Genomic DNA, 60,948 nt, shown 5'->3' with positions numbered 1-60,948 from the left:
AATGACACAATTTTGTCTTTTTCAGGGACTGAGTAGTATGCTATTGTGTATATATACCACATCTTCTTTATCCATTCATCTGTTGATGGACACTTGGGTTGCTTCCAAGTCTTGGCTATCGTGAATACTCCCGTGATGAACACAGGGGTGCAGAGGTTATGAAGAGAAATTTTTCCAAACAAGATATACAGATGGCCAAAGGCATGTGAAAATATGTTCAACATCACTAATTATTAGGGAAACGCAAATCAAAACTGCGATGAGATTTCACCTCACACCCCTCAGAATGGCTATAATTAATAAGATAAGAAATAACAAGTGTTGGAGAGGATGTGGAGAAAAGGAAACCGTCATATGCTGCTGGTGAGAATGCAAGCTGCAGCCGCTGCCACGGAAAACAGTATGGAGATTTCTCAAAAAGTTAAAAATAGAAATACCATATGATCCAGCTATTCTACTACTGAGAATTTATCCGAAGACAGGAGATCACTTATTTTAAAAGACATATAAACCCCTATGTTCACTGCAAAATTTTTCATTTTATTTTTAAGTCCGTATTTCCTCCAAGGAATTCCAGCTTCATGTGCATAGAATCCCATTGTGTCTGATGCTCTGCTTGTTTCCAAGACACGGAATGTCTCCTGGAACATAGAATGCACTAGAATGTATCTATGATGAACAAAGGAATCAATGAATCTTGCTACTATCCCTTCACAATGCCCTTACATCTTTGTTCTCCAACTCCTTGTGATGGTTACAATTTTGTAATAGTCTGGAAAATCTAATCAAACTGAATAGGGTGTGTCCCACCAAGGGTGAAGCCCTGATTGGTGTCAATTAGGGTGTGTCCCTGGAATGTAGCCTTGATTAGGTTTATTAACTGTTCTCCCTATATATAGGGAAGTCAAACAGAGGACTGACTTACCCAGAGAAGAAGACACTGTACAGTTCACAACATTGGAAGAAGAAGAATTGGCTTCTCGTCTGTGGAACTTGCCTCAGAATCGATTTGGCTTCACCATCTCCTCCAGTTTTGGGTTCTGGTGAGTTCTCCAGACAGTGAGATGGAAGCTGGCCTCATTCTCTTAAAATTAGAGAGGTTCTCTCTTTAGAGATTTGTCATATCAAAGCAGATTCTTACATCTTTGTCTTATTGTGTCAACATTTATTTCACCACTCTCATTTCCTGTTTTGACTATCTGTGCCCTTTTTCCACTTTTGTCTTAAGTGTAATTATTTAAACTGTCTACTCTAGGATCCTAGATCTGTGCTGTCCAATAAAATAACTACCAGCCACATGTGGCTAAAAAATTTAAATGAATAAAATAGCTAAACTTCAGATGCTCAGTAGTACTAGCCAAAGTTCAAGTATTCTGTAAGCACGTGTGTCTGGCAGTGACTGTGTGGTACAATGCAGATATGGAGCACTTCCTTCATTTTGGAAAGTCCCATTGGCATGTTTATCTCCATCTTCTGTTTTTATTATTTTTTGCTCTTGTAAATCATTTTCTGTTTCTCTGAATTAGTTTCCTTTTATGGGTTTCATCAAGTTATTTTCTTTACCTTATTTCTTAAACATCTTGAGATAGGTGCTCGTATTTATTTTATTCATTTAATACTTAGTATATATTTAAGGCAGATAATTTCCTTGACTATCATTTTAGCTTTGTTCCATTTTTACTTATACATCATGTTACTGTATTCAAGTGTTATTACACTTTAAAGACTTTTGTGCCAACTGCATTTAAAAGATGCTTTTTGCCCTTAATTTTCACTTGACAGATTGTGTCTTCTATGGTCATCATTATGTTCTGGTTTTATTTCATTTTTTGTGGGGCTTTTTCATTTTCCTCTTTTTAAATATATGGGATTTTCCTCCATCCTTGTCCAAACTATTTGTATGCAGGATCCATTATGTACCTCGAAATAGACCTTCTGTTTCAGGGTATGCTGCTTTCGTACATAAAATTCCCGGATAATGGTAAACTTAATTCTAATTTCACCAATCCTGAATTGCTTTGATATATAGGAAGTTGAATATCACGAAAAGTGAGCTTTGATTTGTTATCCACTCTGAGATGCTATATTTATTTCTTCCATTTTCAGTATTAATTTGATGTGCATTTGTTTTGGTTTCTTACTTTCTTCATATTTAAAGGCATTTTCTTGTTTGATCTGTGCTATCTAGTCTGTAAATTTCTAGAATGTAAGAGGCAAGAAGGCAAAACTCTTTCAGTTATGTCACCTGCTATATCCTCAGCACCTGGAATAGCACCAAGCCAATCATTAGTGTTGAAATTTGAGAGAGTTCACTTAATAACATCCCTTTTGCGGACTGTTGTTCTGAATTGAACGAAAGGGAAAAGGTGAGTGAGTAGATATAGATATCAATGATTTTTATGGACAGATCTGTGGGAGACCTGGTTTTGGTTAGGGAAGCCAAGGTCCCACAAGCTGCACCCCAGAAGTAAGCAGGAGTGTCCAAATAGCCCTGGAATGACTAAAAAATAGCAATTCTACCACTTAATGGCTAGCAATGCCCTCAATATTAAGTCAATAGTAAAGCAGAATGCCTCCTTCCAGGCAGCTCTTTAAGAGAGCTGGAGGAAGAGCCTAAGCTGAGCCATCACTGATCCTGAAGTCACCAGTGACCTAAGTCACTATTCTCGCTTTAGTGAGAAGCTGGTCAATATTTTGCATAAATTAGTGAATAATTCAGAATCATTCAGTAGATTTTGTTAGTTCTTCTAAAGATTGCTTGCACTTCTAAGATTTTTGAAATGCATTTAATCCCCACTTCCTGAGATAGCTTCTAATCTCTCCACACTGGAGTCCATTATGAAATAGGTTTGCTTTGACTTCTCCTGTGTCCTTTTCTGTTCCTGGCACAGTCTCTATGTGACCAGTTAAATTATTGTTTCATCTATGAGTTGTCCTTACAAACAAGACTTCTCTAAATCCATCTCTAGTTGTGGTATTTGAGGAAGAGTTTCCTTGGTCATAAGATTAAGGATCACAGCTGTCTCCCTGAGGGCTTTGTAGGCATTCCCCAATATCTCTGTTTGTTAAGACAGTCACATATTTTCCGTGAGTTTGTTTAATGATCTTCAAATAAGTCTTCAACTTTAAATATAGGCTCTACGGGAGGGTTTTTGAAATGTTTATTGTTTCGTATAAATCTTTTCAAACACTAGGCTTGTCTTTCACAGCGTTCAGGTCTCTTTAATCCTTTCAACAGTTTATACACAATGTTTTTTCTTGCTCCTTTTAAAGCCTGTCGTCAACAGATGTGAGTGACTACTGAGCAGGGTGTACTTTTCCTCCTTTCATCTCCCAATATGGCCTCTTGTCTTAAGTGGTTTCATTTTACTCTTGGAAGTTTTAAGCTATGCCATGTCATTTTTCTTCCTCCTCTTGTCTTCATTTCTCTTACTGTCATTCTTTTGGCTTAAAATCTCTCACTTTCATTCTCCTAACTCTGATATGAAGTCTAATTAAGTTTTTTTAAATAATTTGTAATCAGTTCATTCCTAACAATATTGGATAAGTAAAGTGATATTCCTCTGCTCAAAGGCAAAGTGGTCCTTGAATATCACTCTTCAATTACTTTTTCACTGCTGGTATTTTATACTTAGCCTTTTTAATGGTAATTGCATTTGTTATTGTCTTTCAAGTCAGTATCATTCAAGTTGGTTCTCCTTAAACAGCATAAATTCATGGTAATATTTTGGAGATAAATACATGTCAGTATTGTGCTATAGCAGGAAATATCTGTCTCAGAATAATAGCTATTAAACACAGGATATACCGAGAGTTTGAGGAACATGGTTGGGATTTTCCATAATCCAAGAAAGATCAGCTCCTGAGAGGCTGCCATTATGCACCAGTTCTCACCCCCTCAGTGACCTCCTCTGACACCCGCTCCTGGGAAGCACGGACATAGCACAGGGATGCCTGGCTACCTTCTTTCTTTCTACTCATAGGGCTGCCGTGTTGTACATGCATAGGGGTTCCCTGGATGCCAAATAAGAATTTACATATTCCAATCTTTCTGTAGAAGAAAAATTCTAAGAGTCAAAATTAATGTTCCATTTCATTCTGAATTTGTCTTAAAATCAAAGAAAACACAATCCCATGGTCAATTCTTGATTACTTTTCCTAAATCTTCCTTCTTTCTTGGATACTCACGTGTGCTCTGGATAATTCAATCACTAGCCAGCATTCCTTGAGTCTCTCTTGGGCACCTTGAGTTCTCCTGCATAATGAATACATTCTGTGGTTATCAGACCCTTGCATTAATCCAGGGCTTCTCTTTTATGTCTGAGTGAAACTGAGAACCGCACTTTCAGTTTGATTGTGAAGGACAGCAGGAACTGAAGAGAAAGTGTCCTCAGAGGAGATCTCTGTTTCAAGAAAGAAGAGACACAATGAGGGGTTTGGCTGTGACTAGATGGAGAGGTTTCTCTTAAAAGAGATTTAATTTAAACCAATAATGTAGGTCCCAACAAAAAGGGAGAGAGGGATTCAACAGTAGACATTGCCAGGGGTGGCATGACTTTGAATTTGACGGGAGAAAAGGGGTAACCAATGGGTATGAATGCAGGAATATTGGCAGATATTATAGGGATAAACTGAGTTACTTTGTCATATTCTGTAATTCCTCTGTGTCATGGGCTGAGCTGTGTGTCCCCCAAATTCCTATGTTGCAGTCTTCACCCCCAGTACACCAGAACGTAACTTTATTTGGACTTAGGTTCTTTAAAGGGGTAAGTAATTTAAAAAGAGGTAATTAAGGGAGGGCCCTAAGCTAATATGACTGGTGCTGTCACTCAAAGAGGAAATTAGGGCACAGACACATGGAGAAGGTAGGGAGAAGAAAGCCATCTACAAGCCCAGGAGAGAGGCCTCAGAAGGAACCAAACCTGCATATATCTGAATCTCAGGCTTGTCGCCTCCAGAATGATGAAAAAAGAACTTTCTGTTGTTTAAGCTGCCCAGTCACTGGTAGTGGAAGAATTATTATTATTTTTAGCAACGCATGGTATAATTGCCAGATATCTTTGAAAGCCACTTGGGGTGGTGATTATTTGTTTAGATTGGGACCAATGTCTTAGTTGCGTGCTGTCTGGTTAGTCATGCAAGAGGCATCTGCTATGGGGTCTTGAGATGATGTGATAAACAGTGTAAGGGATAAAGAAACGGTTGGTTTTGGTAAATGTGTGTTGGAATGAGTAATTGTGCATTAAACTGGGAAATAAATATGAAGAGAGATTATGATGTTTGGGATGTGGTGCCAATATGCTGGAGGTTCCCACATGGCAGAGAACCTGGCTAGAAGGAGTACTTTTGTGAACATGCAGCAATGCAAAGAATATGACACAGCCTGCTTCTGATTATTTTTGTTAGAGGTACTATTCCAGGTAACACCTAGGTGTGCTGTTTTATCCTAAAGGAATTTGACCTTAGGCGATAGACTGAGCCAAATTAAACGACAGCTGTTCCATTTTCTAGCTCTGTGACTTTCTCATATTACTAAAATTTTTGGAAGCTCTGCTGTATTATTTGTTAAATTGGGAAATAAAGTATAATTACTATCATTATTGTGGGGATTAAATGAGCAAATATGTGTAAATCAGCTAGTACATAGTTAACTTAATACAAACGATTTTTTTTTTCTGGTTCTCAGGTACAAATGAGTGAGTTAATTATCCCTCTGTTTATGGTGCATATTCATGACTTGTCCATGGAATACATTTAAATATTATTGTTATGTTAGTGGAGAAATTATAGTTTATGAATACTTTTTCTCTCTCACACAGGCATTTGTATGGGTATGTATATATATATATATATATATATATTTGCACGTACGTATATGCATACCTATCTGTGTATATAATTAGAAGAAGGGATGCTTCAGCTAATGAAGACTAATATAGAACAAGATTTGGAGGATTTCAGCTACTACTTGAGTAAACTATCAGATTAAGGATCTAGATTTTCTTGTAAACTCCAGCCATTCCATATTAGCTGGGCATCCTTGACCCAGAGGATTGAGACCTAGGTGAGAGCAATGTTATGACTCATGTACTCCTGCTAATCTCTCATGCAGGGGATTTTATGACTGGACAGGCAGGGCGGGTGCCATTGACCCCTCCAAGTGGAATACGTCCTTGTATTGATTAACTCCATCTTAAAACAGATTCTTAGTTGCTTGATAGCCAAGCCCATGGGGGACAGATCTAAAAGTCAGGGTTGAGGCAGAGCAGGAAGAGAGTGAGGGTCCAGAGGGCTGCCATGGATTCTGGAGGACCATTGTTGGTGCGTAAGGTAAAAATAATGAAACCTGAGAAATTCCACTGTGTTTAGCTTCAGTCGGAAACCAAAATCTATGTGGGATGAGTTAGGGATAGCTGTGCTTTAGAATCAGGGATGGAATTGAATAATTCTGGATGCCATTGGCTAATTAACATGGAAAATTCAGTGCTTACCATGTTCTTATTTTTAAGATATCTGTATTTTGATCTTACTACATTTGACCCTGAGAGAGGAGAGACCTCTGTGTGTTAGTGTTAGAGTGAACCATTTGTTTCCCTTTGTGGGGCTGGGGGTCACACTCACTTGAAGGTTTGGGGTTTCACAACAGGTGGGACTGTATATTGGGCACAGGACTGGAGTCTTATGTCTTCTTTCTCCATCCTCAGATTTGCCTCCTTAGCGCTTGGACTGTGTGAGTGAAAATCAAGAGAAAGACACCTGGTAACTGAGTTATTGACAATGCAGCCACTGGTGAGTAAAGAATGCCTCTTTCTACAGAAATTACACCCCTGGTGCCATTAGATGAGCAAATGTTTCCTATTGGCATGAATGTTCTAAGTGAAACAAGGTGGCATTCAGGCATCTGAGCTCCAGTTAAGTTTGTCTAGGACCTGGATAGTTATCCTGGGTCAGGAACTCATCAATAACTAAGCTCTTTCCTAACATTACACATATTTACAATTGCCTCCATTAAGCTTGTGTATTTATACACGAGATAAGAGGAATTCTCTTTCTTTCACCCAGCCATTGGCCTCGTGGACAAGTAATTAACTCATTAACCATGGTTTTGGATGTAATGGGCTTGGGATGGTGATGATTGCAAGTGATGGAGTTGAATGGGAAGCAGAACATTATAGTCATTCAGGAGGAAGAAGTTTCTGCACTTTGAGTATAATCAAACCAGTGTTAGAAGACCTGGTATGAGGGTGGTACAGTGTTGAGAAGAGCAGGAGAGAGGTTTGGAAGGAATGAGGAATTATGTTATTTTATTCTTAATTTTAAACCTCTTGCAACTACTAGAATATAGTTACGCTTATGAAAATGTCTAAAAACTGGAATTAAAATTATCATTATCATTCTTGTCCCCAGTCACACATTTTACCTCTAAGTAGTTAACCTTTTGTTTTTTGAGGAAGATCAACCCTGAGCTAACTAGTGCCAATCTTTCTCTTTTCGCTGAGGAAGACTGGCCCTGAGCTAACATCCGTGCCCGTCTTCCTCTACTTTTTTTATATGTGGGGAGCCTACCACAGCATGGCGTGCCAAGCAGTGCCATGTCCGCACCCGGGATCCTGAACCAGGGAACCCCAGGCCACCGAGAAGCGGAATGTGTGAACTTAACTGCTGTGCCACAGGGCCAGCCCAGTAGTTAACCTCTTATTCATATTTGATAACTGGAAGGAATGTGTAGGGAGTAGTATTTTATTAATTGTGCTACACATAAAGGAGAAAAACTGGATAGATCCAGAGAGAATGAGGCTTCTTTTATCCTCGAGCATGGAGGCGAGATAAAGGTACAAGAGAAACAGTGGTAACTGGTGTTTGAGGTCCTTGAGAAATCTGAGAATGGGTGCCCCCATTGGACAGGAGTGGTCAGGCTAGGACTCTCCTTCAGTACAGCCATCTCAGAGGTCTCTGGCTTTTGCTGGAGAACCATCTGACCTCATAGTTTGTTATGAACACCTGCGTCCTGTAGCAAGAGAGACAACATGCACGTCAGTTCTGAGGAAGGCTGGAGATTCCATGAAGGTTCTCCAATATTTTTACGATAAACAGAGTCCTATGTTTTATTTAATGCAGGTTTGTCCTACAGAAAACACCATACGTTAACACATTGCAACTTTCAACATGTATAACAAGTTATTAAACCAGTTCATGGATGAGGAACCAGAAGTTCATCTAGGGACATAATTTAAACCAATGGCTGTGGTTTAAAAACAGCACATTATGGTTATCATTTGTCTTGTGGTGAAGCTGTAGAGTTGCTTGAAATTAATGGGGAAGAGAGTTTTAGTTATGAATTTTCAAGTGAATATTTTATTTTATTTTATTTTTTTTCTGCTTTATTTCCCAACCCCCCCGGTACATAGTTGTATATCTTAGTTGCAGGTCCTTCTAGTTGTGGGATTCAAGTGAATATTTTATAATCACTTGTCTGGAAGCTGTAATTACCAGATTATTGAAACACTTCGAGGTTGTATTAAACTACACTTCATGTGATATTTCTTTAAAATCATGTATTATGAAGTCACAGTGTGAAGGTCTCTGTGAATATATCTGAAAGGCAGATACGAACTCAGCAATGACAGTAAACTGAGTGGGCCTCAAAAGACAGATTGATCTTTCTATATACCCAGCTCCCCAACACTTCCTCTGTGCTGTCATCTCAACCCACCTACCCTGGGCATTGGTAGGGATTGCTCTGTCTAAACCAGTATATCCATGTTTTAGGAATCAGTGACATTTGAAGATGTAGCTATAGACTTCACCCAGGAAGAGTGGCTCTTGCTGGACACATCCCAGAGAAAGCTGTACAGAGATGTGATGCTGGAGAGTATCGATCATCTGGTCTCCATTGGTGAGTCTGTCAACATGCGTGTGTCTGTGTGTCCATTCATTCACTCACTGAACAAGTATCTAGAAGAGCTCCTCCACACCCCACTCCAATCACTGCCCTGATTCTTTGACAACCTTCATAACTACTTAAAAGAAAGATGTTTCTTTACACTTTACTTTTCATCATCACACTAGAGTATAATCTTGACCTCAATATTATGTTTTTCTTTCTACTTAGTCTCCAGCACTCAGAACAGAACTAGGAAGTCAATGGATATTTTTAATGCATAAGTAATTTATTAAATTTTTTAAAAATAATTATTCTGTTCTGGTCAATACATGGATGCTTGAGACCAGAGTAGTGAATATAACATAATTCTGGTTATGCCTGTGGAGCTTATGTTTATAGGATGATGTTTAAAAATAATATTCTACCCACTGTCAAGACATTTAATCTCTTCCATTTTGGAAAGACAGGATTCTGCATTCTTTCTTTGATCCTGCTATCAGCATCTAGAGGTCCCCACTGTTTTTGTCACCAGTCTGGTTTTCTTCCTGGTCTGGTGAAGGCCCTTCAATGTTTTCTCTGTTGAAGATATTGTTACACAGGCTGACCTTTGATCACCTCTTTATTCTTCCACAGCAGCTTGTGCTGGTCTTGATAGAAGTAATAATTAATTATCACAGAATTCAAAGTCCACAGTTTTTTTCCTCAAACAGGGTATCAGATCTTCAAATCCGATGTGATTTTCCAGTTGGAGCAAGGAAAAGAGCTATGGAGTGAAGGAGATGGATTTCTCCAAGGCCAGAGTCCAGGTTAGCATCAGGGACCTGTGCTTCAGTGCCAAGGGGTCCTGGTCAGTGAGTGAGTATGTTCTTGGAAATGCCTTCTGAATATTTTGTGAAGTGCGTGGTATATACTAAAAAGTAAATGAGGACATTGGTCCTCATTTTGTCATAATTCCTTGCTTATTTAAATCATAATTGGTGTCTTCCTACCATTTTCTTTTCCTTTAGGGAAAAAGATATTTATGTACTTATTGCAGTTAAACATTTTCATAGAAATTCTAGTCCTGATTTATCCATTTGGAGATTTTCCCACTATTTCCTGACCCAACATCTCTTAGTCAATTTTCATTTTTCGTATTTCAATCTTGATTTTTTCTAATTGACTATGACATTAACATGTTTCTACTACCTAGAGTAATTCATTGGCACCTTTCCCAATCTAAGTGCCATTTTTGAAACATTCAAATGGACCTTGGTGTTTTTCTGAGTTTTGATTCCCCTAATGCCATTCTAACAAATTATGTTTTCTTCAGTTACTTTAGGCAGCAAAAGTCCTCTTAGAAAACAAGAAATTATATCAGTGAAATATAAAAGCAAGAAGAAAATAACTCCCACGATGCCAATGGTAAGTTTCATGAGTGTGAACCCAAGTCATTCAAATTAAAGACCTTGCAATGAGATGAGTTAGTTATTGAGCACATTCCCCTGAATGTAATTAAGTTGGGATTAAGTACTTTCTAGGCAAAATGTTTTGGATAGTTTAAAATCAAATCAGTTAAGAAATGAACATGAGCTCAAAACAATTAACTGAGATCTTAAAAAGAAAAATAAAGCTCATTACCTAGCTTTTAAAACATACTGAAGTCTTCAAAATTAGTCTGATAACTCTGCAGTTGGGATACTACAAAAGAGACAATATTTATGCCTCCAGTAGAATAATACAACATGTGTGTGCAACTAATATTGGAAATATTTGTAATAGGAGAATATTACTGACATATTCTCAGCTTTACATGTAGAGGAATGAATGTATGGATTTATGTGGGCAAACTATTGACAGTCTTTCATCTCCTTCCCCAATGCAGATGTCTCACACTTATGTGGATCCTATTGAATGTCTTGATAGGGTTGATGAATTTGCTCATAGATCTGTGTCCACTCAACAATTGTCAATTCCCATGGGAAGGAAACGTGATGTCAGCAAACAGTGTGGAAAATCACTTCGTAAAGACTCACCCCATAATCAACATGATCAAATTAATGCTAGGGGTAGATCTTGTGAATGTCATCTATGTGGGAAAGCCTTTAGTAATTGTTTTAGCCTTAGACGACACAAGATGATTCACACTGGAGAGAAACCACATAAATGTCAACTATGTGGGTATGGCTTTGTGCAAAGCTCTGACCTTAGAAACCACAGTCGAACCCACACTGGAGAAAAACCATATAAATGTCATCTGTGTGGGAAAGTCTTCAGTCAAAATTCTTACCTAACACAACATGAGAAAACTCACACAGGGGAGAAGCCATATGAATGCCATGTATGTGAGAAAGCTTTCTCCCAGCGTTCTTACCTTAGAAAACATGAGAGAATTCATCCTGGAGATAAACGTTATGAATGTGTTCAGTGTGGGAAAGCCTTTAGTCAAAGATCTGGCCTGAGCCAACACAAGAGAATCCACACAGGAGAGAAACCATATATATGTATTCTATGTGGGAAGGACTTCTGTCAAAGTTCTGAACTTACACGGCATAACAGAACACACACAGGAGAGAAACCATATGAATGTCATCAGTGTGGCAATGCCTTCAGTCAATATTCTAATCTTAGACGACATGAGAGAACCCACACTGGAGAGCAGCCATATGAATGCCAGCTATGCGGGAAATTCTTCAGTCATCGTTCTTCCCTTAGACGACATGAGGAGACCCAGCACTGAAGAGAAAATAGTGAATGCTTTCAGTAAATATGACATGGTATTATAAATGTAATGGAGGTGGAAGAAACATTGATCACAGCTTTAACATTTAAATACACCAAAGGACTAACACAGTAAAGAAATACTCTCTGTAAACAATATTGAAATCCTTCATTCTTTCTACTCCTTACACAAGATACTCATTTTCAGATGGAAATAGATCCATATGTATGACATTAACATGATAAAGCCTTTAGTCATTGGCATGACCTTAGATAACATGGCAGAACTCACACTCAGTAGAATGAGGTACATGTTCTCAGCAACAGCTCTAAACTTTAAAGTCACTAGTAAACTTGCACAGAGAAAAACTCCTAATCTTTTTTAAGAATGTAACTAAGTTAAGTTTGTTGTTAATGATTATTGTTAAATGTGAGCAAACTCCACATGGGAGAACTCCTAGGTCTGTAACCAGTGTGAGCAAACATTCAACAAACAAGCAGGCTTGGTGTGCACAAGAAAACTCAGTGATGGAATAAACACTAAAACAGGAAATAAGAAGATGAAGGTTCTTGAGGAATCCCAAATAATTCTTACAAGTAATTCTGAGTGGAGAAATCATTCATTGTCAAATCATAGGAAATCCTTTATTCACAGATCAGTACTTGTGGTGTAGTGTGCATTCAGACTGTGCCAAACCTACTCTGTGTCACGAATGAAGGGGAGTCTTTAGTGATCACTTATTTCTTAGTCAACTTTAGGATCCTCACACTGAGGAGACAGCAATCCTAAAATCAAAGTGGAGAAAACTTCAGCTAGATTTGATATCACACATAGGTTTGTGTGTGTGTAGGGGTGGGACGGGTGGGTGAGTCGTGGGGAAACCTCTAATAGAATCCTTTATCACAATTCAGCCAATAATTTAGACATTGAGACAATACCTATTTTTGAAAATGTGGCATAAAATGGAAAGTGACATGATCTGGAAATACTGAATGAAGAAGCTTGTAAGTTATCAAAATTTCTAAAGAGTTCATTACTTGCAAATAAACAATAAAACTTGTTGCTAAAGAAGCTAATTGTCTATTTTCTAATTTCCTTTGTGGAGTTCTAAATACACAGATTCAGGTCTGCCTGCCTTGGCAAGTGGACCCCTCTCTGGGTCTGTCTTTTTTCCAACAGCTCTTTCCTCACACCTTAGCTCCTTTGTTCCATCTTCCCTTCAACACCATCTGTGTCTCTTCAAGCCCTGGTGGTGACCCATCTGTGAACTTCTGTCCCACTTGCCTGATTTCTCAGCATACCATGACCCTGCTCAGGCAGGTCGGGGGGAAGTAGCAAAGACAGGTAGTTTAAAATCTTTGATGGACCTACAACCTCTGTCTCTGATGCTGGGGGCAGCCTGGGGCCAGAGAGACAGGCAGCTCTGCCCTCCCAGTCTGCAGAAAGCTCCTGGATTTTATCTCAGAACTCCTGAATTGAGCTAAGTGGGGGCAAGAATTAACTCCATGACCACACTCTATGTCTTATTTAGGTGATTCCTGATTTATTCTACTACCAGTCACCCCAGATAGAACCATTGCTGTGTTCACCCCACATAGCAGCCCAGAAAATAAACCTCCAGTAAGATCAGAGCCCTCAAAATGCCAGCCACCACATAAGACCTCTTGTTTAAAAATTAATGCAAAATACTCTTCCCCAAGCAGAACGAATGTTTTCACCAAAAGGATCTCCCACTCTGTCCAAAGGCCTTGGAAATGTTAGTCTTTCACCAAACACCAATACTGAATGAAAACATCAAGGGGAAATGCTCCCAAGATATGCACTGAGATGACTTGTGCTCTTGCCAAACTAGCACAATTCAAAACCACAGGCTTAACTGAGTGCAACTAAATGAAAATGTCTCTGATTCAAACTGGTACATTGCTAGTTTTAAAAATCCCCACAAGTGGGGCTGGCCTTGTGGCCGAGTGGTTAAGTTCATGTGCTCCACTTTGGCAGCCCAGGGTTTCACCGGTTTTGGTCCTGGATGCAGACATGGCATGCTTGTCAGGCCATGTTGAGGAAGTGCCCCACATGCCACAACTAGAAGGACCCACAACTAAAATATATACAACTATGAGCGGGGGGGATTTGGGGAGAAAAAAAATGCCCACAAGTGACTCTACTGTATTTTCAGGGTGAAAACTGTCAAGTCATGGGTTAAGAGGGTAAGTAACCACTTGTATTGTCTGCCTAAGACAATACATGTTCTACTCCTTGCTGACTTTAGGCACGATTCTGGGTAGCCACCTTATTTGAGACCTATCTGGTGGCTTATCCAGGAATCACCATGTCTGCCCTCATGTGTCTCCAGGAGGAAAGAGTCAGGTCCTGGTGCCTGCTGGAGGTGAAGCCTGTGCTAGTGCTGTGACCCCCCCCCCCCCCCAGGAATCCATACACTCCTTTCTCAGAGGAGCTCACCTCCCAGTGGGATTTATCTTCATTGACACATGTTTGCATATTGGGCAGTTGTAGTGAGACCAAGGGATTTCAGCACTGCTCACCTACAATTATGACCATAGGGTCACAGAATCACACAGGATTTATTTCGGTGGCACATTGGCAACTTGACAGAGTCGGGAAGTCCCTCACTGGATGACATCTTCCAGTGGTAACAGTGTGGAGCTGCCGCCCAGAAAGCTAGGATGGCAAAGAAACTTCCAAGAGGAGAGGGGTTGGAGAGGAGACCACTTGTCAAGATAACGTCTCCACAGCAATAAGAGGAGTCTCTGAGTCAGAGGACTACTGGTGGACAGCAGGGGTTCAGAGATGTTTGTAGTTCACGGTTTATCTTCTCTACGGCTAGTGGGTGTTGGGTGACGTATCACCAGGTGTGCACAGTAGGAAGCCTATAAATTGCTTCACACACACTCACTTGGGCTGTGTTTAAAACAACTCAGTGAGTACGAATTTGAATTCGGCACCAGTGGACCTGTGAGCTAAGGGCCCTGTCTGCTGTGGAGAAATAAGCAGCATTGGCTCAATATACAGGGACTCTCTTTGGCTCATCTATAAACCATGGACTGATCATCACAAATGATTTATGCACATGTTCACTGATTATTTTTTCTCCTGATCAAATCGGAGGTCGGAATCCTCTCTTAGATTTTTTCATTTCAGCTATTCTACTTCTCAGCTCCAGAATTTCTATTTCACTCCATTTTTTATAATTTCTCTCTCTTTATTGAAACTCTTGATTTGGTGAAACACCATTCTCCCAGTTTCCTTTAGTTTTTTGAGCATCCTTGAGACACTTGTTTTCAGGCCTTTTATGTACTAAGTGCAATGTCTGTGCTTCCTCAGAAACAGTATCCTCAGCCTCTTTTTTACCCCCCGTCAGAATTGACTGTACTTTATTTCTTCATGTAACTCATGTTTTGGTTGTTGAGTACTGGACATTTTGCACATTTTAATGTGATAACACCATAGATTAGAATATTTTTCGTTTCCAGGGTTTTTGTGGGTTTCATGTGTTTGTTTACAAATTTTCTGAACTTTTTTTGTACAGGATTTCTGTGATGAGTGCCCCAAAGTCTCTGTTCTATTAACTCAGTACTTAGCCTGTGACTTGAGAGACATCTCTTTAAACGACTGGAGTAAAAAAAAAAAACACAAATTACTCTGCCAGTATATGGAGACTGTCTCTGTGTCAGTGCTCTTCTTCAGGGCTTAGCCAGGAAATTTACAACTGTCTTCTCCTTCACCTGCTGCTTGTACCCATCTGAAGGTGAACTCACATGGTCTTCTGAGGTGTTTTCTGAGCATGTGTCCAGCCTTGGGCATTAGCATGGCCTTCTAGAGTCCACAGCGCACAGGGAAGCTCTTCAGTGCCATTCTTTCCCCAATTAACTCCCTCCTCATCATCTTCCTTCCCAGGGCTTTTAGTCTGTCTGCCTCTGGCCACACTTGTTGATCCCTTGTGCCAGGTGGTTGGATCTTGTCTATTTCATAGAAATGTTCTTGCCGATACCACCCAGGAGCTCCTATCAGCCGTGAGAATGTTCTGAGGCCATGAAACAAAGGAAAGCCCCTGACTCCGTCCCTATTGGAGCCACCAGACGTCGGAACCGATAACCACAATTCCCTGAGAACAGTGTTTGTATTGCATCAGCACCAGCACACTGCACCGGGGATGGAAGGCTCTGTCCTCATGGCTGCCACAGCGCTGGGAAGTGGGGCACCGTAGGTGGGCAAGTTAAAGCATCACAAGGTTGTTTTCCTGAAACACAGCACCTTCTTTCTGCATTAAGAGTGTCCCCAAGTTTTGTAAGTTTTTATTAGTCTCCAGAGTTCTGAAAAAGATGATTCTGATAGTTTCTGACAGATTAATCATTACTGTGGTTGAAGGATGGTGTTTTGGAGTTCTCATACCCACATTTTTGATGACATTATTCCATCTATTTGGATTGTGCATATCTCCTTTTCAAAGCTGATATTAGTATGCCTCAAATATCTTAATTTTTATATATGTTTCCTAAAGTAATGGATACTATTATCTAAGGATTCATACATTTTAAGTATCTTTATTTTTCTCTTTTGTTTACTTTCAGATTTGGAAAATATATAAAACGTCTTGTTAAATTTCTACATTCATCTACATACTATCAAAGCTACTTGCTCTTATCTGTAATAACCAATGGGTAGGCATTCTAACAGCATGTGGCTTTATGTAATATCAGGATGTCCCATTGGAGAGCTTCATTGCATTATTCCACATTGTTCAAACTATCATACCACAGTGGGTTAGCTGCAAAAACATTTGCAGTCTCTTTGTATGAAGATGCACTTGGATTATGTACCATGTATTTTGTCAGATCCTTTATTTAAACTCTCTGGTAATTCTCAAAATGATCTCATAAAACCAATATTATTCCCATTTCATAGATAATGAAGTTTATGCTCTGAGGAATTTCCAAAGAAAGTTGATACGGGAGTTGAGAGCAGCAGAATTCAAAGCAAAGAATGCAGATCGTCTAGTATGTTTAAGGGACTGACAGATTATTTTCACTGAAGTGTAATAAACTCAGGCAGAAAATCCATTTCCACCTATGTAAAAACGGTGAATCTTCAGAGACGTTCTACAGAACTTTCCTGTCTTATCTCTGACTTTCAGAATTGTGCAGGTCAATTATGATCATCCTGCTCTAGAAGTAAGGTAACAGTGGCTCAGAGAGGAATTTGATAATCTACCCAGGGCTGTGCAGCTTGTAAGAGGCACAGCTGGCTGTGTGTGCCTGCGAGACGCTGCTCGTGCCCTCTGCTTCCCTCCCAGAAAGAGGGCTCTTCTATGCCTGCAGTGCTGATCTCAAACACAAAGATCTCTCTCATGGACACGCATGTTTCTGGAGTCTTATGGTGGAACTTGGAAATGACTTTCCAACAGGAAAAAGGTTACATACAGGAGTTTCTTGGGAAGAACTAACTCATGTGGGGAAAGGTTATTCAATTATTAGTAGATTGTATGTTTATAGGAATTTGTCTATTTTATCTGGGTTATCCAATTTGTTAGCATACAAATATACATATTATTCTTATAACAATTTTTTTACTTCTGTGACTTCACCAGTAGCATCCCCTCTTTCATTTCTAATTTTAATAATTGAGAATTTTTTCTGTTTTTTAACAAGCAATCTATCTAAAAGTTTTCTATTTTGTTTTTCTTTCTAAAGAACAAACATTTTTCGAAAGTTTTCTATATTGTTTTTCTATACTGGAGTTTATTTTTCTCCACTCTAATCTATATTATTCTTCCTTCTTCTAACTTTACATTCAGGTTGCTCTTTTTCTATTTCATAAGGTGTAGAGTTAAGTTATTGGATTATAGATTTAGATCTTTCTTCATTTACAATGTGTTTACATATACGAATTCCCCTCTCAGCGCTGTTTTCATGGCATCCCACAATTTTCGGAACATTGTGTTTTTGTTTTCATTTGTCTCAAGGTGTGTTCTCTTATCTCTTCTGATTTCCTCTTTGATTCATTGTTTCCTTAGGAATATATTGTTTTACTTGCACATATTTTCTATTTTTCCATTTTTTTTCTGTTATTGATTTCTACCTTGTTTCCATTGTCATAAGAAAAGATACTTTGTATGATTTTAATCTTTTAAATTTTTTTAAAGAATTTTTTATGGGCAAACATGGTCTATTCTGGAGAATGTTCCACATGCACTTGGGAAGAATATTTTTAGGCTGCTGTTGGATGGAGTTTTCTGTATATGTGTCCTCGGACTAATGATATGCTGCTGTCTAAGTCCTCTCTTTCATCATGGATCTTCTGTCTGGTGGTTCCATCCATTATAGAAAGTAGAGTATTGACGTATCCATCTATTATTGCAGAACTACTCCTTCCCCCTCCTTCATTTCTGTCAATGCTGCCTCATATATTTTGGGATTCTAATATTTGATTATAATTGTTATATCTTCTTGGAGAATAGAACATTTTATCAATATATAATGTCCTTTTTTCTATTGCAACAGTTTTTGACTCAACATCTGATAGATATTAGAATATCTGTCCCAGCTCCCACTTGGTGACGGTTTGCATGGCCTAACTTTTCATCCTTTACCTTTTAACCTATTTGTGTTTTTATATCCATAGGGAGTTTCTTGTAGACAGTATATAGTTGGACGTGGTTCTCTTGTTATTCCTGGTTTTCTTTTGTTTCGTTTTAAATTTGTAACCCATTCTGCTGTTCTGTGTCTTTAGGTTGGGAGTTTAATTAATTTATATTTGAAGTAATTATTCATAAGGAAAAAGTTACGTCCTTGACTTATTAAAGACAAATATGAAGTATGAACTAGTATTTCATTGCTTTTGGGGCTTTAACTCTATTTTTCCCTTGAAATAGTAGTATATTGGTTGAGTTAAATGTGTACGTACATAGATATAGATATAGATGTATGTGTCATACATAACTTTTAAAAAATAAACAGCGCTATACTTGATTATTTTTAATTACATGAAAATTTACTCTTTTTGTTATTCTTTACCCTTTCGTATATCTTCAGGCTTCCGTCATTTGCGATCACCTTTATTTATGTGAAAAGTGTATTTTGTAAAAAATACTATAAACTTGTTCTTATATGAAAAAGTCATTAATTCTGTTTTTAAAGGATGTTTTCACTAACTATAGAATTCTGTCATGTAAATCTCTTTTTTGAGCAGCCTACTGGTCACCCATAGGCTTCTGCTTTTATTTCTGTTGAGAAATTGTTGTAATTTCTATTTTGCTCTTCAGAAGTTCTCTTTTTTTAATTTCATTTGTAACTATACGACTTTATGGGAAAAGATGAGAAGATGCATTTGAATTTAGTCATTCAGGCTTCTGGGCAGGAGGATAATCAGAATTTATTTCTCTTTAGAGAAATCAAATATAAACAATATTTAAAAGAGGTCTGTATATCCAGAAGAGAGAAGACAATTTCTCTTTTTTTTCCCCCGGGAAAGATTTGCTCTGAGCTACCATCTGTTGCCAGTTTTCCTCTTTTTTTCCCTTCTCCTCAAACCCCAGTACATGCTTGTATATTCTACTTGTGACAAGATAACTTCTTGATGTGTCTTGGTGAATATTCCACTGCAAATTTGCATTTAGATAGCAGGCATTTATGTACTCTTATATTCATGGATATTTATTTATTTTGTTTGCTTTGCATCTTTGTCGTGAATTTTGTCTTTTATTGATAAATTAAATTTCTGTGTATTTTTCTTCAATGTTCAATGTAACACAAATTTTATCAGTTTCCATAGCTCTTTCCACATTTCATTAGCACAATGTTGCTTATAAAACATATCTAAGAATAACTATTTACTTATTACCTATTCAGATATGAAAGTCTGGATTGAACGTTTAAAAATACCCCCTTTTGGCTTGAACTACGGGACCAGAGATGCTAATGTTTATGGCTTTTTGGAAATCCTCCTCTCCAAGGCAGTTCTTATTTTCATTATACGTCTTTCCTTTAATTGTAATCCATTTATCTCCCGTGTATTGGAGGCCCTAGTTTTTGTGCCAAGTTCCACCTAATTTGAACCCTGACTTGTCCATAACTGGTTGATCCCTCAAGAAAGTATGCACACGTGCACTTGGCATTTTGAAATGCCTGAGAATGATAAACACCACAGGAGAGTTCATAACTTCAAGACCTGCTTCGATCAAGGGTGAGTAAATTGATAGATTGATTGACATTGCCCCTTAACAACGTCATGTTACCTTTAAACAGTATACAAAAGCCTTCTAAGAAAGGACATTCCCCAGTGGCACTTCCACAGGCACGCTGGAAGCTGCATCACCTCCAGTGCAATTGCACCCACCTTTCTAGAATCCACTGACAGACCCAAAGAGCACAGCTGGATTTCAGGTGGGTTTCCTTTACAAATCTGGTTCTCACGTTATCCCCCTGAGAAAGAGGACAGTAGAAAAATAGGGAGTGATGTGGCTTTAGGCAATGGAGTAAGACTCTTTAGTTTTAATAGTTAGTCTGAGAACAGAAACTGATAAAATACATCAATGTCAATGCTAATGATTACGTTAGGTTCAAATTGCAGAGGAAATCGACCCTGGCACCTGATATGTATGGGGCAGTGAGTGAGCAGTTATGGAAAAAGGTGGTGGGTTTGACTTTGGGCATTTAAAGCCTAAATAATTTGCTTGTTCATACTGAGTTCAAACATATTCATTTCACCTTTGTTGGAAATTAGCTAAAAATGGGGCATGAAGATAAAAAACAAAACAGGAGTCAGCCCGCTGGCATAGTGGTTAATTTCTCACACTCTGCTTCGGTGGCCTGGGGTTTGCAGGTCCAGGTCTCAGGTGCAGACCTGCACACTGCTCATCAAGCCATGCTGTGGCAATGACCCACATACAAAATAGAGGAAGATTGTCATGGATGTTAGCTGAGCCACAATCTTCCTCAAGCAAAAATAAGAGGCAAATTGGCCACTGAGTTTAGCTCAGGGCCAATCTTCCTCACCAAAAAAAAGAAAGAAAGAAAGAAAAAAGAAAATAAGACAGTTCTGACTCTGTTGATCCTGTGAATATTCTGGTCCAGTAGAGGAGAAAATGTGTTTTCTATGTTCATTTTAATTTGGAAATTGTCTACACTGATGACAAAGAGGAAATTCAAATTTTCAAGAGGAAACTATATTTTATATTTGACTTTCAAATATGTGTGCCCAGGCATGAAATTCAGCATGGATTCTTGGGCACACCTGGGGAAATCCTGTCTGTCTTTGTCCAAATACACTGCATTGTGATACACCTAAGCAGAGTCTCTACAATCAGTCTTTTGAGGACGCAATTCCGAGGTCACCATGGATGTGCCCCGTGTCTTGTCTTGGTCAGAGTCCTATTCTGGGCGGAGGTAGTCATGTGAGAAGTAGAACACATCTGGGAGGGAGAGATGCTCTTGTGAGAAATGTGTTTCAACTGAGTGGTCTGGAGGTCACTCTTCCCGACTAGGAGAAGGGGGTGCATGAAAGACTTTTTCTGGGTGTGAATCTGAAAGTTTCCTTTTTCCTTTGACTCAGGAGATCCAAAAATCAATTCCTGGGGAAGACTGTACTGAGATTCCAAGGAGGAGAGGCAGATGGAAGGTCAGTACACGCAGTAGCGCACTATAGACATTCTCAAACCAGTTGGGCTGACCCTGAGGCCTGCTGCTTAAGGTTAGCATGCTCCACTTCAGCAGCCTAGGTTCAGTTCCAGGGCACAGACCTACACTGCTCTGTTAGCAGCCTTGCCCCGGCAGTGACCCACAGACAAAATAATATAGAGGAAGATTGGCACAGATGTTAGCTCAGGACAAATATTCCCCAAGGAAAAACAGGAAGATTGGCAACTGATGTTAGCTCAGAGCCAAGCTTCCTCATAAAAAAACTTTAAAAACACCAGAAAAGGAAGAAGCACAAAAAGGACGAGTGGTGCAGAGCACTCCACCATCTGAGGAGGAGGGTCCTGGGGTAAGTGGAGGTTTGGATTTGTGGGGAACCATGGGATGGCACAGAATCCAGAGATAAGGTTTGGACATGGACACGTCTGTGTCCATAACTCCGTTTGCCTTTCCCATGCAAGGATTCATGACATGTCATCAAGCACATGGTTCCATTAAGAGACTGGGAGGAACAACCTCACTTCTTACATGTGTCATGTCTAACCTGATTTTCATCTACACCTTTAAATCTGGCTGATTCTAGTCACCCTGAGACCTCCGATTTTTCCTCCTGTGTCCTTCACTAACATAGGTTTTGTGAAGTACCATATTGTCTTCAATATCCTGACGGCTATTGCCATATGTTATGTCCCCTCTACAAAACCAATATTCAACTTTCAAACGCTGTCCTTACATTCCGCTTTGAAATCTGTCTGAGATTACTGCTGACTCAGTGACCACCTCCTCCTCCAACTCCATGTGAAGTGCAAGGACTGCGGAGCCTGTGGGCAGAACGCCAGAAGTATCAGGTGCCCCATGAAGTGTTGGCAAGGGGCCCTGGTTCCCCAGGTTTGGGGCATGAATAGGATGAAGGAGAACTTGGAATGACAGAATGAAGAGGTCCTGCCCCACCAAGGGCTATTCAGCAAAGGGAAAAGACAGGAGGAGAAGGAAAAGGTAAGGAACACGGGAGGTTGCAAACAATCTTTGGGCTGAAACATAAGGAAATAAAGGTGTCACTCCACCTGGACACTGGGTACACAGGCATCTCCAGGCAAGGAAAGGGACATGGAGGGAGAGTGAAAGGAGCTCCTTTCTTCCAGAGTCCACACCCAGCAGCTCATTCTACTCTGGGACGGCCCCTAAGGGGATGTGGGACACATTGGAATCAGCACACGATAGGCAGAAAACAATGGAGTCTAAACGAAAATACCTCATGACAAACACTGGAGGGCTCTCTGGAGTTGGGGGAATAATCTGAGATGAGGGTAAGAGGAGACTTTGCAAAGGCCCAGAACTTCACTACCTGTCTCTGACACAAACATTGCAGGGGCAAGGACCACAGGAATGTCTGTCCCAACTGGAGGCAGGAAATTGAATCACTTCCATGTAGCATGGTTCCTTGTGCAGCAAGAAGAGCAGCAGAGGAAGGCTCCCTTGCAGAGATTTCCCAGGAGACCCCAAGGGAGGCAGCGGATGAATTGGAGGGAATTAACAGAGTTCTGTGACTACACTACGGTGAGTCTCCCCTGGTCCCTCCTCTTGTATGCCTCGGGGGAACCCAAATCTGAGTCAATCAGATGCCATGAGAGGGAATTGTTCCCTCCTATGCCACCCAAGGGGATCAGTCAGTGTGCTTTTCAGGTGTCACTTCTCTTGCTTTCTTTGATTCGACACCATGCCTTGCACGTCTGCCAACACTATGCTGCTGGGGGATGTACAAGGGATTTCATCAGATGTTTCCCCAAGGTGGAATCTGTGATGGAAGAAGAGGCAGCCCCAAATTGTTCCTCAAAAGTCCTTAGCCATCAAACTACCTCCAAAATAGCTTTAGTTGTATACATTCCCCAGAAGAGCATGTGAAAGAGTTCCTGTCCAATTCATTAACAAGAGCTGTTTGTGTTAAGAAATGGTTCTATTCATATATCTGGTGTAAACCTGTGTCAAGGGGATATTGTAGTTGATTTCATCCTGATCACAACTGAGGTTGAATCCCTCACCCTATTGAAATGGATCACTTGGACGTGTTGAACTGTTCAATTTTCTATCATAAGTTCTTGGCTTTCTTCCGATTTTTTTGTCTGATTCCTTTGAATTTCTCTTTGAAGGTGAGGAAATTCTAATATGCTGTCTCTGTGTGTTGTGCTGTCTTCCAGCATGCAAACAGGCAGATGCCAGTCCACACAACCCAGAGGGAAACTGGCCTGGGCTTCAGTCATACGTGTGAGCTGCCTGTGAGGACAACTGACATGCTGTCTATAGAGCCAAAATCGCATTGCTCCTCATTTCTGGCAATCCAAAGTGTTTGGAGAGGAACTCCACAGTTTTTCCTGACTCCAGCTGGCTAAGGACACTCGCACTGGCATTTCTGTCCCCTGTGAGCCACCCCTGGGTCTCTGAGGTCTGTCGAGATTAGCCCAGAGACTCAAGCAGCCAAGGACATGCTTCCCGGTTCCCTGATCCCAGCCAGAGATGACCTCTGCCATGAAGGGGGACAAGACATCTTTCCCATATGCCATCACAACCAAAGGTTCTGATCCATAGAGCCAGAGTCTGGGACCTGCAATGCCTTTGTCTATCTGATGGGGAAATTCAACCCACACCCTCAGGCAAGCAGACGGTCTTACACAGAGAGCAGCTCTGTCCACTGTGCAGGATGAAGACCCACCAATACGAGCCATAACCATGCTGGAGAGAACAAGGAAAAATATGGGTGGATCCCAAGGGGAACAATGATGAGAAAAGACAGAGGGAGGCGAATCCAAACCATTATCGTCCTGAAAATAACTCTCAACCTAGGAGGAGGGCAAAGAAAGGACAGAGCCTCTGCATGAATTACAGACGGATGAAACACTGGACATTCTCAGACCAAACACCACACTTTCAGATCAATGGCATGCCTCTAAACACAGGGAAGCAGAGAAGGAGCCCACGCTGTCTATTTTTGCTCCACACTGTGCTGCACCCTCTGCGAGGGCCCGGATGCAGGAGGAGTGGTGGCCCGAGGCACTATTGCCTAGAAAACCCCAAAGAGTTGGTATTGGCCGGTGATACCGTTGTCTACATGGCACATCCGAGCAACATCCTAGAGCAACTCTCCGGATGGACAGTCGCTTTCAACAACGTCAGCGAGCTACTAAATCCAACTAACAAAAGACGTACCATTCGTGTCGAATTTCCTTAAAAAACACCACTTAGAAGAGGCATTGCTGACAGGAGCCCTGCGTCCCAAAGTCAATAGAGGCCTAGATTCAATCTAGGAAAACCCTTGTGGAGTTTTCTGCAAAACTATAAATGCCTCTCCTTGAAAGGCATAGAAATGGAAACAAGTGCTCCTTAACGCATCAAGCATCTGTCAAGAAGGAGCAAAGCGCTTTTCCTTCTAATGAATGGGGCACGCTTCCATGCCGTGATAAATCCCAGGGGGCCTCATCCTAAAGACGAGGACACAATGGAAAACTTAATCACAGAAACAAGAGGAGCAGAAGCAGTCTATGGAACATTGTAAAGGTACAGGTGTGACAGGGATAGGGACGGGGTAGTATTTTTTTTTTTCTTAAAGGATCTAAGTTCTTGGGGCTTGGGAGAGTTGTCATGAGAAGATCAGGTGCCAGCCTGGTTTAATGGAAAGAGGGCCCGAAGGACACTAAAGGCCAGTGGAGGGTCATGGGGCGCCACGCATTCCTTGGAATGCAAGGAGGCCACCTGGATTCCCCAGGCTACTGTGGGAGCTTTGGTGGGGACCCTGCTGCCCGTGGGGAAGGGCACCAGGATGGGACCACAAAGCCATGGTTACAGGGCCCCGGACCCAGGTCCTTGGAGCACTTTCATAAATTATTACTGAAATGCCAGTTGAAAAGTCCACACAGCTGCAAAGGGATGCGAATCACAAACTGTGGGAAATCCCCAGGGTGCCCACAAGAGGATCCGATGGAGACCCTCCCCTCCGCTGAGTGGTAGCCATCCTGGGTGACCTGCTTTGGAGCGGGAGATGGTATCTTGGCAGCCGGGAGAAGTGGCCCGGGAGAGATCATTGGGGATTTCCATTCCTAACTGTCCCCTCGTCCGAATCAAAACACAGACACCTGCCTAACCCTCTCCGGAGACTGACCCCTAGAGGATGAGCAATGGGGCACGGAAGGCCAGTATTCACCACTGACCGAGGTGACTCAGAAAGGACGCCCCAGGTCCTCCACAGCAATGCTAGCAATACAGTGATTTGACTCACAGGAACCCGCATGACGGAAGCCAGTGCAGGAAGGACAGATGCGGAAGGAGGTCTTGGCTGTGAATTCCTAGAGCCGTCCAACTCACAGAGATCCAAAGGAGAATGGGGGAGGGAGGATGTGCAGGGAGGGAGGAAGGAAGGGGTAGGGTTTCCTGGATAACGCCTTCCAGGTGGCGAGAATGCAAAGCTGGGCAGATGGAGGACAGGGACGTTCGCACAGCAACGTGCATGGACTCAATGCCGTGAAACTCTAGGCCTCCCGGTCTTGAAAGAGTCAAATCCTCTAAGGCAAACTCTACCACAATAACAAAACGGCAAAGCGCGCAGAGAAACGGGAATGGGCACAAACGTTTCCTCTTCTTACAGAGAAGAGAGAGTCTTCAAATTAGGCACCTGCGTGCCCGAAATTTTCCAATGCCTGCAAAGGCTGAGCGACAGAGGAGAGGTCATGGCCTCAGGACTTGCTTCGACCGGGGATGGGTAGATTACAGGGATCGACTGAGATCCCCCTCACAAGGTCACGTGACCTGGAAACCCTATAAAAGCCTGACCGCAAAGGACCCTTCCACACTCCCCCTTCCGCAGGCCCCTGGGAAGCTGCCCCACGGCCTGGGCAGTTGGTCCTGCACCCACCTTTCTACAGTCTACCGACGGAACGAGGAGCACAGCTCACTTTCAGGTGGGTTTCCTTTACCAATGTGGTCCTCAAATGGGGAAGGCTATGGATTTAGGCACTAGGGCAAGGATTCTGGGATTTTCATAGGAATCTTGTGAACAGCCACTGAGGAAATACACCATTTCTCCAGTTCCAAAGCAAACAGACCCTGAGGAGTGAGGGGTCGGGAGGGAAAAGGTAGGGAAACCTCAGGGCTTGGGCGATGGGCAATTCAAGCCTCGTGAATGGATTTGTTCCTATTTAGTGCAAACGTACTCATTTGGCATGGTTTGGAAAGTAGTTAGAAATGGGGCACGAAGGCCAAAGAGAAAAGAAGACGGGTTGGGCCCTGCCGACCTTGTGAAGCTTCCCGTCCAGTGGCGGGGCAAATCTTTTTTCCATGTGAATTTCAATTGCCAAATCGCATCTCTTGATGTCAATGCGGAAATTCAAACTTTCAAGAGGAAGGCATACGTTGCTTTTGATCTTCCAATACGTGTGCCCAGGCCTGAAATCTAGCCTCTGTTCTTGTGCACACCTGGCGCAATCCTGTCTTCCTTGGTCCAAACACACCGCATCGCGAAGCACCCAAGGCAAGTCTCTCAAACCGGTCTCTCAAGGAAGCCATTCCAAAGTCACCATGGATGCCTCCTGGGTCTTGTCTTGGTCAGAGTCCTATTCGGGCGGGAGGGAGTCATGTGAGAGTGAGAACATATGTGGGAGGGAGAGATGCCTTTGCGACGAATGTGTTTGGACTCAGTGATCAAAGAGGTCCCTTCACCCAGCCTCGGAGACGGAGGTGCGAGAGGGACTTTTTTCTGTGTGTGTGTCTGATCGCTTTCTTTTTCTTTGGACTCAGGAACCCCGGAAAGCAAGTCCTCGGGGAGACGGAGGTGAGGCTCCGCACAGGTGGGGCAGATGGCGGATCCTTCCACACGGCACTGGCCTTCCAGCCTGCCCAAGGCCCAGAAACGGAAGAAGCAACCCAAGGGAGCAGCGGGGCCGAGGGTTCCCCCGGCAGAGGAGGAGGATCCCAGGGTAAGTGGAGGCTTGGGTCTGTGGGGAAGCGGGCATGGCCTGGACTCCAGGGGCAGGGTCTGACGGGGACCATTGTGTCTCCATAACTCTGTTGTCCTTCCGCGGGCAAGGCCCCGCTGTCTTCGGTCCTCCAAACCAGACCCACGGGTCCATTCAGAGACTCGGAGGAACAAGATCGCTTCCTATTTGCTGTCACGTCCAGCTGGGTGTTGGTCTCAGTCTTTCCATCGGGCTCCTTGTCCTCACCCTGAGACCTCCAGTCCTCCCTGCCGTGTCCCTCCCGACCATAGGCTCTGGGAGGCACCACACCCTCTTCCCCGTCCTGACGCCCACTGCCATAGGTCAAGTCCCCTGTCCCAAGGCAATAGCCTCCTGTCGAAATGTGTGCTGACAAAGCCCGCTTTGAAAGCAGCCTGTGATTTCTCTTGCCTCGGTGACCATGTCCTTCTGCCCCCGCAGGTGAAGTGCAAAGACTGCGGAGCCTTTGGGCACCATGCGAGAAGCCTGAGGTGCCCCATGAAGCGTTGGCACGGGGCCCTTGCCCCCCAGCCCTTGGGCTCCAGAAAGCTGAAGGAGAACCTGGAACCATGGCCTCAGCAGGTCCCGCCCATCCCGCGGCCCTCCAGCCAGGCGGAGAGAGAGAGGGAGCAAAGACAAAGGTGAGCACCCTGGGAGCTTGGAAGCAAGCTTTGGGCTGAAATCTAAGCAGACACACGTGTCCCTCCGGCTGCACCCCGGGCACACCGGCAACTCCAGACAAGCAGAGCGACATGGAGAGAAAGGGAAAGGCGCTCCCTCTCCTCCAGGGTCCACACTCAGCAGCTGGTTCTCCTCCGGCTCAGTCCCTAAGGGGGGTGGGGAACATTTGGGAATTTCGCCCAAGAGCCACAGAAAAGCACTGGGCTCTAACGGAAAGGACTCCTCCAGAAAAGCTGTCTGGGGTAGGGGGACGAATCGGGGGTGGGACAAAGGCCCAGGGCTTCCCTCCCCGTCTCCCTATACCACACGGAGGCGGCCTGGGCCGCCTCAAGGTCTGGCCCAACTCGGGATGGGAAAAGGAACTTGCTCCCAGCTCACGTGCTTTCTTGTGCAGGCAAGACGAGCAGCGGAGGAAGGCTCTGGTGCAGAGGTTTCCCAGGAGACCCCAAGGGAGGCAGCAGCCGAGCTGGAAGGAAGGGACAGAGTCCTGTGACTATATGAGGGTGAGTGTCCCCAGGTGCCCCCTCTTGCGCTCTTCTGGGGAGCCCCAATCTGCCTCCAGCCCCTGCTGGGAGAGGGACTTGTTTCCTCCCGTGCCCGCCAAGGGGATCAGTCAGCATGCTCTTCAGATGTCCCTGCTTTTGCTTTCTCTGGTTGGACACCATTCCTTGCACGTCTCTCAACCCTCTGCAGTGGGGGATGTGCAGGGTCTTTCATCAGAAGCTTCCCCGGGGTGGAACCCGTGATGGAAGAAGAGGCATCTTCCAATGCTGGCACACACCCCCAAATGGGGCCTGCAAACACCTCAGTCACCCAACTGCCTCCCCCACAGCCTTAGCTCTCTGTCCGTTCCCCACAACAGTGTGTGAAAGAGCTCCTGTCAGCTTCCTCAGGTGGAGACGTTGGCGATGAGGAAGCTTTCTCGTTTCCTCTCTGACGTCAACCCGTAGCAAGGGAATATTGTCCTTCATTCTCTACTGGGCACCACTGAGGCTGAGTCCCTCATCCCGTTGCAACGGATCACTTGTACAGCTTGTCCTGTTCGGTTGAACGGGATAAGTGCTTGGCTTTCTTCTGGCCTTTCTCTTTGGTTGCTTTGACTTTGTCTTTGAAGGGGAGCCAGTTCTCATATGTGGTCTCTGTGTGTTGTGTTGTCTTCCAGCATGCAAACAGGCCACTGCCGGTCCACACAACCAAGAGGGAAACCGAGCCGGGCCTCGAGCTCCCGTGGAGGCTGCCTGTGAGGACACCCTACAGGACGTCCACTGGCTGTGCAGGATCTGCCATCCAAAGTCCTGGAGTGAGCCTCTTCTCCCCTGGAGGACTTGAGCGTGGAAGGGAAGTTTCTGTCCCTCCAAGCCCTCCCCGAGTGTCCCCACATTGGGCCCAGGACCCTACCGTCATGGTCCAGCTAAGAGACGAGACGCCCAGTTGGTTGTGCCCGGAAGAACCCCAGGCTGCCTGCAAGACGCAAGGCCTGGGCCACACCCCCGACACCCAGGCACAAGCCCGGTCTCTGGATGTCCAGTCGCATCCCTGCCAACAGCCTGCTGCCCATCTTTGGGACCGGCACTGCAAAATCAGCATCCAGGCAGCAGGCAAGAGAGGTCCTCGGCTCCCCGTTCACACTGGCCAGAACCTCCCAAAGAAACCGAGACTCAGTCGCTGCCAGAGCCCCCAGAGGAGCCCTCAGAGACCACATCAGGGTCTTGTCCAAACTCTCCAGCCTCCCCCATGTTCGGCAGACGAGGCACCCCAAGTCGCCACGAAGGCTCCTCCCGACCTGCAAGGCAGTGGCCTCCAGTCTGCCCACAACATGCCTCCCCTGAGCGCTGTGCAGCCCTGCACAGTGCCCCATCGTCCACCACTGCACCACGTTCCAGGCCAGCCCCTCAGAATGCTCTTCACAAGATCAGACAAGGGCTGGTGGAGCTCCAGGTTCCTGACAGCTCCCTCCTTCCATCCTGCTGAGAAGACAAGCCGTCCTGTGGAAAGCCCTCCCATCTTACAGAAGTCCGAGGGACAGTGTTCCCGGGTCCCACTGAGTGTCCTCTACGAGGACCTTCAGGTTTCCTCTTCCTCTGAAGAGAGCCTTTGGGAGGGAGACACCTCACGGCCATGAAGCCTTGTCCTCTGGCCCCAGCAGACCTGGAGGGGACTGTTGAGTCAGGAGGACGAGTCCCAGGGAGCAGCCTATTGCTCGGGAAGCAGCCACTCCCCAGAGCTGCTGGCTGCACAGATTCTGCAAACCCACATGATCCTTGGGGACACGCAGACCAACACTGCCTGCTTTCCTTATGGTAGCAGAAGGCGCCTTCCCCAGTGGACTTCTCACACTGGAATGAGAAGTTCCTTTCAATTGAAATCCATTGGATCTCATGGAGTCCAATCGCGGGCTGACTTTGAACTAGAGGAGAATGGGAAACTAGCAATTGAGTCTCTTTCTCCACTAATTTTGGAATTTTGGGAAAATGGGAAAAGATTTCAAAGCCGTGCTTTGCAGACTTTAAACTGTTCCCTGTCCTGGGATGAGATGCCTTGACTCTGTGTGTTGATTTCGGTGCCAATTATGATGGGGACTATTCTCATGGCTTTGTTCATTTTCGTGGCCAAATGTCCTGTGTAAGTTGTGTTTTCAAATGTTCTTTCAATCCTAATAAACTTCTCTCAAATATGACCCTGTGCCTGCCATTTTCTTTGCTAAGCATGTCAATGGTTTGGAAAAGCGGACGGCCTCATCCCAGTTGAGTTCACTGAGTCAAGGGAAGCTTGGTGTCTTCCATGCTTCCCAGTCAGTACAGGCTCTCTGGCACACCCAGCCCCACCGCATCAATACACGCATGGTGACAGAGTGCCCAAGCGGGTCTTTGGTAGATTCGTCCCTTAGATCCACACTGGACTCAGGCGGAGAGTCTGACTAAACATGCATGCCTGAATCCTACTCCACATTATCCCCACTGAGGGTGTCTTTCTTGTTGCCTGGGCCCTGGCGTCTTCAAAGCTCTCTAGGTGATTCCAATGGGCGGCCACTTTTGAGAACCACTGGAGGGGTGGGCACAGATATCATCTAAGTCACCTGCTATCCCCAGTGTCGAATTGAGCGAAAGCTCTGACTGAGATAGAGAAAAGTCACATAGCTCTGAAGCCATGATTTCCTTAGGAACAGCAAATGACAGCCTCTGTCTCCCTGTTGGCCACCCTTCAAGAGGGGCTTCCCTCATTATGCAGGAGTCTGTGCTTCAGGAGCACAGCAGCTCCTGGTTGAGGGCACAAGGTCATGGAAGAGAAGGGAAAGGTCAAGACGCCACAGTGTGCCATGGAGCAGCATGAGGTACCTTCTGAAACGGTTCCCGTCTTCCTGGGCCCCCCTCAGAGCTGCTTCCCTTGGCCCTTGTCTCCCGGCCCCAAGCCTGGCCCATTAGGGAGTCTGACAAACCCAAAACCGCATTGCTCCTCATTTCTGGCAATCCAAAATGTTTGGATTGGCACTCCACAGTTTTTCCTGATTCCAGCTGGGTAAGCACACTCGCTCTGGCATTTCTGTCCCTTGCAAGCCACCCCTGGGCCTCTGAGGTCTGTCTAGATTGGCCCAGAGACTCAAGCAGCCAAGGATATGCTTCCCGGTTCGCTGATCCCAGCCAGAGATGACCTCTGCCGCCAAGGGGAGAAGACATCTTTCCCATATGCCATCAGAACCAAAGGTTCTGATCCAGAGAGCCAGAGTCTGGGACCTGCAATGCCTTTGTCTATCTCATGGGGAAATTCAACCCACACCCTCAGGCAAGCAGACAGTCTTACACAGAGAGCAGCTCTGTTCACTGTGCAGGATGAAGACCCACCAGTAGAAGCCAGAACGATGCTGGAGAGAACCAGGACAACTCTTGGTGAATCCCAAGGGGAACAATGATGAGAAAAGACACAGGGAGGCGAATCCGAACCATTATCGTCCTGAAAATAATTCTCAACCTAGGAGGAGGGCAAAGAAAGGACGGAGCCTCTGCATGAATTACAGACGGATGAAACACTGGACATTCTCAGACCAAACACCACCTTTCAGATCAACTACATGCCTCTGAACGCAGAGAAGCAGCTAAGGAGCCCACACTGTCTATCTCTGCTCCACACTGTGCTGCGGACTCTGCGAAGGCTCAGAGGCAGAACGAATGGAGGCACTATGCCCTTTTGCAAATCAAACCTGAAATGGTTGTTATTCTGTCTTGATAGTATTGTCTACGTAGCTCATCCTAGCAACATCATCGAAAAACTCTCCTAATTGATAGCCACTTTCAACAAAATCATCACACTGCTAAATCATACTACCAAAAAAGTTAACATGCATGTCTAATTTCCATAAGTAATACAACTTAGAAGAAGCATTACTGACAATGCATTTTCTTCTCAAAATAAATAGATGCCTATATTAAATCTAGGATACCCATTTGTAGAGTTATCTGAAAGACTATAAATGCCCCTCATTGAAAGGTTATCAAAATGTAAATGAGTTGTCCTTAAATCATAATGCATCTTTCAAAAAAGAGGAAAACACTTTCTCTTCTAACGTATGCATAATGCTTTCATTCCATGGAAAATACCAAGAGATTTTATCCTAAAGATGAGAACGCTTTTGCAAAATTAATAATTGAAACAGAACCAGAAGCAGTCGTTGGAGCATTGTAGAATTACAGGTGTGACTGGGATATTTACAAATTTTTTTTTAAGGAAGATTCCAATTTGCTGGCCTTGGGAGAGTTGTCATGAGAAGGTCAGGTGCCACCCTCGTTTAATTCAAGGAGGGACCAACGGACACTTAAAGCCAGTGGAAGGACATTAGGGGACAAACATCAATTGTAATGTGGCAAGACCGTCTTGAGGCACCAGGCTACTGTGGGAAGCAAATAGGGACCCCTATTGCCAATGGTGTGGGACTCCAGGGTGGGACCACCATGCCATGGCTACAGGGCCACAGACTCATGTCCTTGGAGCAGATTCCTAAAGAATTAATGAAATGCCAATTAAAAGTTCATACAATGGGAATGGTATGTTAATCACAAAGTGTGTGAACTCCCTGGAGTGTTAACAAGATGTACCAATGGAGACAATCCACCTGGGTGAGTGGTACTGGTCCTTGTTCACCTGACTTGGAGGTCAACATGGTCCCTTGGCATCCAGCAGAAATTGCCCAGATGAGATCATTGGGGATTTCCTTTCTTAACTGTCCCTTCATCAAATCACAGACGCATGCATAAACTCTCTCTGAGACATGACTGCTACAGGAAGAGAAACGCTGAAGGTAACAGAAATATCACCCACTTGGAGAGGTGACTGAAAAAGAAAGTCCCGAGTCCTTGACATCAATACTGTGAAGACAGTGATTTGACACAAGAACAAGCGTCAGGGAAGCACGTCCCAGAAGGACAGATATGGAAGGAATCTCTGTGAATTCCTAGAGCCGTGCAATTCGTAGAGATAGAAAGGAGAATGGGGGAAGGAGGGTCTGCAGGGAGGGAAGGGGGAAGGGTTAGTTTGTCGTAGAATCGGCCTTTCAGGTGGAGAAAATGTGAAGCTGAGCAGGGACGGTTGAACGACATGAATGGACTTGGTGCCATGGAACTTTAGGCTTCACTGTCTTACAGTAGTAAATAACATCTTACACAAACTCTACCTCAATAATGAAAATTCCAAGTGCAGAGAGAAACAGGCGTAGGAACAAATGTGTACTTTTCTTAGAGGGAATAACTATTTTTAAAATTAGGCACCTGTGTGCTGGAAATATCAAAATGCCTGAAAAGGCTAAATGACAGAGGAGAGTTCATGGCTTCAGGACCTGCTTAGACCAAGGGTGGGTAGATTACATGGATCGATTCAGATCCCATTCACAAGATCACGTGACCTGGAAACACTGTAAAAGCCTGCCCAGAAAGGACTGCCCCGCCTCACCCTTCCCCAGGCACCTCGGAAGCTGTCCCACGTCCCGGGCAGTTAGTCCTGTACCCACCTTTCTGCAACCGACTGATAGACCTGAGGAGCACAGCTCGATTTCACGAGGATTTCCTTTACAGATCCGGTCCTCACATTACCCCTCTGAGAAAGAGGACAGTAGGAAAAATAGGGAGTGATGTGGCTTTAGGCATTTGGGTAAGGATTCTCTCAGTTTCATAGTAATTCTAAGAACAGACACCCATTATACAACATCATTTTCAATGCTAATGATTACATGACGTTCAAATTCCAGAGGAAATAGGCACCAGCACCTGATGTGTGTGGGGCAGTCAGGGGGCAGTTATGGAAACCTGGGGGTTGGCCTATGGGCTTTTATAGCCTAAATAATGTTATTTGTTCATAGTTTGTTCAACCATATTCATTTCACATTGGTTGGAAAGTAGCTAAAAATGCGGCATGGAGGTAAAAAATAAAACAAAGACATGGATAAACTACCGACCCCCTGAAGCTTCTTCTCTAGTAGAGGAAAAAACATATTTTCTACGTGAATTTGAATTTGACAATCGCCTCCTCTTAACGTCAAAGAGGAAATTCAGATTTCAAGAGGAAAGCATAAGCTGCGTTTGCTTTCCAAATGCATGTGCCCAGGCATGAAGTGCAGCATGGATTCTTGTGCAAACCTGGAAAAATGCTTTCTTTTCCCAAATGCAGTGCATGCTTATGCACCTAAGCAGAGTCTCTAAAATAAGCCTTTCGAGGATGCAATTCCAAAGTCACCCTGCACGGGTCCTGTGTCTTGTCTTGGTCAGAGCCCTATGCTGGGTGGAGGTAGTTATGTGAGAAGGATGACTCTTCTGGGAGACATAATCTAGTTGCCCCTTTCATGCAATGTCTGCTTTTTATGAATTGCTTATATTTAAAATTGCATTGCCTTGTTTATCTGCACTTCATTTATTATTTATGAATCAGTTTATAGCATGTTATTCATCATAGGACGATGCTAATCTGTGAATTTGCTGATCATGTTCCTTTCTTCCAGATGTTTTGGTCGTTTTCCTTCTTGCTGAAGCAGTGGGAATGATTTTGTGTTTCTTTGCGGGCAGTTCTGCATGTTGGCGTTGTAGATACGCACTCCCATTCTGTAGCTGGTCTTCTATTGTCATGTGATGTTTTCCATTTTTCATGTAGTTAGACTTTTAATGTTTTCTCTTGTAGTTCACATTTTATAATTTTTAAACAAGTTTCTCCAACCTTTCAGTTAATGATATTTTTACTTTAAATTTTATTGTGAATGTTTACATGCTTTCCAGTTGTATACCCAGCCCTTGATGCATCCCATATTTATTCACGGAAGTCATAAAAGTCAGGGAAATAATTCAGTTTGTTTCCATCCATGAGAAGTGTGTAATCCACTATTTCCTTACTGATGGGCAAAGCCACTGCTTACCTTTCAGTATTTATCATATGTCAAGGTCTGTTAGGTGTTCTGCTCCCTAAGTCTCTGGGTTTATGATGATGCCGTCTCCACCTTCTCTCCATTCGTGTTTTATTGCGATAGCTCTGGGTGCCTGGTGCGGGGAATCCCTTCCACTGTTGCAATTATTCACATTTTGCATACATTACTCTTAGCTGTGAGTTGGTAATGGTTAATTTTTTATTGCCTCCTCATGCCTTAAGATAAAATCTGTCTGGGCTTTGATTAGAATTGATTGAATTACATTGGAATTACAGAAGAATACGTGTTTTTGTCATTTTTCCAACTATGTGTTCGTCTCTACTTACCGACATGTCCAATCATTTCAACCAGGGATATTTTATAGTTTTTTCAGAAAACGTTACAGAGGTTTCATTAGATTTCGTTTGTGGAACTATTTATTTGGAATGGGCATTGCCAATAATCTCTCTTCTAAATTATGTTTTCTTTTATTGAAATTATATGTGAAACTTAGATGTTTTGTTAGATTGGTCTTGACTCCAATAATTTTGCTGAAAGTGGCTGTTAGTTGTAAGAATTTTTCTATCACGTTGCTGAGAGGTGCTATGTGAACAGTCATATCACTGGTCACTACCAAATAGGTTGGGGTTTTATTTGCAAGAGTGAACAGTGCTGCCATTTCTCCTGCCTCATGGCCCTGGCAGTGTGTGCAGCTCAGTGTGGAAAAGCAGCAGACCCTGTGGGTCCTTGTCTGTTCTCTGTCTTTAAAGGCATAAAGTTGGTGAATGACGGTTAAAAAAAATAAAAAATAAAAGCATAAAGTTTACCTTAAATCAAAATTTTTGGTATAAGAACCTACAGTTTTTCAGTAGCCTGTTTTTCTTTTATGGTTAATTTCATCAAGTGCCGAAACTTTGCATATATTAATTTCATCATATTTTCCTCTACAAATCTATACTGTTAGTTTTAATAATAGACTTTCTATTCTTAAGAGTTTATAGCAAGTAAATTTAATGAGGGGACCTTGTTTAGATCATTGTTCACAAAAGCAACAGTAAAACATACATTTTTTACTTATTTAGAAATTTGTGAATGGAAATGGACATTAGAAGATATTAAAGAATTTTCTGAATTTTGGTTATAATGACCTCAAAAAATTTTACTGGTATGTCAATTAGTGCTGTATTATTTATGAGTAACGAATTTCTCGTATTCTGTTTATTAGATATAAATTATTCATGGGAAGAATAACATGATTCCAGGGTTGCAATGATAGAATCCAGCTTCCCCCACCGGCTTACCCACCCACCACGCAGGGTTTAGAATGAGTAATAAAACACTACTAATTGTTGCTGACTACTGAACCTGTTTTAAGTGCACTTAAAGTTCATTTTATTTGCTCTAATTTTGGAAATGTTTCAAATAGTTTAATAAAGAAATATTGAAAGCATTTGTTCATTACTTAGAAATTATGTTTACATTAAATTACTTTAAATCCACTGCCGGTTTCATTTTGGTTAATTCAATTAACACTTGACCCACACATCCACAGGCAAGATTGGGTTGTATGTTTTCCATCAGCACCATCCAGCTGTTCCAGAACCATTTCAGAATCTCCTCCCACTTTTCCCAATTGAACAATGACATGAGTGAAGTGTGCGCCCTGGGTAATGGTTCCTAATTCTAGGAAGAACAGTCAACACATATTTTTAAAAGTCAAAGTTTCCTGTGACATTTTTAAGGATGAAATTTTCTAAGGGAAATTATCTTAACATGGGTCTGTTTTGTGTCAGTTGTATGAGCCTCTGTGCTCCCTTTTTCTGGGGCTCATGGAAAGCCCTCACTCCCAGGTTGTGACGGAAGAAGACTCAGGGAGCTGGTCAGGGTCCTGTGTCCTACTGGTTAGGGGCAGAACTCGAGATCTGAAAGGGTCCAGTCATCTGCCCTCCTGCCCTGCAGCTGTGGACACCCCACAGAACCTGCACGAGCCTCACCTTGTCTGTGTCTGAACCCCAGGATCACCACAACCAAACCTTCCCTAACTCAGCCCGAGTGGGCCCCTGATGAGGGTCAGGAGGGAGGGGGCTCTTCAGACAAATGACTAGCAGGGAGCCAGCCCTGTGTCTGAGATGCCACCAGACTCTGGGCCCCATGCCACCCCCGTTCTTCCCCTGGCCCTTAAGAGGATCGTTAACTCGGACTTGGATACACCAGGCCCCTTGGGCCCCTCTATCCAAACCCCCACTGACAAATCCCCTTCGATGGTGATTTCTTGAAAAGAGGATGCAGATGTGGAGGGAAAATATTTGAATCAATAAAGGAAGACACTCCACTCACAGTCACATGAAAGCCACCCCCAAACATGACGTGCGTACTTGGAGAGTCTCCAGGGAGGCTGGAGGGAGAGGGGAGGTTTGCGATGCCAGATCAAAGACTTTGATTTGCATTTCCATGGGAGAAGGGATCACAAGTGTTTTATAGTCCTCAGGGAATAAGAGAAAGTTGGCAACGATCTTCTGGAGTCAGATTCCTCTTGTCCACCCTCAGCACTGGTTAAACAGCCTAGATGGAGAGATGGCCCACAAACATGGGTCAGGAATGGGCTCTGTGTGCCTGGCGGGTGGCCAGTCATGTAATGTCCCTCTGTTTCCACAGTGTCAGAGTCCAAGACGGAGGAGGAAAGAATTGATGGGGGACTGTGCACAGATCAGGGTGATGGGAGTTGCTCTGGGTCTCTAGTCCAGGGGGCTGTGCAGTTTGGGCCCACAACTTGGGGCCAGTGGTTGCCTCTGGGAGGAGGGGAGGGTGATGCCTGTGGAGGGAGGTGATAGAGTGTGAAGCAGAGACATCTAGCCATCACAGGAACAGAGAGTGGACCTCACGGGAGGCCTGAGAAGGGAAGTTTCAGTTGGTGGGTCCAGGTCACTGGAGCTGCCTGCAGGGGAGAAATGGAGGAATGGGTAAACTGAGGCAGTGGGGTGGTTGAGCACGGGAGAGTCTTGAGACACAGTGACTTGAGGGCTTAGGTATCCAGGAGAGAGCAGGGCAGGCAGGTGAGAGGTAATGGACGAGGGCAGGAGAATTCAGCCTAGTCTAGCTCAAGGAGGGCAGGCCATGGAGGGAAACTGAGGCAAGCGATCACAGAGAGATGAGAAGGGAGCAGTGAGGGACTGGTACTGGTGAAGGAGCTGAGCACCTGGGAACCAAAAGGAAATGGAAGGAAGAGAGGAGAAATGAGGCCTCCAAGGCCAGGGATAAGGAGGAGGGGCTGGGAGGGGCAGTGCAATGGCCAACGCAGGGGGTGAACGGAGGACTAGCAGGCAGAGGGGGAGCCCTTGGGAAGGTCAGCAGATTTGGGGGGAAGGAAAAGGCGGTGACGTGGGCCAGGCAGGGGAATGCAAAGAAACCCTCATAGCTCATGGGGAGAACTGGAGGGAGTGTTTAGATGAGGCTTGTTGGGGTCCTTAAGCGGGAGCATGCTAGTATGAATGGGGAGGAAGGAAATGCAGAAAGATTTTGGGTGAACCAAGGCAAGTAGTAGTGGAGGCAGCACTGAGTAGGGAAGGTGAACCAGGGCTCAGCACCACAGATACATGATTGAGGCAGATGGAGTCATCCTGAGGGAGGGAGCCCACAGGAGCACGGAAGCAGCACGGTCCAGGCCATGGAGAGCTGAGGCTGTGGGGGAGGGCACACAGGCAGAAGGAGGCTGAGCCCCAGTGGGGCTGGGGCACGTGGGGCTGGGTGGGTTTGGGGATGGGGTCAGACGCCCATGCCTGCTCCTGGGAGGACAGGGCCTGAGGGGGCCTGGGAGGGGCACTGAGGCTGCTGAAGTGTCATAAGAAGGGACATGTTTGTGAGTGTGAAGCAAAGTCCGCTGGTGGAAGTTGGGGAGGGGGACGTCCCTGAAAGAGAGGAAGGGAATGTGCAGGTGGGGCCAAAGCTTTAGAGGGGCCAATCCACTGAGGGGAACTGGGGCAGGAGCCAGAGGGTTTGACCTGGGCAGGCAACAGAAAGCAAGTCAGGGAAGGGGAAAATGGGAGGGCAGTGGAGGAAGGAGTGGACGCTGGGCTTCCAATGGGACCCGGTCAGACCTGAGGTGAAGGGTGGGGAGAGGAGGGAGGAAGGGCAGATGGCACTTGGGCCTGGGAGGGGAGGAGGGAACCTAGGGGTGACCGTTATGAGGGCGACCATCCCTGCTGCCCCGGGGAGCACTGAGGCTATAGTTATCTGTTCGTTTCCATATTTTCCAAGCTATCTGCAAAGACTTTTCCTTTTCGTGTGGGCTCCCTGAAGTCTCTGTTCCTTTGATCACATTCAGCTAATGTTGTAACAGAGATTTACTTCAATGCCAGGAACTGAAATACACAATAAATATTTTTTAAAAACTTAAAAACACCAAAACAAATTTAAAAAAGAGAAGATGGAGCTTTCCCAGTCTTTGCAGACTCTCACTGCCCTGGGACAGTCATTGCTGATTCTCCAGGATGCTCTGAGCCATGGGACCATGCAGCAGTGAAAGCTGAGGACTTCTCAGGCCTTCTCTGAGCACACTTGTTGTCTGGACTTGCACATGCTTTCCAATTTCCCCTGAAGACAGAGTCATTTTTGAATGTCCTCATCTCCCAAAGATTTTGAATCTAGCTTCTCAGGACATTAGATGGTTTGTTGTTTGTTTGCACCTGTACTCTCTTGCCCCAGGTGCCTGTGGGTTTGTAGTAACCTGGTAGCTTTCATGAACATTGTCCACCACTTGTTCCTCCTGCAATCTGAGAACAGGAGACAGACAGGACTTAGTCCCCCACGGAGCCCTCAGACAGATAAGAATCCACGTCCACAATAATTGCAAAGGAGGTGTGCTCTTTTGCCATTGGCCAAAATGGCAGCTCAGAGTCAGCTTCCTAGCCTGACTTGAGCTGCTGAAAACTTTCTAGGTCCCTCTGGTAGTGAGGAAGCATCCATGCTGAGCTGGAAAGTGTGGAGAAACTAACCAACTCATCAGAGCAACCACAGAGTTTTCCAAGTTTTCCAGTGAGCCCTGGAATTTTGTGGAATATAAGCCAATTTGGATATGTCTGATGCTTTTCCTGGGGGTTAGACTGTTTTGTGTGTTTTTTTGTTTGTTGGGTTTTTATTTTATTTTTTTGTTTTAAGAAAGCTGGAAGAGGGTAAGTGCCATTCTCATCATTTCATTTCAAGGTCACATGCTCTGAAGATGACTTATGACCACGGATGTTAATGTTGCTCATCTAGCTAAGGTAGTATTTGTCAGGTTACTCCAATGTAAAGTCACTCTTTTCTTTATGTCATAAGTGCATTATATTCTGGAAAGACTTCACTGTGCTTAGAGTTTAAGGAGTAGAGAGTTTTGCTCCATCTCCTTGGTTCTTAATATCTGCATGAATTATCAGGAATTCATCTTCATGGGAGATGTCTACCCACTCCCCACCCCAATTTATTTATACAGTCATTTAGTTAAATCCATATGAACTCTTGGATGTTGACTTTATTCCCTGGGTTATAATGTAACACTATTTTAATTAATTTTTGGCCCAAAATGTTCCAGCATTGGTCCTTGGGAGCTCTTTCATTTGGCTCCTATTTTCCGTTGATGTAACCACATCTGCCTGTGGTTGTCATTGTTGTTGTCGATGTAACACTTCCTTATTTTCTGCAACTACAAGAATCCTCAGGTTCGTCTCACATATTTCCTGCTCCAGAGCTAGAATGAACCTAGAAGGAACATTGTTTATTTTTATTGGCAAATACAATTTTTTTAAAAAAAACCCGAAACCATCGATCTGAATGTGCTCATTGCTACAGGGGAGTGTTTGTTTCTGGGGGTCTCAGCTGATAGCAGGAGGAAATTTATGTGTACCCTAACCTGTGTACTACACCTCAGTGGTATCTATCTATCAATCGATCCATTGATGAATACATAGATATAGACATGGATGCATTTCTACAAGGAATAATCCTCATTCATATGAAGGTAAACATAGCTTAATGGTTCATACCAGTGTCTCCAACTCCAATCCCTTACCACCTGGGTCATCCGAGCCGTCTCCCCTCACTTGCCCCTCTCCAACCATGAGACCACCTGTCTGGGGCTCGCATGCGCCGGGGAACAGCGAGCTCTGAGCGCCCTGCACTGCTCCCAGATCACCGACAGGGGGCGCGCGGACACGCCTTTTCTGACTGGCCCGGGGAGCGCATGCGCACTGCGCCCTGGACCTCGTGGCCGCGTGCACTGGGAGGACCGGGCTTCGTTCACGGCTCCGGACGAGGTGGGGTCGCGTCCACAGTGAGTAAAATCCTGGTTGGGGGCCGGGCCGCTGAGCAGGGAGCTTGGCTGCAGGGTCTCCCGGATTTTTCTCTTGGCCGTCGAGCAGCCCCTTTCATCTTCTGCGCTGTCCCGCGTCTTCTTCCCCCTCCTCCTCCTCCTGCTCCTGCGCCATCTCGACAAGGCTTCTCCGCAAGTCCCTTCCCTGGGTCCCGGCGGGGCGACATCAGGGCGCGGGGGGCACTTTGTACGGATTCGGGATCGCTTCTGGGCAGGAATCTCGATGCAGATTCAGAGAGAGGGAACCGCATGGAGAAGGGAGCGCACGAAATGTCCGACATTCGGTGGAGGGAACCGGGGCCGCGGGAAGGGCCGGTCCCCGGGCGGCGGGAGAACGTTCGCGACTCCGCACGTGCTGCTGTTCCTTCTAGAGGGTAATGTTTCCTAAAGCCAGAGGAGCTGAAAAAGTACTGAAAAACGGAAAAGCAGGTGTATTGAAATTCACAGTATTGTAAATGTCAATATTTTATTTAATCCAAACCACAATTCATCATAATTTCACCTTCCTGGCTCTAAAGGAAGTGGCCTTATCTCTGCTGTATTGACCCAAGTGCTGCTCCGCGTCTGTTGTTCTCAGATTGAAGTGTTACCGTGGGTGACGTTGGCTCGTGGCCCAGTGACAGACTTAGACAATTTGAAGTTAATTTCAGCTACTGAAACGTTTTCTGCAGGACCTCACTGGGACAGATGGTGTGAAAATGCTAAATCTGGGGCCTCCCGGCACGTGGTTCTGTTCCTGCCTCCGCCTCAGCCCCGCGGGGCGCTGGGTTCCCGCCCCTTGCAGACTCGGCACCTGCTCCTCAAGCCACGCGGTGGCGAAATCCCGCGGAAAACCGAGAGATGGCAGGGATGCTCGCTCAGGGCCAGGCTTCCTCGCACACACAAACGTAAATCCAGGACACTCCCAAGTTTGTTAAATTTTTATGAAAAGGAGAGGGTCAGAAAAATACTGATTTTGAAACAAAAGCTTGTACTCAGAATGAAAATATATAGTTTAACATTGCTTCAGAATCAGTTCTTTATTGTGAGATATCTTGAGACACAATTCTAAATTTTATTTTTTTTAAAAAATCAGTTAAAACACACTCTAGTTACACTTAAATCAGTTGTAAATTGTGGCTCAATTATTCTGGGAGGTGTGATATTTATAAACTTCATAGTAGGATTCACAGTCCTCAGGACATAGCTAAAAATCCTTGGAGAGGCTCAGGCAGGGTTGGCTTTCTCTTCCATTGTGTTCAAATATGTGCACTCCAGAACCCTCAGAATGTTCTGATTCTTGAATGTGTCATACGTGGCAGAAGAAACATCTCTCCTTCTCTAGGGCCACATTTTTTTTTAATTTCACGTGTCACCACTGTGTTTCTATCTGAAATGTTTTTTAACAAATTCACAACAAGCTCTGACCTGTTGGTTCAGGGGTGCAGTATAAAGACAATAATTTGTTTTACTTTTAAATGTGAGTTTGACCAGGTTAACCTCATGTGGAGTGGCGGTCAGTGGGGGATGGAGATGGGAAGGTGTTAGTCGAGAGCAGCTTAGGGAATTGAACCAGTTCTCACAACAGTGTACGGACCAGCTGTGTACCCTCCTGAGCCCAGAGCATCGGGAAGAATCGGTGCCCAGGGGCCAATGACAGCCGAGACAGGTCCACAGTACGGCTTTTCAGGTGAAAAGGGGGCTTTACAGCCTTGCAATAATGGCCTGTTCTGATCTGTAAGGGAAAAACAAGGCGTCACTCTGGGTGTAGGAAGTTAACCAAGGCCAAGAACTAGTTAGAGCTGAGCCACGGATAGAACCCATTTTTTGCCTTCCTCTCAGATTTTGTTTTTGCTAGCATTTATATAATAGATTAATTTTTATTGAGATATAATTGCCATATAACATATTAATTTCATGTATACAACATAGTGATTAGATATTTGTATCTATTGTGAAATGATCACCACAGTAAGTTTAGTTAACATCCGTCACCACACAGTTATAAATTTTTTTTCTTGTGATTTGAACTTTCAAGATCTACTCTCTTAACTTTCAAATATGCAATACAGTATTATTAACTAAAGTCACCATGCTGTGCATTACAACCACATGACTTACTTATTTTATGACCAGAAGTTTGTACCTTTTGACTCCCTTCACGCAACTTGCCCACCCTTCCACCTCTGGAAACACCAATCTGTCCTTCTATCTATGAGTTCAGTTTTAGTTTTTATGGTTTTTTTAGATGATCATATGGTATTTGTCTTTGTCTGTCTGACTTATTTCATTTAGCATAATGCCCTGACGAACCATCCTTGTTTTTACAAATGTCAGAATGTCCCTCTTTTTTATGGCTGAATAATGCTGATATATTATATATATATATGTACATATATATATATGTACATATATGTCTCATTTTCTTTATCTCTTCATCCACTGATGGACACTGAGGTTGCTTTGATGTCTTGGCTATTGTAAATAATGTAACAATGAACATGGCGGCACATATATATTTTTTGAGTTAGTGTTTTCATTTCCTTCACATAAATACCCAAAGTAGAATTGCCACATTGAAGCCGACAGCCTGAGACTGTCTTGATAGCTTAGACTCACTTAAAAATAAAGATTAGGGACGGCTCAGTGGTGGAGTGATTAAGTTCACAGACTCTGCTTCCGTGGCCCAGGGTTTGCAGGTATGGGTCCTTGGTGCAGGCCTCCACACTGCTTATCTAGCCATACTGTGGCAGCGTCCCACATAGAAAATACAGGAAGGTTGCCACAGATGTTAGCTCAGAGCCAGTCTTCCTCACCAAAAAATTTAAAAAAAGACTGATCATCTTGCTATAAATTTCCTGCAGAGTTTGCCAGACAGGCCAAAACTTACAAAGTATTCAAAGTTTGCATGGTTTAGAAAACGAACAGGATTTAAGGAATCACTCCATTTTTCCTAATTGGATCTAAATAATTTACTTAGAAATTTTTTTGTTAAACTAGTTATTCCTTGATTAGATATATTTTTTTTTTTAAGATTTTATTTTTTCCTTTTTCTCCCCAAAGCCCCCCGGTACATAGTTTTATATTCTTCATTGTGGGTCCTTCTAGTTGTGGCATGTGGGACGCTGCCTCAACGTGGTTTGATGAGCAGTGCCATGTCCGTGCCCAGGATTCGAACCAACGAAACACTGGGCCGCCTGCTGTGGAGCTCTCGAACTTAACCACTCGGCCACGGGGCCAGCCCCTAGATATATCTTGATTGACATCCAAGGTAAGCAGGATCTGTCCATTGCATTGTAAATGTGCTGAAGTTATCAACTACATCAGAGTGAGTCCAAAAAGAAATGTATGTCTGATTCTAGAGAGAAGGAAGCTCCGAGCTCAGAAGTGTGGTGATAGCAAACTTGCTAACCACACAGTATGACAAGCTTTCCCACCTGCTTAGGTTTTACTGAGTACTGGAGACACTTTCCCCAGTCACATGCATCCTTCTTTATTTGTCAGTGAACTTCAGTTATGATGATGATTATTTAATCTGATTGCAGCAATTTGTAGTCTGTCATTTGAGGCCAGGTTAGGTGATTGTGTGGGTGGAATTCCTTTTTATTCATAATTCATAAATCTTAGTCAAAGAGAAACTTGCCTTATGATTCTAGAAGCAGATGATTTTTCTGTGGTTAGTCTTGGTAAGGAAGAAAAGAACAAACACGTAACTGCAAAGTGAGAAATTAGATGAGTAACATGAAGGAAAAGTAGGGCCCTACTCAAGACAACCAGTTGAGAGGAGAGGCTCACTTAGGTAGTAATTTAAAGAAGGGATCTCGGAAGAAATGGCATTTAATCTCAGACTGAGAGCTAAGGAGTATGGAGTGGTCCTCTGTGGGAGATAGTCAGGTGGAAATGGAGGATGAGATAACAGCAATGCTCAATTGCGTTGTTCTGAAAAGTGGTGTCAAAGATTATAACCCGTGATGTCTAGTGGAACCATTGTCTGATTTTGGAGACTAGAGGGGAAGGATTTTTTATTTGCAAAAGAGTTAATGGCTTCATTTTGAAATATATTTCATTTTATCTGCTTATGATACATAAAAGTGGAGATTATAGCTCAGAAATGAATCTCCATATGAGTGTTTAGATAAGAGTTTAGAGATAACAGTGGAAGAAATTGAAGCCAGTGAAGGGATGTTGTGGGGTTTCCAAGGGAGCATATTGTAAGAGGAGAGAAAAGGGGTGGGGGTGAACCTCCAGATTCCACCAGCGTTGTTTGAGGAGGACGCCTGGAAGGAGCGACTAGAATATTTTAAAGACAGTTAGGAATCTTAGCTGTCAAGAGAGACTTGGGAAAAAGAAAGTTCCCGAAAGGAGATGTTGTGCCAAAACTGCTTTGGTTGCAAGTAAAAGGCTGAGAAACACTCATCAAATTCCATTATGAGGGAATATCTGTGATTTTATCAAGATTTATTAACGTGGAGATCATTAGTTTTATAAGTCAAAGAGCTAGGGAGTGAGAGGAAATTGTAATGAAATACGTGCTGTTTTTCAGGGTCACTTTGAAGGGAAAAGGTCCTGTGGCAGGAACTAGGTGTAAATTGGTTAGAGGAGGGTTTTGTTTCAAGAATGGAAAGATTAAACAATTTTAAGGGGCTGGAGTTGGGGAGGTGACGTGGTTGCTGGTAAAGGAAATTCAGTTGTCATCAATAAGATAGAATATTTGAAGGGATGGGGAGAACCAGATACAGTTGGAGAAGCTGGATTTAGTTAGGAATAGAGATGACTTGTCAGTTTTTACAGGAGAGGATCCACTGACGGGCTGGAATGCAGGCGTAACTGCAGACTTGGTGTTTTAATGAGCTGAAGTAATTCTTCAAATTATCTAGTTCATCTCTGCAGTAGGAAGTGAAGCCATTTTTGTAGAGTGAGGAGAAAGGTGCGGATTTGTGAGATTTGAAAGCACAGGGAATGTTGACATATCCATGGGGCATGGCGGAATGATTTTATTACTAAGCCATAGCAGGATGCCAGATATTTAGAAAAAGCCTTTGGGAGATTAGTGACGCTGTGATTGGACCGGATCAACACCTCATCCTGTGCTTTAATCGGTGCAGCCATGGGAGGGGAGGTGTGTGTAGTCTCCTGGGGTCGGGACGTCTATCAGCCGATGCAGGGAAGCTCTAAGGGCGTGAGAATTGTTGGTCTTGGTGTGTACACGTTGAAGTGAGTGTGTGTTACACTGCTCAAAAAGTGAGGAGAGGTGGGGGCTGATTTTGGAAATTTGGGTCAGTGAACTGGAGGCTCCCATGTAGCAGGAGAACCTGGGCGTGGGGAGTGACTGTGTGGACAGGCTGGAAGGACAAGTTTGTGATGGGGGAGCTCTGGTCATGGATCTGACAGGCGACATAAACAGGTTAAACCTGGTTCTGGTGTCTGCCCTCAACATGAGCACGTTTAGGGACTTGACACAGGCAGAGGTCATCTTAAATTCCAGCCCTGTCAACTTCTCTCCATACATTTTTGTCATATAAATTAGCTTTCTGAACCTAGTGCACCTCACATGTTAAATGTGTAATTAATCCACGAAGGCAGGCCTATTGTGAGTATTAAATGCGATGTGTGTCTGTAAACATATATACGTAAATTCTACTCACAGAGTCTCAGTTAATGCTAGCAGGAATTTTTCTCTTTCCAGGCCCTCAGGGTCAAAGCGTTTTAATATATCCTGTTCTTGATACACGATCAGTGTTTGGTGATGCAGCACATTTAGTTATACACATTGTTTTCGATAGTACACTTTAGAGTTGACAAATTCTTTCATACAGTTAAACTATGAAATGCAAAGATAATCTTGTTGATAAAAATAACTAGAACTCCGGACACCGTTTCACTGCCATATCCCAAGGAGTCAATAAATTTGCTCCAAAGCTAAACCCCTTCATTGTGTATTTTATGAGCTTATCTGTCCTACGAGGGTTGTGCATCCCAACAGTAGGGTTATGACATTCACACGCCTGCTGCTTTCCTGTGCAAGGGGTTGTATGTGCTAGACTTGAGTGATGAGTCGCTGAACACTTGAGCAAAGGATGGGTCTTTGAATTGTTCCAGCCCAAATTAAAGAGATTTCAAAGTTGCTTGGCCACATGTGCAAGGCCGTGAGGTATACAGCTGGGGTTGAGTCACTAACCTTGCCTGAATCCCACATTTGGAGGAGCCAAGATGACTGAGGGCAAGTGTACCCTTAGGGTTAGGACAGAGTACAGGAGAGTGAGTATGGGGCAATAATGAGCCAAGATGGATGCTGGAAAACAATGCTCATGGACCTCACCCAGAATTATAAAATCAGAAATTCAAGAATGGTACCTGGATTATGGATATAAGAAATATAAGAATCTCCATGTGACAGGAGTCAGGTTCTCCTAGGATTTGGTGCCAAGGATGGAATTAAATAATACTTCTGAATACCAGATCTAATTAAACTATAAAGCCCTGTACTTTTGTTATCTCTAGAATGGGGATATTAATATATTCTTCGTGAGCATCAACAGCCAAAGGCTTCTTATTCTTGACCCTCGGAGAGGAGAGCCCCTCTCCCCCATTTGTCCTTGTTCACTCTGCAGGAACGTGTGGGTTGACTATAGGGGGTCACTGCAGTGTGAAGGTTTGCAGATTCAAGATGGGCATATCTAGGAATGCTGGAAAAGATAAGAGTCTCGTGGATTCTCTCTCTTTCCTCAGCTTTTCCTGCTTATTTGTGGGACTGTCTCTTGGTGAGAATACACAGGAAGACAGGGGGCAACTGAGCTGCAGAGAATGCAACAACAGGTGAGTAGGACTCGTGCTTTCTCGTGAATCGATACGTGTTTTTCAAGGGGATGAGCAGATTTCTCTTCCTGGCCTGGATCTCCCGTGTGCCTCCATGAAATATTAGTGCCAGTCACATTTCATCAGGACTCAGAGACTGATCAAGAAATAACCCCCTACCAGTATTTACACTACTTTATTGCAGTTCCCATGTCCTTAAGGATGTCCTTGCAGAAAAGGCGAAAAGTCATTTCTTCTCATCCGTCCCATGGCCTTAATTGGTAAATAACTCACTTGTTGACCCTGTTGGTGTCTGCAGTGGACTTAGGCAGGTGGTGAGCATGGGTGATAGAGATGAGTAAGAGCAGAAGTCCACGGTCCTCAAGAGAGGGAGGTGTGTCTTCAGGTGAGGTCAGACCATCCAGTGTTTCGGATGCTGCAGAGGAGGGCCGGGCAGCATTGAGGTGGGGGTCCGGGAGCAGGAGAGCAATGAGGATTCATTTATTTACTTCCCCAATTTTAAACTTACTAAAATGGTTATAGAATATACTTGAACGTTTTAATAAGTTAAAAGAAGAAAAACTTCTCCTTACCACTGTTGTCCCCAACAACCCAGTTTCCCTCTTTGTAATTAAACTTTGTTCAAATTTGGAAATGGAAAGAAATGTCTGGTGAGTATTGCTTTTTTAACTTTGGCTGTGCCTTGAGGAGGAGGAGTATAATTGGATAAATCCTGAGGTCCTGTAGCAATATTTGAAGGACTGGAAAGATCAGGTTCAGTTGAGAAGCTTCTGTTATCCATGAGCATATAGAGAGGGTGATGATACAGGAGAGGTAACGACACCCAGTGCTGGAGGTCCCAGAGGAAACTGAATGCAAAGCCTTAGTGCAGGAGTGTCAGCTAGGACATTCCTCATGCACAGTGGTCTCTGGGCCCCCTGAGGTTTGCTTCTGAGCTGCATGTCTTATGGCTCATCATGAACATGTGAGTGATGCAGAGATGAGAGAGGCCCCAGCTGCTTATCCGAATTCTGCAGGAGGCCTGTTCAGTGCTGCAGAAGGGTGTGCATTGCTGTGGCCAGGCTGTTTCCCACCACACCTCATGAGATAACCGTTCATAATGAGGTTATGTTTTCAGAGTTTGTTTACATCTCTGTGAACACGTGTGAAAGAGACGTGACGTGTCAGCACAGAGAAACATTGACTCGAACCCCAAACAGGTTTGAGCTTTCCATGTGTGCGGCAGCCATCCCCAGCACTATCTTGTCCAGCATACTCCTGTGGCCCTTGGCAGGAACGTCCTGGCTGAATCGAAGTTTCCATGGTGTTTTAGGAACCAGTGACCTTCAAGGACATAGCCATAGACTTCACCCAGGAAGAGTGGGCGCTGCTGGACCCATCCCAGCGAAAGCTGTACAGAGACGTGATGCTGGAGAACATCAGTCATCTGGTCTCTGTGGGTGAGTGTGTCGACAAAGATTTGTTTACTCCACAAGAATCCAGAACAGCTCCCACATGCCCCCTCCCCTCTCAGTCCTCATTCGGATCTTGTCATGGTTATTACAACCACTTGGCGGTAATTTTTTAATTTATTCCTTTATTTACTTATACCTGTTTTGTCACCAGAAAAAAAGAGTTTTCCTGACCACTCTTCCATGTCTGTCTTGCTTCTTCATCTCTAACACCCAGGACTGTGCTGGGAATTCAATGAATATCTTTAAACGAATGAATGAAAGTATTAAATATTTACTAAATAACTCTTCTGCTCTATACACGTACATGGTAGTTAAAAATTTATTCATGAAAATTATACCAGTTATCTATTTCCAAATAGATATTAGATTGTTTTGGTGGCATTTCTGTGTTTTGAATTTTTTTTAAATGAAGTTCAGCCTACTGTGGGAACATTTAATTTCTCCTCTGTTGATAACCCTGAGGATTCTTCACTCTGTCTTTGACTTTGGGCCTGCACGTCAGCAGCAAGAAAGTGTCCCCATGTTGTCACGTGCCATGTTGTTCTTTCTGCCCTGCTGAAGGACCTTCAATGTTGTCACTGTTCAGGGTGCTCTTCTCTGGGCTGTCCTTCAGTGGTCACCTTGCTGTTCCTCAACATTCTACCCTAAAATTAAAGAACATGCATGGTTCTCAGCACAGAATCCAGAACTAATGTACCGTTTTGCCCTGCAAACAGGGTATGAACTCCGCAAATCAGATGTGATTTCTGAGCTGGAGCAAGGGAAGGAGCTGTGGAGGGAAGAAAAAGGATTTCCTCAAGGCCTGAGTCCAGGTGAGCTCCAGGCTCCTGTGTTCATTACCAGGAAGATCTGACACTGAGAGAGCAGGACCTGGGAAATGTCAGCCACACATTTCCTGGAGTGACTTATATTTTCAGAAAAGTGGTCGAGGCCACTGGGGCCATTGCTCTCTTCCTGGGCCTGTTCTTCCTCTTGCCCTCAGAAAAGGAACAGTCCCATCCCCTTGGAGATAAAGCTTCACCTGTGTGCTTTGTCCTGTTCACTTCTCTTTGACACTGTTTCTATTTACCTTACTGATGACCAATCTTGATTGTATTTTTTATCTTATTTCAATCCTGAAAATACATTCTCATGTTCATTTTCCTGGCATGTGTTCTATTCAGTGATGTCTTCCTCCTCTTCCCATCCTTTTCCTGTGTAAGGGGCAGGGTTGGAAACGTATCCACACAGGCCTGGCACGTGTTCAACAGTTTTCTCCCTCTTATGCCACACTAGCAATTTATATGTTTTACATTATTTTAGACAGGAAAAATGGCCTTATAAAAGAAGAAACGACATCTGTACAAGATACCTGCAAGAAGGACCCATCTAATGCACGTCAGTGGTAAGTTTCAGGGGAAGAAACCCTCCTTCTCCACATTAAAGACATGGGACCTGAAAGATCGTAGAATGCAGCACAATCACATGACCGTAATTTCACTTGGGAGTAAATGCTGTCCAGCAAAAGGTTTGGGGCCATTTAAATTTAGGGAAAATATTAACGTGTGCTCAAACCAAAACCTCAGTTCTTACAAAAGGACAATGACATAAACATGGTGCTTACATCTAATGTTTGAAACTAATGAAATCTTTAAAATAAATCTGATAGCTCTGCAGTTGAGATGTTATGAAAGGAGAAATCTCTTTGCATTTTTGAAAATAGGATACTTTGCATATGTAAGTAATGTGGGGAAGATTTTAACAGGGAGTATTCACTGCATGATCAAATTAGAAGTCATGTGTAGAGAAAGAGTAAATGAATGTAGGTGAGAAATTCTTTAACAGCCTGTCGTCTCCTTCGATCAGCAGAGATTTCACCCTGGAGAGGATGCCTATGAATGTAATGAGTGTGGGGAAGTTTTCACTTATAGATTCACAGTGACTCAGCATGTGTTAAATCACATGGGGAAAAAACCCTATAAATGTGATGAGTGTGGGAAAGAATTCCAGCAGAGCACTCAGCTTTCTATACACAACAGGACACATACTGCAGAAAAACCCTGTAAATGTAATGAATATGGGAAATGCTTCAGCCAAAATGCTAACTTATAGTCAAACCAAAGAAGTTACATGGGAGAGAAACTTTATAAATGTAATGAATGTGGAAACACTTCAGCCAGAGCAGTAATTTGCATTCATACCAAAGAACTCACACAGGGGACAAACCCTATAAATGTAGTGAGTGTGGGAAAGAATTTCATACGAGCACTCAGCTTTGTATACACCAGAGAACACACACTGGAGAGAAACCCTATAAATGTGATGAATGTGGGAAACTCTTCAGCCAAGATGCTAACTTACATTCACACAAAAGGAGTGACATGGGAGAGAAATCCTGCATGTTTAATAAATGTGGAAAAGCATTCTCTCATCCTTCGTCCTTTAGTCAACATAAGAGAATTCACACTGGAGAGAAACCACAGACAGCATGAGAGAGTTCACACTAGAGAGGAACACTATATATGAAATGAATGTGGCCAGAATTCCAGACACATGTCTTACCCTTTACTTAAAGAAAACAGTCACATTGAATGGAAAATCCTTCAGTCCATTCTCTGACCTTAGTTGATGTGAGAGAACCGACATTATAAATGTAACGAAAAGCCATCTTCATCCTCAGCTCTAATGTGAATATACACCAGAGGAGTCACACAGGGGAGAAATTGTGTCTGCAGTCAGTGTGGAAATGCCTGAATTTATAATCTGTCCTTTAAAGTAACGTGAGCAAAGTCTACAGTGGAGACTACAAAACAAATTCTGTGGAGCATCCTTTAACCTGCACTTCATCCAAATATTCAGAATTTTGCCAAATGACCTATTATGAACAATGTAAGATGAAAATGTATGTTTTTGCTGTGATCTGGGAATGATTAGTGAAGCATTTGTAACAAGTAATAAAAATAGATTAGATTATTTCAATAGATTACTACTTGTAATCATATACACAGTAAAATTTCTTCCTCAAAAGTCTAATAGGTTGTTCAATTAATATTTTAATTAAGCTCTAAACATAATTACAGATACTTGGGTCAATCATTAAATAACCTAAATAAACTGAAACATCGTAATACCACATAATGTGATTTAACTATTAGAGTTGTGTTTAAAAAGGTTATATGTGGTAAAAATAATACAGGCATGGAAGAATAAACACATTGTTTGTAAATAAATCCTATGTTAAAATATTACTCCTTTCCTTGAAATGTCAAACCCGTCCACCTTCTTCCATCTGCACTGCCAGCATCATTCCTGTCTTGAACAGGTCGGGGAGAAGGGAGAGGGGGTGGGAGGCCAGGAGACTGGTGCTGAGTTGGGGTGGGAAGAACACCAGCAGAGGGAGAAGTGAGTACAAGTGGGTCAGGGGGGAACTGTGCCCAGGGACACGGCTGACATCTGAGGCACAAGGCATCACTGGAGCAGGGACAGATTGAAGGGAGCATTCGGTGACCTCAGGGGTTGACAAAAGAGAGAGGAGGGAGAGGCATAAGGAGGCAAGTCACTTAATGAGACTTCAGAAGGGGGCATCTGGAGGTAGGCTCCAGGTCGTGGAGAGGCCAAGCCACTGGAAATGACCTGAGCAGGGGAGGCACAGGAAGTGTGTGTGGTGTGTGTAGACATGTGTGTATATGTCTTCTTCCTAACCCTGTCTACTGAATGGGCCTAAAAGCCATGACACCTCAGTCACAGTGGCAAATACCACTCAAATCTTGGCTTTTAAATTTCATCCCTCAATAATGGGAACCAGGCTTCCAGGGAGAAAGGGTAGATTGAGGCAGGCACAGACAAGATTGCTGTTTGGGGGGTGGGTAGTGGAAGTTGTGTCTAAAGTATCCTTTGCTGGAAAGTAAGGAAATACTCACAAAAAAGGGTGGGGGGGCAGGTGAAAAGGAAAAAGGAGGCAGAATGAAGGGGCTGCCATGGCCATATTTGGGACAAATTTATCATCAAAATGAAAAATGACAATAGTGCATTTCAGCACATTGAATAATATAGTCTGAGGGATCTACTGTGAGTAAATTACCATATTCATACACACACGCATACATGCCTTCATGTGAGGAGGGAAATGAAACACACTCCCTGACAGTAGAATAGCAACTAAATATGCAAAAGGAATGCTAGGGAAACTCACCATTTGAAACTACCATAGTGAAAAAGGTCAGCAGTGAAGGTATTAGGCAAACGCCACTTTAAGCGTGTAATTCGAGTTTTCACCATCAGTGGAAAAAATTGACATGATAATGAAAAACAGTGACATCACGTGGCTCCTAATGCAAATCACTGAGAAAGAGCAAACATCATTGTGTAGTGTTCCTGAAAAAATACAAAAAACCCACCCCAACAGGAACTAAATCTCATCATAAGAAAACAGAAAGAAACACCATTTGGAGGAATTCCAGAAAGCAACTGGAATTGTATCATACTGTACAAAAATGATGATTTCGTGAAAGACAGACAAAAACTCTCCTGTAACACAGGAAACTAGCAAGATATGACAACTAAAAGCAATATGTGACCCAAGATTGAATCATGGACAATGGGAAATTAAACAATAGCATTTACGATAACACAAAAAGAATAAAATGCTTAATATTTCTAACATAACAGGCAGATTTGTACATTAAAAACTACAAAATATTTTGAGACAAGTGAAAGATGCCCTAAAAAAGGAAATACCTAAATGCCCTGAATAAAGAAAAGTGATTATCGATTGGGAGACTTAATATTAAGATGACAATACTCTCAAGTTGATCTACAGATTCAGTGTAATCCTGATCAAAACCCCAGGCGACATTTTTGGGGAGATTAACAAGCTGACCATAAAATTCATGAGAAAATGCAAGGACCCAGAATAAATAAAACCACCTTGAAAGGAAAAATAAATTGAGTACTCACATTTCTAGTTTCAGATCTTACTACAAAGCTACATAATCAAGACTCGGTGGTACTGGCATGAGAATAGACTTACAGATTAATGGAATAGAATTGAGAGTTCAGAAACAAATCCTCATATTCATGGTCAATTTATGGTTGATGGTGCTAAGAAGATTCAATGGGAGATACAATGGACTTTTCGACAAAATGATACTGGAACAACTGGGCATCCACATGCAAAGGAAAGAAACTGTACATCTACCTAACATCATATACAAAAAAATAAATGTCAAATGGATAAAATATCTAAATATAAGAGCTAGTATTACAAAGCTCTTAGAAGAAAACAAAGACTTAAATATTTGTGTCCTTGAATTAGACAATGGTTTCTTAGATATGACATTAAAAGCACATGCAACCAAAGAAAAATATTGGTAAACTGGGCTTCATCAAGATAAAAATGTTTGTGCTTCAAAGGACACTCAAGAAAGTTGAAAGACAGCCCACACAATGGGAGAATGTAACTGCAATCATATATCTGAAGTGTAGTATCCAGAATACGTGAAGGATTCCTACAACTAAAAAATTTTTAAAAATCTAAATTAAAAATGGGCAAAAATTTTGAATAGATACTTACCCAAGTAAGATATAACAATGACCAAAAAGATACTCAAAATCATTAGTCATTAGGGAGATTCAAATCAGAACTACAGTGTGGTGCCACTTCATCGCCACTAGGATGACGGTAGATGGTAAGCGTCTGAGAGAATGTGGAAAAGGGGAACTCTTGTTCACTACAGTTAGGAATGTAAAATGGTGCAGCTATTTTGGACAGCAGTTTGGCAGTCCCTCAAAAAGGTAAACATTGAGTTACCATACATTCAGCAATTCCATTTCTCCTGATGTATCCATAAATGAAAATATGTGTTCACCCAAAAATGTATGCATGAGTGTTCTTAGTAGCATTTTTCATAATAGCCAAAAATTGGAAACAATCCAGGTGTCCATGAAATGATGAGTGAATTAACAAAATGTTCCATATTCATACAATGAAATATTATTCAGCTATTAAAAAAGAATGAAGTGTTAAATAGGATCCTGTATTGATGACCCTTGAAAGCGTTGTATTAAGTGAAAGATGGCAGGCACAAAAATACATATTGTGTGATTCAGGTTCTATGAAATCTCCAGAGTAGGCGAGTCTACAGAGACAGAAAATGGATTCATGATTTCCGGCGACTGGGGGGAGGGGGCAATGGGGACTGACTGACAGTGGATGCGGGGATTAATTTTGGGGTGATAAAAGTGTTCTGTAATTAGTGTGGATGGTCGCACAGCCAGTGAATATACCAAAAAAAAAAAAAGAGAGAGAGAGAAACAACCTTGAACACTGAATTTCACAGTTTAAAGGTGAATTTTATGGCATGTGAATTGTATATTAATTGAAAAAGAAGATGACACCCACTAAAGAACTAGAAACCTGGCAGTGGAGAAATGCCCAGTAATGGGAGAGATGTCAAAGATGAGAGAGTCAGACAGGATTCAAGAAGTCCCCTTGGCTGCAATAATAAGCAGTGGAGTCCTGAGGTTCCCCGTGGACTTGAGGCCCAGGAGTCTCAAGGCAACAGTGTTGGACCTGTCTGCATCCAGGCCTCCCTCCTGATTTTAGGAGCGTGTTCCAGTAGCTCCCTGAAGACTTAGTTCTCTCGTTCTTGAAGCCATTGTTTCTCACTTTGCTCCAGGTGGTTAGGGGTTCCTCCTCAGAAATTAGAAGAAATTAGTTAAATAGAGGAGAAGCCCTGAGCCCCTCTCATTGGCCCCTTGCCTTTGGATCTTGGCAGTGGTGGGACCCAGCACCAGAGAGGAAGGACCATGATGTCACGAGGACTGGGATTTGGGAGGAAAAAGTTCAAAGCGTTGGCGTCTTTTATGTGATTTGCTACCAGGTGTAGGGACAGTCACAACACACTTAACCGCTGGTTTCTTGTGGAAGGTGCGCTTCTAATTCTGCAGAAATATATTATGGGCACCAGCAGAGTCTGTGTGACGGTTTGATACAAATGTGCCTCACTGACCATCTGTCACCTCAACCAGGAGCTTCCGCCTCAGGGTTCCCTTTCCTGTCCACATTAGAACCCCATCCCGACTCCGTGGGTGCAGTTGGATTGCTGCTGACTTGAGGTCAGGCAGAGGACCTAACAGAGCCTGTGGATGGGGAGTGAAGACCCCTGAGCAGGGTCCACAGCCCCAGAAGAGCCCAGTTTCCTCAATCTCCCAACACAGTGATGGCATTTTCACCTGCCTCCCTGACCAGGGCCTCAGAGGACGGGGAGCAGAGGGACAGACAACAGCCACAATCAGCTTCTCTTTGCTCCAGTCACGCCAGGGCTCCAAGGAATCGTGGCATATTCTCTTCCCTGTCCCACATTCCCTTCCCACCACTCACACACATGTGCACAACCACCAGTGTGTCCTGGCTCCACAGGAACCTGCCGCCTCCAACCAGCGTGTGGTACGTGTGTGTCGGTCTATGAGTCAGTCCTCACTGGGGCTTTCAGCACAGCTTATTGACCTGTATTTGAAATTATGTTGAAAAGTTGAGAATGCATATTCAGGTTTATAGAGTAAAATTCTATCTGTCTTTATACACATGCATACCTTCATATTTTGTATAATACACCTGTCCGTGACCTCCAGCTAAAGACTGTCAGGAACATGCCTGTAATTGAACAATTGGATTTAGTGCTCTTTTCATCAAGAGACGGATGTCACAGTGGGACTTCAGACATTTCAGTAAGAAGGTGCCAGAAGGACCTTATAGGACTTGCACTTTTGTTAGTTGATTTTAGGGGTGGGTTGAAAGAAGCTGGATCTCATCCAGATTGTTTGCTGTCAGGAAGCAGGATAATTCTCTGACTTGTCTTATGGCGTCGTGTCTCTAAGGAGGTCTGACTGGAACAGGACCACAGCCACAATTTGTAAAGAGGCAGCAGTCACTCACATAGGCTAGGAGGGGGCGGTTGGTATTTTGTGGCTTGGATAATGTCTGCATTTTGTCTGTGTCCAGACGTGATAATGGGGTGGAACTGCTTTTGTCTTTATCCCTCATGGTCATATAAGGGCCTTGAGTGATGTCGATGTTCTCTGGAATGGGATCTGTTCACCGGGAGAACCGTGACCCAGCTGCGGGTCCCTCACCAGCTTGTGGTCTTTTCTCCTCTCATACAATTCAGAGAGAAGTAGGGGCAGAAGATGAGCTGGAGCATTCAAGGTGTCTGTACTGGATTCTAGGTCTGACGGAAAAACAGAAGGAAATAAAAACCTGATAGAAAATAACGGAGCCACAGTGAGCCTGACTGAAGGAGGCTCTCCTGATGTTGGTTCCTCACCTGTCCTTGCATCAGGACCAGATGTCGGTTTCCTCTGAAACTGCCGGCTCTGCTCCCAGCCCACTCCCGTACGCATTGCAACCAGCTCAGCCCCAGAAACTGCTTAAATGCCAGCCCTGCAGGATTTAGGGCTGATGGGTATTGAGCCCCCCTCACTGCCAGATGCCAGCTTGGAGAGGGTGAGCTGTGACCCCACGTTCATGTGCTAGAGTGACTACCCTTGGTCATATTTGGGAACATTCCAAATAATAGGAGAAACTACCAGTTATAAAATAAATAAGTCCTGGGCTGTAATATACAGCATGGTGACTATAGTTAAAAATGCTGTATTGTATATTTGAAAGTTGCTAAAAGAGGAGATCTTAACATTTCTCATCACAAGAAAAAAAAAATTTTAACTGTATGGTGATGGATGTTAAATAGACTTATTGTGGTGATCATTTCGCAGTGTATACAAATATCGAATCATATGGTATACCTGGAACTAATGTAATGTTATATGTCAACTACATCTCAATAAAAAATAAATGAATTGATAAAAAATAGAAATTTCTACCATGAAAATAATTTTTTATGGGACATTGATGGCAGTGAAAAACCAGTTGAAATAAAAACAAAAAAAATCTTTGCCTTTTAGTCTGAAAATAAATGTGTAAACTGTACAGGCTGTAACACAAGGAAATGGCACTGTGCACACTGGACCCAACAGAGCAGGGCGCCTGTGCAGGTGTGCGTGTGGGCACATCCACTCCACTGCTCCGGGTGCTACGCTGACACGAGTCACTCACCTGAGCTCAGTGGGCTGAATCCCCTAGAGAGAATGGTCTCAGGGGTTTACAGTTTATCCTCATGAAGTTATTTTTATTCCTGCTTCTTGGGGATCAGTGGTAATTTTCTCCTTCAGAAGGCCAAACCTAATTCTATTTCCCAAACTTACTTCTTTAGCTTTTTAATTTTTTTTTCTGCTTCTTTCTCCCCAAATCCCCCCAGTACATAGTTGTATATTTTAGTTGTGGGTCCTTCTAGTTGTGGCATGTGGGACGCCGCCTCAACATGGCCTAATGAGTGGTGTCATGTCCGCACCCAGGATCTGAACCCTGGGCCGCCGAAGTGGAGCATGCGGACTTAACCCCTCTGCCACGGGGCCAGCCCCTAGCTTCTTAATTTGATTAAGGAGAAAAATAACAAGGAAAGATGGGAGTAATTACTAAATGCTATTGAATGACCCCTATAGCAGAATGCTGGAACATGATACTATTTTGTTATTGCCACTATTAAATCTCAATTATCATATTTCAAGTGTATATTAAAAGTTGATTTTATGGGGCTGGCCCCGTGGCCGAGTGGTTAAGTTTGCGCGCTCCACTGCAGGCGGCCCAGTGTTTCATTGGTTCGAATCCTGGACGCGGACATGGCACTGCTCATCAAACCACGCTGAGGCGGCATCCCACATGCCACAACTAGAAGGACCCACAACGAAGAATATACAACTATGTACCGGGGGGCTTTGGGGAGAAAAAGGAAAAAATAAAATCTTTAAAAAAAAAAAAGTTGATTTTAGAAGTCTGTTACAGCTTCTTTTAGAGAACCAGTGTCATGGAAAAATATAAATGTGTCTCTTAAATTATGTATGATGGCCATTGCTGATTCATCTGATAGTATGTGAATTCTTATGTTCCCGGCATGTAAAGAATAAAATGTCTATTTTAAACTCTATCTTAGGGTCTGTCATCTAGCAACATTTCACGCTGGCTTCATTCACACACTACAGAACTATGAATGTTCAGGGAAACTTTTCCAAACAATTGAAATTGAAAAATTATGTAAAATGAAAAGTATACATTGAAATGTAACCAATTATTATGAAATTTAAAGTCAATAGTATTAACAGAACAAATATTTTTATGGCCCAGGATGAATGCTGCAGATTATTAGTCTTGTTGACAGTAACTTGAATATTCAAATAAAGTACTCTTTACCAAGAAATGATCTATTTAAGTATGCCGTAGTGTGAATCACTTACTTCAAATGTGAACATTAACCAATCTTAGGAACTCTTCATAAATATAAAATGAATAATAACGATTTTATTATGTGGAAAGTGAAAGAACATTAAAATTATAACTTCAGGTGACTCATTCTTTTGCAAATATACGCTTTTTAAAAAGCCAGTCAGCACAGAGGATTTTTGGGCAGTGAAACCTCTGTATGATACTAGAATGATGGATACCTGTCATTACCCATTTGTCCAGATCCACAGGATGTAGCAGCAAGAGTGAGCCCTCAGGTAAACCGTGCAACCTGGGTGATCATGATGTGTCCGTGTGGGTTCACCCTTAGTAAAGATGTACCTTCTGGTGAGGAATGTTGATAATGGGGAGGCTGTGCATGTGTGGGGGCAGGAGGTATGGGAAATCTCTGTTACCTTCCTCTCAGTTTTGTTGTAAACCTAAAACTGCTCTAAAAAAATTGTCTTAAAAAAATAGTTAACCTGAAAACACCAACATTTTAAGAAACACCACTTTATTTCTTGGCCTAACAATACCTCACATAACTTCTGTGTAAGTATTACTGAGAAACTTAGCAAGCATTCCATTACAATTTTGTTGACATTATGTATTTTATCAAGTTCCAACACAATCCTAGTAATGTAAAGTAGAATATATTAATACTACTTCATAAGTTCATATTAATAAAATAGAATTACTTTTAACAATTATTGCATAACTCAATAGTATAAGCACAATTATATAAATAATGTTAGTGATACTGAAATTTATGTTG

General features: G+C 43.2%; 3 protein-coding genes and 1 long non-coding RNA gene across 10 annotated transcripts in view; 3 read left to right on the top strand and 1 right to left on the bottom strand.

Moving 5' to 3' along the window:
- The first annotated feature begins 692 nt into the window (after positions 1 to 692).
- Positions 693 to 12,657, top strand: LOC139080076 (zinc finger protein 705A-like). 2 transcript variants are annotated; one of them, XM_070598362.1, is made up of 6 exons: positions 693 to 1,043; positions 6,705 to 6,789; positions 8,770 to 8,896; positions 9,595 to 9,690; positions 10,197 to 10,288; positions 10,749 to 12,657. In XM_070598362.1, the coding sequence occupies exons 2-6, from the start codon at positions 6,778 to 6,780 to the stop codon at positions 11,601 to 11,603; spliced, it is 1,182 nt and encodes a 393-aa protein (XP_070454463.1). In that variant the 5' UTR covers positions 693 to 1,043; positions 6,705 to 6,777; the 3' UTR covers positions 11,604 to 12,657. The 2 variants fall into 2 exon arrangements, with proteins under 2 accessions (XP_070454463.1, XP_070454464.1); XM_070598363.1 differs by lacking the exons at positions 693 to 1,043; positions 6,705 to 6,789 and having other exon boundaries at positions 8,594 to 8,896; positions 9,595 to 9,739.
- A 14,418-nt stretch (positions 12,658 to 27,075) lies between these two features.
- On the top strand, positions 27,076 to 30,016 carry LOC103542904 (protein FAM90A20). Its single transcript, XM_008509827.2, has 4 exons — positions 27,076 to 27,195; positions 27,655 to 27,854; positions 28,289 to 28,397; positions 29,057 to 30,016. Exons 1-4 carry the CDS (start codon positions 27,076 to 27,078, stop codon positions 30,014 to 30,016), a joined length of 1,389 nt encoding a protein of 462 aa, XP_008508049.2.
- Positions 30,017 to 41,470: 11,454 nt separating this feature from the next.
- LOC103544937 (zinc finger protein 705A-like) overlaps positions 41,471 to 60,948 on the top strand; it is a 19,826-nt gene continuing 348 nt past the window's right edge. Inside the window, exons 1-6 of one of the 6 annotated variants that reach the window (XM_070598145.1) lie at positions 41,471 to 41,573; positions 48,321 to 48,407; positions 49,720 to 49,846; positions 50,578 to 50,673; positions 51,164 to 51,245; positions 52,521 to 53,085. In XM_070598145.1, the coding sequence (XP_070454246.1) occupies positions 48,396 to 48,407; positions 49,720 to 49,846; positions 50,578 to 50,673; positions 51,164 to 51,245; positions 52,521 to 52,602 (399 nt within the window). In that variant the 5' untranslated portion in view covers positions 41,471 to 41,573; positions 48,321 to 48,395 and the 3' untranslated portion in view covers positions 52,603 to 53,085. Of the gene's footprint in view, positions 41,574 to 42,881; positions 43,072 to 48,320; positions 48,408 to 49,719; positions 49,847 to 50,577; positions 50,674 to 51,163; positions 51,246 to 52,520; positions 53,086 to 60,948 lie in introns of those variants that run through there. The other 5 variants (XM_070598146.1, XM_070598147.1, XM_070598148.1 and 2 more) reach the window with 5 other exon arrangements.
- The window catches only part of LOC139080018 (uncharacterized), a 1,422-nt gene continuing 1,144 nt past the window's right edge, over positions 60,671 to 60,948 (bottom strand). The window contains exon 2 of the long non-coding RNA XR_011534128.1: positions 60,671 to 60,948. This exon is cut by the window's right edge and continues 674 nt beyond it. This is a non-coding gene — a long non-coding RNA (uncharacterized lncRNA).

Source organism: Equus przewalskii, chromosome 28 (genome assembly GCF_037783145.1).
Source record: "Equus przewalskii isolate Varuska chromosome 28, EquPr2, whole genome shotgun sequence".
Lineage (NCBI taxonomy): Eukaryota > Metazoa > Chordata > Mammalia > Perissodactyla > Equidae > Equus > Equus przewalskii.
This window is presented reverse-complemented; position numbering and strand designations above follow the sequence as displayed.

Excerpts from the sequence above, each read along its gene's own strand:
- LOC139080076 (XM_070598362.1), top strand. Across the intron at positions 9,691-10,196 it reads TCTCCAAGGCCAGAGTCCAG|TTACTTTAGGCAGCAAAAGT; the intron begins GTTAGCATCAGG and ends TGTTTTCTTCAG. Across the intron at positions 10,289-10,748 it reads TAACTCCCACGATGCCAATG|ATGTCTCACACTTATGTGGA; the intron begins GTAAGTTTCATG and ends TCCCCAATGCAG.
- LOC103542904 (XM_008509827.2), top strand. The coding sequence starts at position 27,076 with ATGGCGGATCCTTCCACACGGCACTGGCCTTCCAGCCTGCCCAAGGCC. Across the intron at positions 27,196-27,654 it reads CAGAGGAGGAGGATCCCAGG|GTGAAGTGCAAAGACTGCGG; the intron begins GTAAGTGGAGGC and ends CTGCCCCCGCAG. Across the intron at positions 27,855-28,288 it reads GAGAGGGAGCAAAGACAAAG|GCAAGACGAGCAGCGGAGGA; the intron begins GTGAGCACCCTG and ends TTTCTTGTGCAG.